Source organism: Lygodium microphyllum, chromosome 12 (assembly GCF_053477565.2).
Source record: "Lygodium microphyllum isolate KBCC chromosome 12, Lygodium_microphyllum_v1.1.10, whole genome shotgun sequence".
Taxonomy (NCBI): Eukaryota; Viridiplantae; Streptophyta; class Polypodiopsida; order Schizaeales; family Lygodiaceae; genus Lygodium; species Lygodium microphyllum.
The window spans coordinates 104,032,926-104,095,640 of NC_141146.1; the positions used below are offsets into that span (position 1 = coordinate 104,032,926).

General features: G+C 37.9%; 1 protein-coding gene across 2 annotated transcripts; it reads right to left on the reverse strand.

Moving 5' to 3' along the window:
* Nucleotides 1–35,869: 35,869 nt before the first annotated feature.
* Nucleotides 35,870–45,220, reverse strand: LOC148028121 (uncharacterized). Of its 2 annotated transcripts, none has more exons than XM_087689799.1 (4): nt 44,946–45,220; nt 36,969–37,042; nt 36,555–36,647; nt 35,870–36,323 (listed from the first exon to the last, which is right to left on the reverse strand). In XM_087689799.1, the coding sequence occupies exons 1-4, from the start codon at nt 45,043–45,045 to the stop codon at nt 36,285–36,287; spliced, it is 306 nt and encodes a 101-aa protein (XP_087545925.1). In that variant the 5' UTR covers nt 45,046–45,220; the 3' UTR covers nt 35,870–36,284. The 2 variants fall into 2 exon arrangements, with proteins under 2 accessions (XP_087545925.1, XP_087545926.1); XM_087689800.1 differs by having other exon boundaries at nt 35,870–36,295; nt 44,946–45,215.
* Between the last annotated feature and the right edge of the window lie 17,495 nt (nt 45,221–62,715).

Genomic DNA, 62,715 nt, shown 5'->3' on the forward strand with positions numbered 1-62,715 from the left:
TGGGTCCCCTACCTAGAGTTAGGGTTCCTTTAAACCAATCTATCCTTGCTCGTGCTTCAAATAACCATGGTCTTTCGAGTAATAAAGGCTAAGATGTTCCATAAGAGTTGGGATGTACCACCAAGTATATCAACCAATAATATCTTATGACAACTATCTTGATGTAATGAACAATGCCTAAAGGCTTAATTCTACTTTGATCAGCCGTCTGATGAGCCACTAAGTAGGTTGCATTCCTTACAGGCCTAGATCTTTCATGGTCACATCTGTCATGATGCTCACTAAAGAGCCTCCATATATCAATACACTTGCAATGAAGCGGCCTTCTATCAATTTGCTAGTCTTGAGTGCCAAGATCTAGGAAGTTGTTGGCTAGCTCCACTTCTTTCACAAGCTCTAGGACCTTTTTTTTTTTTTGTAATAGTTGCAGATTGACACTCCTTAGGCCATGTCTTCGCATGAGAATGCTTTTGAATCTCTTTATGTAACTTTGCAAGAGCATCAATAGTTTTTGTAATATCAAATCAAGGCAGAAGATGTCTAAGTCCTTCACCAAATCATACTCTTTTATAGGATCCATGGGCTTCTCCAAACAACTAGGAAAGGAGGTGATTGTAAAGAGAGAAAGAAATAGTGGAGAGGAACAAAGAGCTCAATCATGCCCTCTATTTCCATTCATTATTCCATTGTACTTCATCACTTACTAAAGAGTAAGTTATACACTAGGTTTCACTAACCAAGACTTAGGTCACACCGACTAACCCGACTTATTGAATGTCCAACACATGTACAACTGGACGCAGCTAAGACACACATAAGATAATGAGCTTGAAGTTTCAGCACTCCCCCTCAAGCTCAAGACAAAACCTGTACACCTAGTTGTCGGAATCTATTGAACTTATCTTTACCCAAAGACTTGGTAAAGATATCTACAACCTGTTCATCAGTCTTCACATGCATAAGATCTACTTTCCTTGCAAGAACCATCTCTCTGATTAAATGATAGTGTACCTCAATGTGTTTAGTCCTGGCATGGTATACTGGATTCATTGCTAGGAGTACACTATTGAGATTGTCGCATAACAAGGTCACTGGAGCATCCACCTGTATGTCCAAATCAGCCATAAACTTGAGCAGCCATGAAATCCCACATGCTGCCAATGTAGCACCCATGTACTCTACCTTAGTGCTAGACAATGCAACTGTTGGTTGCTTCTTGCTGCTCCAATTGATCATTCCACTTCCAAATCCAAAGGCATAACCACTTGCAGATCTACGATCATATGAGAATCCTGCCCAATCCGCATCCGTGTATCCAACCAATGTCAAGGGCTTATCTTTCACATAAAACAGCCCATAATCTATAATGGACTTTACATATCTCATAATCCACCTAAGAGCATTCAAGTGTGGCTTTCTCGGCTTTTGCATGAACTGACTTATGAGCCCAACAGCATAACTCAAGTTAGGCCTGGTGATGGTCAAGTAGATTAGACTTCCAACCATCTGCATGTACATAGTCACATCATCAATTTCAGCTCCCATGCTAATGTCCAACTTGACATTCTGATCAAGAGGTGTGTCCAGTGGTTTACATTTAGCCATCTTCAGCATTTCCATGGCATAGTGTTTCTGCATCATCCACAAATCATTTTTAGCCTTGATCACCTCAATACCCGAGAAATACTTCAGCTTACCTAAGTCTTTCATATCAAATTTTGATTTCAGCATTCGCATAACATGCGTATCCCCAAGGCGTCATCACCTGTGATTATCAAATCATCAACATAGATAACCAGTACTACCAATGTCTTTTTCGTAAACAGATCAGCCCTGCCAACAATGAATCCCAAACTCTACAAGTAATTACTTATCTTTGCATGCCAAGCTCTCGGAGCCTGCTTCAACCCATACAATGCTTTTTTCAGTTTGCATGCATAATGCTAAAAAATCAAGGTGTACATACCCTTCAGGCTAATCCATATAAACATCCCTTGCTAAATCACCATTGAGAAATGCATTCTTAACATCCATCTGCTACAATTTCCAGCCTTTAGCAGTAGCCAATGCAATCAATGTTCGTATGGTTGCCATCTTGGCAATAGGGGTGAATGTTTCCTCATAGTCTAACCCCGCATATCCTTTAGCAACCAACTTGGCTTTGTTCCTCTCTACAATGCCATCTGACTTGCATTTAATCTTGTAGACCCATTTGCAACCAATGTTCTTATTTCCTTTTGGCAATGGTACAAGATCCCATGTTCTATTTTCAGCCAAGGCAGATATTTCCTCATCCATAGCTATGCACCAATTTTTATCCATCACTGCTTCAACATATGTAGCAAGTTCTTTGACCTCCATCACTTTTATCATGTAAGCATAATGCTTCATAGAATAACCACTATAAGTTAGCCTACTATCCATAGGGTACTTGATTCTCTGTGAGAGTGTCTAAGCTGTGGTGCACTACTTGATTCCCTCTCTCATGAAGCGGAATGTACATGTTTTGCCTAGTGCAGGTGTATACACAGTCGGAATACCAAGCTCACTGTCTAGATTGTTAGCTGAGTCATAGCCTGAAGTCATCATATCAAGTGTCATCACACTAGATGTATCATCAAGGACTTTTTATTTTCCTTTGTTGTCCACCGCATCATATCTCCCCCTCACTGACATAGTGGTGTCAGTGGATGGTGAGCCAGAACTCCGCAATATCCTTGTCCATGGAGATACCGTCGTACCATTAGGGCTTGTCAATGCAACACTCTGCTGTGAATCAACTATAGGAACATGTGTAGAAGGCATATTTGATGGTATTGCAACCAGTGATGCATATAAGAGTCCATCTCATCAAAGATAACATCTCTGCTGACTAGTGTCTCCCGAATAGAGGGATCATAGCATTTATATGCCTTCTTCTCCTGTGAATAACCAATAAAGACACACTTATGTGCTTTCGGATCTAGCTTCTTCCTCTTCTCATCAGGGATGTGCACATAAGCTATACATCCAAATACTTTCATGTGACTGACATCAGGTTTGTAACCATACAACTTCTCAAATGGTGTCATATCATGAATACCTGCAGTGGGAGTCTTGTTCAAGATATACATGGCTATCATAATAGCCTCATCACAATAATAGAGTAGCATCTTCTTCTCATTCATCATTGCATGCACAGCTTCCATTAACACCATGTTCTTCCGTTCAACTACCCCATTCTACTGTGGAGTGTAGTTGCATGTAAGCTGCATACGTATGCCATTTTCAGCCAAAAAACTATCAAACTCATTTGACATATACTCCCCACCACTGTAAATCTCAAACAAGAGATATAGCAATCAAATTCCTTTTCAACCTGCTTCTTAAATTGCTAAAAAAAACAAACACTTCATCCTTTGTTTTCAGTATATAAACCCAAGTATAGTGACTGAAGTCATCAATGAATGTCACATAATACCTAGAGCCTCCCATAGATGCATTATGGGCTATTCCCCCACACATCAGAGTGAACCAACTGCAATGGTCACTTACTATTTCTTACATGCTTGACAAATGGCAACCTTGACTATTTACCCTCAGTAGACTTCTTAGCAACCTTGCCCTTTTGATTTCCCTACTTCTTCCAGTAGTCCTTGGCAATATGACTGTACTTTCCACAATAGTGACAGTCCTTATCCTTATTAGGATTGTCAGATGAATGTTGTTGCTGCCAAGATCCTCTGCCTTTAGGACTAGATCTCCCCCTACCTCTGAAATTTCCACCTCCTCTTGCATTTGAACCCTAATTGTTATTATGACCATAAGATACATTTTTTTGGCTTCCTCTGTCAGAACCATAACCTCTACCATGGTTTCCACGGCCCGATTGATTCGGATAGAAGACAGCATCATTGCTCTTGGAACTACTAGAGCTTGTAACCAATCCCAATTTAACCTCCTCATGAATGAGCAATGCAACAAGCTCATTGAAATCTGACATTTCAACCCGCACACAGAGGTGGAAGTATCAAATGACTTATATTCAGATCCCAAGCCATTTAATGTCACTACAACCAGGTTTTCATCCTCGGCCTATATTCCAATGGATGCCAGTTGATTTGCAATAGTGTTAATCTCTATGGCATAATCCTATATAGATCTACCTTTTCTCTCCATGTTGTTGAATTTTTTCTTTAACTGTATCTTTCAAACACTGGTAGTTGTTCCATAATACCTTATCAATATATTCCATGCATCTGCTAGTGACTTGCAGTTCATGATCTGCATTACCATAGCGTCCGAGATACACAAAGATAACCAGTGGAGCACCCTGCGAGCTCTTTCCAACCAAACTCAGTGCGCTCGTCTTTGATCAACTGTAAGATTCCTCTCTGGGATTTCATGTTCAACTTCAACACCTATCACCAAGTCCCAATATCCTTTACCTATCAAGAAGTTCTCCATACAGAACTTCAATATGGCATAATTATTTCTATCAAGCTTTTCCCCCACTATTTGGATTATGTTATCGGTTCTTTCTACATTTGCCATGTTGCAAACAATGTCTGACTACCTGCAAATCAAGGCTTCTTAACTGATTAGTTTCAGCCTTCCAATGCAATGTGTGTTTTTAGCATCAACCTCTATTCAAATGAATGTATTTTAGTCCATAAACTTGTCAAATACATTCACAACCAAGTGATATAGGATGTAGGTACATCAATCAATAACATAGGACATGTAGCTGTTGTAAACTCTATGACATTCAACCTCACTGCCAATAGATATACATGCAGCTTGAAATCTATAAGCTATAAATGACCAGTTGTTCTTTCACAGCCAAAAATAGATATGTATACATGTCATATATTCTTCAAAACATCCAAAACATCTACTATTTCATGCAAGGGTCCATACATAATCATACGAGCACAATTCAGTTCATGTACATGACATTTACCAAGCATATGCCAAATCATACATCTCATAGGAGCCAACCAAAGTCATGTTGTGCTTCAACATAAACTAATGCTTGCTACCAACAATTTATGACAGTTTTTCAACCTGTCATACACTCTCAAATTTGTATATTACAACACACATATCTCTATCCAAACTGAGAAAATGAAGCACTTTAATCAACCCAAAGTGATCTCACAGCATAGGCACATCATCCTCAAAGTGTCCAGCATCAATCATTGCCATTCGGGCATCAAATGAGCATAGCCAAGGAGCTTGAATCATCAAGACAAGGGGCTGCCCTATTTTACACAACCTGTAGATTGTTCTTTACAGTCCAAAACTTAATATATTGTGGTCAATCTCAATACCAAGTGTCAACAGTTGATGTCAGGGTTCATAGCCACTAACCACGAGTGTCACTAAGTAGAATAGGCTGCCCCATTGAGCTGAAGTTGAAGTAGAAGATGACTGAACTAGGAAGGATCAAATCTAGGCAATTGGCATGAATTTGCAGCTGTTGTTCCTAGACTAGGTAGCAGCAAATAATGATCATAAGCCTCAATCAAGTCTCTATACAAGCTAGTATAAGTCTAGACCAAGTCTAGAGCAAGCCTCCATTGTAGACTAAGAGAAAACAAGTTGCCAATATTCATTGCAAACTAAGGTGAAGCTGCACTATAAACTGAGCTGAAAGCTCACTATCATGAGCTTAACACAAGCTCAAAGAAGCCCTGCAAGGCATCCACATAACCTGCTCTGATACCATGTAAAGAGAGAGAGAGATAGTAGACAGGAACATAGAGCTCAGTCATGCTCTCTATCTTCCATTCACTATTCCATTGTACTTCATCACTTACTAAAGAGTAAGTTATACACTAGGTTTCACTAACCAAGACTAACTCTAGTTAGGTCACATAGACTAACCCAACTTATTGAATGTCCAACACATGTACAGCTAGATAGAGCTAAGACACTATCAGTCACACACAAGATAATGAGCTTGAAGTCTTGACAATGATACCAACTTTCATTTTCCTCTTTCTTCAAGCCTAAGGGTTGCATCAACACTTTATCTATTACTAGAGGTATATCTATCTTGTTTATCTCCTAGGCCTCTAGTTCTACATCCTAGACTATCTCTATATCCTTTTATGGCACTGGATTGTTCTGTGCTATGTCATGTACTGCACTGCTCTATTGCTCTTTTAGGAGCTTGAACTTGACAACTTTTGTAGTTGGAGCATTCTCTTTTGGAACTATTGGCTCTCTTTTCTTGGCATGCATAACTATAGCTACCTCCAATTTTACTGGATTGGAGGCAAGCTCCTAATTCTTCTATTGGTTGTCTGTGGCATTAGTCTTGATAGGGGGACTGGGGCAGTCTTTAGCAATGTGGCCTTCTCCTTTGTTTCGCCTATAGAGGGGCTTGTAATCCATAGATCTTCTAGGGTTTTAGCAATTTGGGGAGATATGACCCTTTTCTCCACATATGTAACTTTGGGCAGGGGACCTCCTTGGACCAAAATTAGGACCAAACTCTCTGAGCTTTGGGCGAATGTCTTGAGTTGTCATATCATTTTTCTTTCTCCTTTTATGCATGTCCTTCAAAGAGTATATATCCTATGTGTGGTTCTTTCTTAGGTAGTAAGAACAGAAGGCTCCGTGGATAGTTGATTTTTGAGAACATTCAGTGGTTAAATGTCTCGCTAATGGCACTTTCCACACCATGTTTTTGATCTCATCATATCTCTTATGTCTCCTGTGGTGTTAGATATGCTAGTAGTATTCACTTTCAGTGTCTATAGTTGTTCTATAATCACATCCATTAGCTCTTTCTTGATACTTGCAACTGAATTGGATAAGTAGTCCTTCAAATTTTCTCATCCTAGAGTACTTGAAGAAGGATTTTGGGGCATCTCTATAATCATCGCATGGATTGGTTGGCTTAATGTAGAGGATCCTCTATTCTTACTCTCATTTAGAGCTCTTATTGGGACTGTTGGTTGTTAGTTCCAGTTGGTAGGGCTCCACTGTTGTTATTGATTTGCCATTGACAAAATTGTTTGAGGCCACTACTATTCTGGTTGGTGGACCATCATTTGAGGCATTGTTGTCTAAAACCACTATGGATTTGGTGCAATGTATTGCGGCATTGTTTACGTCTCTCAGGATAGGGATAAGGATCAATCCATGGGAATGCATTTGGTTGGTATACCAGTCTCTGAATTGGAGTTCCTGAGGTCATAGATAACCTTACTTTAACTTCATCATACAGTCTTGCACCCCTCATTGTAGCTTGCAGGGTTGACTAGCCTTCTCATCTGCACAAACTTATGAACTTTTGGTTTTAGGCCTCTAAGAAAAACTCCCTTCTGGATGTCTTCATCCAAGTTATGGTTGGTCCATCTCTTTAGTATGGTTTCTATTTTGGAGACATATACCTTCACATGTTATCCAAAGACTGTGAACTCCTCTCGCATCTACTCTTCAAAACCTTCGTGCCTAAATTTGGTGAGAAATCTCACCTTTAGGTCATTCCATGTGCTAAAAGTTCCTAATGCTTGTCTCTTATACCATTGAAAACACGTGTTTTAAAGTGGCAAGAAATATCACCAACCAATGCTCTAGGGTTCTTGCATTATTGGCTATACACCCCACCATGAACTTGGCTACATGAAGATTAGGAACTTCATTGTATTCTCCCTTAAAGACTAGCAATGGGACTACATTTGCTGGCCTATCATCAACATTTTTAGGATGGATCTAGCTGGGAAGGGGACCTTGATTCACCATTAAGACTTCTGTGAGAATAGTGCCAAAAGGGTGTCAAAGGAAGCTTCTGCTACTAGCTTGTTCTCGGCTCTGATTTTTGCCTTCTCTCTTCTCATGTGCTTCTAAATTTGTTGGCTCCACCCAATTTGTGTGTACTCAAAAAAAGGGAATCAAAGGGGCTTTAGTCTTTGGATGACTCACTTGCCACCATTTCCGCTACTTCCTTCTTTTCAACATCGCTAAATTCTACTTTCCTTTCATTGTGCAGAGGGGAAGATATTCAATAGTTCCTAATAGTATCAACTTCGAAGGGTTTCAATAGCATAAGTTGTGAAATCACTCTATCTACTAGCTTCAAGTGGGTTCCCAATTGGACAAACACAAGGTTTTCAATATACCAAGTGCCCCATGTATCTTGCTATTGTGCATCCATGAACAAGTCCTAGCTATTTTCCTTCTTATTCATGTAAAGCTCTAATGACCACAACTCCTGAAGCTTCTTCACAATCTTCCACTTGATGATATCTAGAAATTCCTCGATGAAGGCCAAATATTCCATTAATACTTATTCTGCCTATTTTTCTCTTTAGTTTTGTGGAAAACAGTTGACTACAGTGATACAAATTTCTATAGCTTCAGAAGATAGCATGATTAGTCTGTCACATAGACCTTGCATAAAGATAGTGATATATTTCCACCATTGAGGAATGCACTTCTTGTAGAAAATGGCTTTGGCAATGAAGATCTCCAATTCTTCAACAATAGAGCAGGAATTCTACAATCTTCCACTACTTTTGTTCCTCTTCAATAGTATCATCACTCCATTTTCAGCTTCTATTAATGCTTGTTGATAGCAATTTTCCCAACTGCACACCAAAAATATGGAGCCCCAAGATAAACACTAAGAAAATGAGGAATCTACTACAAGAAAATATATCTTGTCTCACCAACAAGTATGTTCTTTATGCTCTAGAAACCATAGGGAAAAAAAGAACACCATGAACAAAGGGACTTTGTATGCAATATCATATAATGAATCTTCTCTAGATGTATCATAACAAAACTTCAATATATTCTTCATATTATTTATAGAAACCATCAAAGAACCAAAGGAACACAAAGGAATGCTCAACTTTGAATAGAATTCATCACATAGTATTCATATTTCATTATCTTCATAGTCTTTCTCTCAATCTCTCTCATGTAGATACAATGTTTTTGCACAATCCTCTCTTAGTCTTGAATACAGCTCCCAAGGGGTATATCTAATATGAAGGGTTGCTAGAGACACTACAATAACCTCTTAAGGCTCACTACTATGACTATCACTTTAGTCTTCACTTCAAGTCTTCAACATCTACTTTCTTTTCTTCTTCAAACTTTTTAAGCTAATATGATTCCATTTCCAAGATTAGAAAACTCCCCTAAGCTAAGCATCCATCAAATAGAACACTCATAGAACCATGCAAAAGGCACTAAAAGATCCACAAAAGGTCAACTTGAAGTATAAAAAACCATTCATCTCGAACTAAAACCGATCCAAACCATTAAAAACTATCTAACTCACTCCAATACCACTTATCTACAATCACAACCCTTCAAATAGAAAGAAAACATATTAAAACAAAATCAAAATAGATCCATCAAAACTAAACATATACACCACAAAACCAAACAATACATTATAACTCAATCAAAAACCATCATGAGCTTCTCAAATCTACTCAATCCATTCCAAATACTCCAAAACACTTCCAAACTATCAAAAAACCAATCAATCAACCACAAAATTAAATAAAAATCACCTAAAATCGAACCAAAAAAGTTAAAAATATAATCATCTCAACATCAATACAACTCAAGAGTACGAAAGTGAAGGGAGAAGCCCAAGTGGGAGCATGAGCAAGCACAAGCAAGAGAGGTGTGGACTATAGAGGATGGAACAAGAGAACAAGAGAGAGAGAGAGAGAGAGAGAGAGAGAGAGAGAGAGAGAGAGAGAGAGAGAGAGAGACATAGGATGTGGGAACTCCAATAGTCATAATGTGTTAGCAGCCTTTCCTTATTCATTAGTCACTAATAGAATAAAGAATGAAGTGGCAGTGATGGGCATCCATGCCACCTGCAATGTACACATGTACATGTACTATTAGTGAGTACACAGATGGCGTAAGCACAAGCATCTTTACCCCTAACAATCTTCAACTTAAAGGAAAATGTACCTCTAGTGAGGAGAAAACAAGAAAAAAGTAACAAAGTAAAAATGTGCATAAAGTACAAAAAGATTAGAAAATACATGATCTCATCCTGCCCATCATCTTTTTAACGAAGGCAAAACATTCCACTGAGAGACTTTTATTAAGCAAATTTATAGGATTGCTAAAACGAAGCCAATACTTTTAATTTTTGCTTTATGGAGTATGCCTAGACCTTATGCGAGTATAAATCATCAATGAAAGTAACAAGATACTTTATGCCACACCTAATAATGGATTATTTAAAGCCATTTTTACAACATTCTTCATGTAAGCTAGATCGTTCTAATAATGTAATACATAATATTTCTCATAAAAACTAAGTCATAAAGTCATATTGATGGTACTAAGGTGAAGTTAGAAGTAGAGAAGTTTGGAATATTTTACACGAGATTTTTTAGAAATAAAAATTTAATAAATGGTAGAAGGTGAAAGTAGAATGAGATTTTTAGTTAGATGCATGTCAAATTTTAGAGGCATAAGGAAATGCGAATACAATGATGCCAAGAGGCATATTTCACGGTGGATTCCGTGCCACGGTGGATTCCGTGAGGTTTTATGCTGGATTCCGTAAACTTTGATGACCGGGGCTCATACACAAAGTGGATTCTTTGTGCGAGAAGTTGATGGGGACGCCTATCCTTTTTGGGCATTTCATTAATTTAGTGTGTACATGGGTGATTCCATAGCGGGTGATTCCGCAAAATGCATATTAAATTAATAAACGTTTATGAGTTTAGAGTGCGCACTCGTAATAAATTAAGGTTAGGATTGATTTCTAACCAGTTGATTTATTTATGTAGCTGAAGACTGCTAGGTATTCATTTTTGTCAGTTTAATTGTATTATTTTACTAACGATTGTGAATGCTTCAGTTGATGTGTAGAGATAGCAGCAGTGGCGGAGGAAAGCATTGGAGGATAGCAAGTATTCGATTTATCATTTATATTTTGATGGGCGCATACCTTAGGCATGGCGCCTATATTTTGTCACGCCTATTTATTGAGGCGTTGGATATTTATTTATTATTTTGTATGCGCATGGGCGCACGATTATGTTATTTCTACTTGGACATTGTATTGGGCATGCCAGACTCTTTGGGCACCGTCCGTTAGCTTTATTCCTATTTTGTGCTAAAGCAAACTCAAAAGCTAAAAGCTTGCTATTTTGTAATTTGGGCTATTATTTGAGCTTGAAGATGTTTAATACATAAAATACATACTTTGTGGAGCGCTCACACAAGGCATGGGGGGAGATTGCACCCAATTGGTCTCTTGTTCATGTCGTTCATGCTTTTTACCTTGAGTTTTATGCAAAAAGTAGAGTTCTTTTTTTCTTGGGGACCTTCCGGCATTCACTACGCGAGTGTACAGCATCCGATCTGCACACTAGTGGTATCAGAGCAAAGCTGAGATCAAGAGCTTCCAATCGCTACCCATCTTGTGCGAAGGCGGAGCTCCTGGAACGATCGAGCTCTACGGTCAATCTCGTTGCAAACGGTCGATACGGGTGGATTCCTGGCGATCAAGAACCTCTGTTTCCATCATCAGACTGCGAAGGACTAGCTTGCAGAGGCGGAGGACCACATGGATATCTCCTACATCAAGTCGTCTTCAAACAGAGATAAGACTCCATAGCCTAAAAGTTTAAAAGCTTTAATTCAAAAGATAAAAAGTTTATTATTAAGCTTAATAAGAAAGCTTATACCACGAATTTTGAAATCGACGACAGCGGCATCTTCTGGTCAAAGTCGGCGGCAAAAAACAGCCCCTCCCCTCCTAAATCGATTCGAATTTGTAGCAGACTTAAGCCTTCTAAAGCTTAAGTCCATTAAGCTCAAAAGAAGCTTAATAATATAAGTCTTACAAGTTTGCCAAACTCTGCAAGTTTTGCAAGTATTCTAAGTCTAAATCCTGCAAGTCAGATAAAGCAACCAAGTTTTGCAAGTCCTGGAACTCTGCAAGTCACATAAGTCTGCAACTCTGCAAGTTAAACAAGTCACCTGAAGTCAAAACTGACTTCTGTTCAAAACTCATAGAAGGCCTGTTCCTACGCAGAAACTCCGAACTGCAAAGTTGTTCATTGGAAGGTATTCTTTGCATACGCAGGTTTGCTGAAGCATTTTCAGCATACGCAAAAGGATAAAACGTAGATTTTTCAAAGATTGCGAATCCCGCAATAATCGAAGACGAAGATTGTGAAAGCCACATACAAAAATATATAAGCCTTGTATACCCGATCTTGAGCTACGCTCATCCCGCTAACTTGATTTTGAGAGTGAGAGGTCTTTTGAGTTTTGCAGGATGACGGAACCACATATGGATGATTTAATGGCTGAAGGTGACCTACCTGAACCTACGATGGAGCAAAAGCTGGACTTAATTATGATGCAGTTGGATGAAGAACGACGAGCTAGGCAAGCATTGCAAGTTCAATTGTCTAATTTACAAAGATCAACTACCGACAAAGAGGAACCTCAATCTAAAGATCTTATTCGACGTACCATCGATGCAACTCTCGAAGCTCAATCCATCCGCAAGGAAGCAAAGATAAGTAAAAGAAATTTCAAATTCCGTACTTTCAATGGCACTCGAGAGGGAAAAACTGTTCTTGCATTCATTAGTCAGTTTGATGACTACTTTCATGAGGAAACATATGCACAAAAAGATAAAATCAAGTGTGTCACTAATCATTTAGTGGATAGAGCATCTCTTTGGTGGACTGTGGTTCGTAAAAGTATAGATTGTCCCACTACCTGGGAGAATTTCAAGAAGAAGTTTATGCAGAATTTCCTTCCTCCACAATTTCATGAAAAATCCATAAAGCAATGGGACCTTCTTCAGCAACGGGATCGTGAGCCTATTTCTCAGTACACCGAGCATTTTTGGAATGCATTACTCCAGTTGCACATGCTTGAAGACGTACCTGAAGCGACACACAAGCGCAAGTATATGTCTGGATTACTTGGGCATTACTACGCTAAAGTTAATATGTTCAAGCCTGCAACTCTTGAAGACGCAATTTCATTAGCTCATGACACTGAAGACAAGCTGCGAGGAAGAGACAAGTGTCCACAGCAATTCCAAACCAATGGTAACTATGGATCTAAGCAATTCAACTCAAATTTTAGAAGATTTAATCAAGGTCGTTTTCCTTCATCATCTTTCCGTAAGAATTAGGCAAAATCACTTGCTTTACCATCCAATGCCAATCAAAACCCCAAGCCTATTCCACAGCCAAATCCTAATATCCCTAGACTTCCTGCCATTCCAAACAATGTAACCAAAGCCAAACTATAGTATGTTATAAATGCCACCAGCCTGGACATCTAGCAGCAAATTGCCATTCGAAGAAGCCACCTGTCCATATCAACTACCTTGGAGCAATGGAATATGACGAACATGAAGAAATGCCTGATTTCACGAAAGATGAGGATGACATTACTACTCCTTCGGATACTTTACCAGGTATACCAACTCCACATTCTTTATTAACAATGAAATGTTTAGTGCATGGAAAGAAAAAGATTATTTTGCATGATGATGGTAGTACTCATGATTTTATTTCTGCAAAGCTAGTAAAAGACTTGAAATTACAGACTGTACCTACGCATTATCTCATTAAAGCAGCATTCTTAGGCACTAGGTATAATGGTACACAGGAAGTGCATGACTTAGAAATTCAAATTGGTCAATACATTGAAAGAAGAAATTTTCTAGTTGTACCACTACAGTCCAGTGACATTATTTTAGGTATGCCTTGGCGTCATCAGCATAACCCTGATATAGATTATTCTACACATTCAATTAATATTAAATTTCAAGGAAAACATATTACATTGTATGGTATGCATGCATCTAATGCTTTTCCACTGCCTTTGCATACTCAAGCTAAACGTGCATTACGCAAAAGTAGTAAATCTTATCTCATTTGGGTGAATGAACTGCAAGTTAAAGAAAACCATATGCACCCTAGGCATAAAGAATTTCTTGCACACTTTAAAGACTGTTTTGCAAAAGATCTACCACCTGGTTTACCTCTTTCACGTCCAGAAGACCATAAAATAGATTTGATTCCTGGTACACAACCACCTTGCAAAGCACCATATAGGCATAACCAGATAGAGCAAAAAGAAATTCAGAGTCAAGTTGAGGAATTACTAAATAGAGGATTGATTAGACCTAGTAGTTCTCCATTTGGTGCACCTCTGTTAGTAAAGAAAAAGAATAATACCTATCATATGTGCATTGACTATCGAGCTTTAAATAAGATCACAGTAAAGAATAGGTATCCAATTCCTAGAGTCGATGACCTTATGGATAAACTACAAGGTTCTGCCATATTTAGTAAAATAGACCTTAAATCTGGTTATCATCAGGTAAGACTAGATAAGTCTGACATATTCAAGACTGCATTTAGGACACAATTTGGTCATTATGAATTTTTAGTGATGCCTTTCGGATTGACTAATGCACCTGCTACATTTAGTAGAATGATGAATCGTATATTTTTGAAATATCAATATTGTGTTATTGTATTCTTTGATGATATTTTGGTGTTTAGTCAAAATGAGAAAGAACGTTATGAGCATTTGTCATTGGTTTTCCAGTTATTAAAAGATAATCAACTATACGAAAATCCGGAAAAGAGTGAGTTCTTTAAAATAGAAATTGAGTATTTAGGTCATATTGTATCATCTGATGGAATTAAGGCTGACCCTAAGAAAATAGATGCAATATTGAACTGGCCTATACCTAAAAATGTGCATGAGTTATGATCATTCCTAGGTCTTGCTAGTTTCTATAGGAAGTTTGTGCATAATTTTTCATTACTTGCTTTGCCTTTGACCAAACTTCTGAAGAAAGGAATTGTTTATCATTGGTCTGATAATCAACAAAAATCCTTTGACTTATTGAAACATGCATTAACCCATGCTCCTGTTTTACAGTTGCCTGATTTTAATAGACCATTCTTTTTAGTAGTGACTGATGCTAGCGGATCAGGAATAGGAGCCGTACTTATGCAGGACAATCATCCTATAGCCTATTCTAGTTGTAAGTTGAAACCCTCTGAACTGAAATATTCCACATATGATAAAGAATTATTAGTTGTGGTACAAGCCTTAAGACAGTGAAAACACTATTTAATGGGCTCTAAATTTATGATTAAGACCGATCAACAAAGTATTAGACATTTACTTAGCCAACCTCAAATATCTGACCGACATATCAAATGGGCATCCTTTATTCAGAGTTTTCATCCTATCATTCAATATCAACCCGGCAAAGAAAATGTAGTGGCCAATGCATTAAGTAGAAGACCTGCCATTCATAATATTTCTATTATATCATTTGATTCTTTGATTGCTATGAAAGATACTTATCATCAGGATATTACTTTTCATGCTGATTGGAATAAGTTAGTTCAAAATAACTTGATTCCTATTGATTCACTATCTTATAATGATGGATTCATGTTTTATGAAAAGAGATTATGTGTTATAGTTCCATTCAGATCTTTTGTTTTGAATGAGATTCATTGTCCTCCATATCAAGGTCATAGAGGTATCATATCTACTTTACGTATATTAACTAAAGATTTTTATTGCTCGTATATGGACACTGATGTATCTAACTTTGTTTCTGAATGTTTGATTTGTCAAAGAGTTAAGAGACATCATGGTAAACAATATGGATTACTTATGCCTTTGTCTATTCCGTCAAGACCATGGGAACAAATTTCTATGGATTTTATTACTGGTTTACCTAATACTAAAGCTAACCATGATATGATTTGGACAGTAGTAGATAGATTTAGTAAAGAAGCATATTTCATTCCATGTAAGAAAACTTAAACAGCATCTCAGGCAGCACAATTGTTTTTGAAAACTGTTTTCACTAACCATGGATTACCAAAAGTTATTATTTCTGATCGTGATTCTAGATTTTGTAACAACTTTTGGATTACTCTGTTTGCTAACCTAGGCACAAAAATTAATTTCTCATCTGCATTTCATCCTGAAACTAATGGACAAATAAAAGCCACTAACAATACTACACTAGATCTTTTACGTGCTCATACTATTTCTAAACCACAGACATGGGACACACATTTGCATTTATTACAGTTTGCATATAACAATACAGCACACACATCTACAAAGAAAGCACCGTTTGAAGTGATTTATGGTTATAGATTGTCTACACCTGTTGCATCTTTATCAAATAGAATTCAGAGTGCTGATGATATTGCTAGTATGCATAATACTATTTTTAATGAGGTTAAAGCCATGATTGCCAAAGCCCAGCAATCATATACCAAGCAAGCCAATAAGAAAAGACAAGCAATGAATTTCAAAGTTGATGACTATGTTTGGTTGAGAATAGAAAAACGTAGATTACAAAGTGTAGATAGACACCCAGTTGTGAAATTAGCCCCTAGATTCTATGGACCATTTAAGATCATTCACAAAATTAATGACAATGCATTCAAGTTAGAATTACCACCTCACTGGAAAATTCACAACACATTTCACATTAGTTTATTACGACCATTTAGAGGCCAATTACCTGTACACCCTGTTTATGAAAACCCACCTTTGTTAGAGGAAGAGACTGAAATACTTGAACCTGAAGCTATCATAGATACTGATTTTATGACCACTAGAACTGGCCGAAGATATTCTAAATATCTAGTCAAATTTAAGAACCATCCTGTAGAGGAAGCCCAATGGATGCACGCTAGAGACTTAAATGCTTTCCCCACTCTGCTAGCTCCACATTGAGCTAATAGCAATTGAGGTCAATTGCTATCCCACCCTGGGGGTATGATGTCAGGAGGCATATTTCAGGTGGATTCCGTGAGGTTTTACGGTGGATTCCGTAAACTTTGATGACCGGGGCTCATACACGAAGTTGATGGGGACGCCTATCCTTTTCGGGCCTTTCATTAATTTAGTGTGTACATGGGTGATTCCATAGCAGGTGATTCCGCAAAATACATATTAAATTAATAAATTTTTATGAGTTTAGAGTGCGCCCTCATAATAAATTAAGGTTAGGATTGATTTCTAACCAGTTGATTTATTTATGTAGCTGAAGACTGCTAGGTATTCACTTTTGTCGGTTTAATTATATTATTTTACTAACGATTGTGAATGCTTCAGTTGATGTGTAGAGATAGCAGCAGTGGCGGAGGAAAGCATTGGAGGATAGCGAATATTCGATTTATCATTTATATTTTGATGGGCGCATACCTTAGGCATGGCGCCTATATTTTGTCACGCCTATTTATTGAGGCGTTGGATATTTATTTATTATTTTGTATGCGCATGGGCGCACGATTATGTTATTTCTACTTGGACATTATATTGGGCATGCCAGACTCTTTGGGCACCGTCTGTTAGCTTTATTCCTATTTTGTGCTAAAGCAAACTCAAAAGCTAAAAGCTTGCTATTTTGTAATTTGGGCTATTATTTGAGCTTGAAGATGTTTAATACATAAAATACATGCTTTGTGGAGCGCTCACACAAGGCATGGGGGGAGATTGCACCCAATTGGTCTCTTGTTCATGTCGTTCATGCTTTTTACCTTGAGTTTTGTGCAAAAAGTAGAGTTCTTTTGTTCTTGGGGACCTTCCGACATTCACTACGCGAGCGTACATCATCCGATCTGCGCACCATACAATTTTGCATGTATGCAAAAATTTTGAGTAAGAAGTCATGGGGGGACTATCTTATGAATAGAGTTGAGCAAGAGAGAAAAAACACACAAGAAATAGGGCACCATCATCCTAAAGGTGTATTGGTGAGTTACTATAGCATTTGGCATCATCTCCAACATCTATGGATTGCAACCAATCATTTCCTTCATCTTCTCTGTCATCATCAAACTTATATATTACTTTCTACCTCTTATGGGTCTCTGGATTTCAAAATATATAATTTTTAAGAGCAAAAATAACTATTTTTTAGCATTTTTAGTGTATAATTAGTAAATATTAAAAGAAAGTGAAAATATTTGCTAATGAAAATTGGTACGAAATGCATTTGTTATGGAAAATCTTTGGTTAAGAGGATTTGAAGTTTTATCTATGAGAATAATTATTATGAATATTTTTATTTTTAAAGAATATATTCAAATTTTTAATAAGTATGGTTAGTAAAGGAATTTGTGGAAAGAATGAAAAGAGACTCTAGTTTTTTTGTCAGAATCTAATGTTAAAATCTTGCGATTAATAGAATTTATTAAAGGGTACTTACTCTTGAAATGACATTCAAGGGCTGAGATAATAATTAGTGCACATTAGTGGTTTTATCATAGTATTAGTAGAGATTAATAATGAATTAGGAGTTTTAAACCAATCACTTTCTCTAGTCTTAATGTTGATTAAACTGGGTTTAATACATTAGAGTTTTCATTTCAAAATGTGGCCTAAATAATCATTTAAATGGTCCCAAAGTTACTTGAATAAAACTATTGAGTGGGATTATAGTTACATTATATGGGGAAAGTTAAGATGTCTTTTATACTATTAATTTGGGATTAAAGAGATCATATTAATCCACTTCCAATTCTTAATTAACACAATGACATCACACACAGTCATTTTGCATGTTAATCTGAGGGCTCTTAGTAGAAGACCATCGTTTTTTCTTCATTTTTCAGGAGGGGAAATCCTATTAATTAAGGAGAAGAGAGGATGGTCTAGGTTGTTGTGCTAGCTTAAATATAATTAAAGAGAATTAAATAGCTAATGGAAAATGAGCTACAATAAGAAGGAATAGAAACGGAGGAAAGATCATCTAAACTAAACATCTTCCAAAGTTTAACACCCCTGAAAGGGAACATATATAAAACCGCCACAAGAATGGAAGGAGTAACATATGAGAAGTCTCTCGTGAGAGATGAGGAGAAGCTATAGAGCCTAGGGTTAGAATTTTACACCTACTTGACCTACCCATACAACTTCAGGTGCTTCAAGATTTGGTGAGAGAATTCATAAATATAATACGTACAAAGCTAAACAATTGAGATTCTGATGAGCCATTACGAGATAGCTTTCCTACGAGGCTTCTTTCTTGAATTTCATCAAGATATTCAATGGATTATCCGAATTGGTGGATGAGAGTAATTACTTTGGATCTCAATTGTGGGTCAATGTCACACAATAGTGCACTTCGAATTCGATGTTTCAAGATGAAGCAAAAGTAATTGTTTTGCTAACATTTTATCGCAAGCAATGATCAAGAGTAAATCCCTCACACAACCCAAGGCACACAAGAAAAATGAGCATTTGCACAAATTATTATGCTTTGTGTTATCCTCTCTAAATCCAAATATTTGGCTAAAACAATCTAATTAATTGTAGAGCATTCATGATAATGTCTTAAATCTAAAAAACTTCAACTAAAAGGCCTCTCAACTAAACATGAACAACTTGATAGCTATAATCCACAATAAGATTTCCCCTTCTTAATTTTATCATCATCATATGTTTGCCCTTGTAATATAAACACCCTTATTTGACCCTTTCATATGTTTCAATATATCATAAAACCTCCTAAATCCAATGTCATGACTATTCCATAGGAGTACAGTATGAAGAGTCTTTTGGCATGTGTTGTAAATCATAAGAGTTGCTTGTCACCAAGCCTAACTTGTACCCCATATATAAGCCATATCACAGGAGATGTTAAGCCTACTCATGCTTTTAAAATGTTACTTGTCACATCCTTCAAAACTAGTTGTTCCATAAGTTGAATTTGTACTCATTCCATGTTTTACTTCTCTCGTAACACTTGCTCAAAGCTAACTTCTTGTTATTTAATGCTTCACACTTAGGAGTGTCTTTATCTTTTTGAAGGTGAGTGACTTTATTCAATAGTGGTTGAATGAGATTGGTGCCATCGACTACCTCATCTTTCATGGAATTGTTTATGAGATAGAGGTTGGGAAGACCTCAACCCCTATTATGATGGTATTCTTGCATTTTATCTTTCTAATAATGAAAGTAAAGATTCTTAATAGAAGAAGGTAACTTATCAAATCCAAATGAATTTCTCTTATTTCTAGAGAAATGGTTATGGTATCCTTTGTTGCTTCTTCACTAGCCTCCGAAACTAATGTAAATATTTATTATCTGTTTCATCACTCATCTCTTTTATTTCTTCATCTGATTCTTCTCCATATGTTATGTCTTGAGAATTAAACTTAAATAAAAATTTCTTACAATGATCCTTCTCTTTTATTACACTAATAATTGGCCTTACACTCTCCCTCACTAAGTCTTTAGTGTCTAAACTAGTAATCTCCCATTTCGCTCCAACCTTTTCCTCTTCCATAGAAACTACTAATAGATCGAATAGGCCACTATCAGAGGTAGTCAACGAGCTAACTATATCACTATCACTATCATTATCATCTTCTAGAGAATGGTGCACATAGTATTCTTTCATTCCTAAGAATTCTGCAACATTCTTTTGGTGCACCATATTGATTGTCATCTTATCCCCACCCAACAAAGCTTTACGATGCAAATTCCTATATAACCAAGCATAGTTTTGCTTAGTCTCTGAGCTCTCATTACAGTCATCTTCTATCGTTGGCATGTCAAATTGATTAGTATCCATACTCTCCTCCATGGGTTTATGCAAGAACTCTTTGCATGACCCTCAGTTGCACTCTATCATGCTTGGATCCTATGGTTATGATTACCTTGCGCCAACTTTGATCCCACTAGGATTGCAACAGCCAAGGTCTACCCAAAAGAATTGGGTAAGAGGTAGCCCCTTGAATAGGTTGCACTACTAAAAAGTTAATGCTAAAGCACAATCCTACGATCACAGTTGGAATGTGATGTACAAGACCTAAAGGTGTCACTCTCATTTGATCAACTAAATGTTAAGCAATACTTGTAATCTCCTTTTTATCACCCAACCCAAGTTTAAGCATTGTTTCTTCTATCATTAAATTAAATGTTGCTCTATTATCTAACCGAGTCCCAAATATCATATGTTTTAGCACTTCCATGTCTACAACTAGAGCCCCTAGATCAAAGAATTAAATCAATGATTCTTATAGATCGGATACCTTTAGTTATATTATCGCCCTTTGTATTTGGCAAGACAATCATAACTATACTCCTTTTAGCCCTTCAACACACTAGTCTATGACATTACTCTCTTCTACAAGTAGAGACAATTTCTAGCTATTTTCGCAAGTTAATAGATAATTGTAAACTCGGGCCAATTCATCCCATGCACATCCCATACATCAAAATATTTTCCTTTATCCTTGTCATGATCTTTAGCTACTTTTGATCCTCTCAATCATTGAGGAAATGGACCTACTCCCTTCTTAATCTTTGAGGAATTTAAAGGAATTGGCAAAGTAGGTGATTTGAATTAGGTGGTGAATTTGTCACTTCTTTCTCTATATGATGATCTCATGAATGTTTTGCTAGGGAACTCTCCTGCTTTGGAGTCCCAATCTCATCATTGTTAGGTCCACGAAACCTCAGACCCGGTTTCTTCTCTAAAATTATTACTAGATTTAATTGGGAATGTGTGATTTTCCCAATCATTACATTTGAGTTAAAAGTGACATGTTTTTTCTTAGTTGGTCTTATTTTCAAGTCTTCTACGATTTTTACTAAGGTTGCTACTATATTAGTAATACATTTACCCACCCTTATCTTGGCTTTATGAAGATGTATCTTTTCCTAAACAATCCTTTTCATAATGGCTTTCATAACCACACTTGACACACAAAGGAACATAATCCTTTCTCTTCTACTCATTTAGGAAAAATATATCCATGTGTCCATGTTGCTTACATCCAATGCACTACACTTGTTCCTCCATTATTGTTCCTTATGAAATTAGGGTTTTTGTATGACGAGGGTCTCCTCTCATTTCCAAACTATTCTCCCTATCCTTAATTCCTTGGCATTGGAGGCATACCATGGGCAGGTATACCTCTCGACATAAATGGCATATTAGGAGGTCCTATCGGACAAGTCACATTTTGACTATCCATATAGTTGTAATTAATTTGCATTTGGATTACTTTTTATCGTAGATGAGTTGCTTAACCCAATATTGATCTTCCACATGATTGTTTCTCATACAATACTTGTAAAACAAATTCCTTGGTTGATCTGGACCACTCCACTCAGTGTGGGGAATTCTATTGCTAAGTGAGTGAACCATGATATTTCTCACACTAGGTATTGGACCATGATGTTGTGGGATTCCTTTGACTAGATAATGATTTTAGTCCCATTGCACTAGTAGATTGGCTGACATTATAAAACTCCCTTCACATTGGGGTTTTCTTAAGCTAAAATCTCATTTTCCATGTCTGCCAAAAATTTGGCTATGCGCTGAACCACTTTAAACTCATCTAGACTCTATCATGTAGATGTAGTGATTGTGGTGAGGGATATATTGGGGGTATTAGATATGGATTTAATCCTGAGTATGGCATCAATGATGGTGCCATACTACTTGCACTTGTCATATATTGAACCTAAGGAGCTACTATGAGCTCCTACAAACGGCATGTTAGCTACCATGGATGGAAACATACTTGAGGGAACCAATCTAGGGTTAGTGTACAATCCCTTCCTCCTCAACTATCCTAATTGAACTTCTACCATCATGCTTCTATCTTTGCATTTATCAAATTTTCTAGTTGCTTAAGACTTACATGTTCCCTAACAGTTTCTTGTAATCCCTCAATGACTTTTTGTTTTTGCATATCTTTAGAGAGGCCATTTCGTCCAATCTTCCTAATTAGTGTCTCCATCTTTTCAATGCAATTTTCCACAGTTTCTCCTAGGTTTTATGCTAGATAATCAAACTCTAAACTGAATGGTCCTAAAACTATTGTTGCCTACAATTATTTAAGAATGTCTCTCTTAACACTGCATAAGTAGACCTTATGGCAATGTGAAGTTCCCATATCACAAGACTGCCTTGTCCTTTAGAGTTGTTGGGAATATATAAAGTTTTTGATAATCATGAATAATCTTATTCGCTATGCAAGTCACTTCAAGTTGCTAGACATGTATATCTAGATCGTCATCCCAACAACTAGAATATTGTGTGAAATCTATAAGTCACATAGGTACTCTCATAGCATATATAACACTCTTAGAACTTTCTCTCGATTTTCAAAGATTGGAACCTGTTGGAAATGCAATGCACACTTGTTAGAGAAAACTAGATCACTATCAGTGCAACCACAATGTGTTGAAACTAGGTTTGAATCCTAGGCCAAATGGAAGAAGATTTCCATAATTGGATCAAGCAGAGATCATCCATCATCTTAAGGTTTTGGGGGCTAGATGGATTGTCCAATTATAGGAAACTTCTGGTTAAGTGCTCATTGGTGTGAACAATACTAGGATGGGTGACCTCTTGAGAAGAGGAGGTACAAGGGCCCTCACCTAGTTTCGAACTAAACCCACTCTTTTGGGTCAACAAATAGTCTACTAAGACCCCAATATTCTATAAATTTATCTATATTTTTATTCTCCATTGTATGATCAACAGAGGTTTCCTCTATCTAATATCCTATAGTTTCAATGGAACCTTTATTAGAACCCACATTATCATCACTCTTTTGACATTTTCTATTGTATCCTCTTCGTTTTTCTCACTCGTAGTTGACCCCTTCTTTGAGTCACCCTTATTGGTACTACTCATTCCCTTGGAGCTCCTTGCTTGCCTCTCCTAATCATAATTTGACTTAGTTCCAACAGAAGATGTCTCTAAAGTGACTTTTCGGATTTCTAATGACGAATCTAGCTCACCTTTCAAGGTATTTTGTAACTCAACATTCAATTTTTCTAACTCCTCCACTATCATTTTAGTTCCCTTTTCCAATCTTCTTCTTTCTCTTTCATCCCATGTAAGTTTTTGGATTTTGCTCATTCAATTTCATACATAGCAACTCTCTCTATCTTGCACATTCTTCATCAACCTCTACTACAGGAGCCCTTGTTTATGTAGACTCAACTTAAGAAGAATGTTAGGTATTTCCTTATGTTTAGCTCCATAGGGTACATCATCATCGAGTATTTCTATTAAATCTAATATTTTAGCCACTTCCCTTGCTTCCCTTGTGTTAAATATTAATCTCAAGCATTTAAATGTTCCCATCCATGGGAACATCTAGGCCCAAACTATTCTCTTGAAAGAATTGTGCGACTCTCTATAAAACCAATTGTAGTGGTATTTTATGCTATTCGTGTAGAGCTGAATTTGTTCAACTAGTTTGAAGTGTGATGCTGTGAAGCATTTTTGTGATAGATCAATCCATATCAAATAAGTTGAAAATGACATCTCGATGAAGTGGAGCAAGCATACACTACCTTGCAAGTTGAACACAAGAACTTTGATTTCAAGAGATTAAGCAAGTGGAGAATCATAGTAGACTTGTGCATTTGCATGATTTTTGAGCTTTAGTAAGCATGAAATTTAGTTTGAAATATGGGGGGCATTATTTAAAATACTAAATGTTGGATTGTTTTGGACAAAGATGAATTTGGAGGTCACAAAGCTTATCAAACATGAAGAAGAAAGTGTGGGAGACAATGTGTAAAGTTTATTAACTCTTAAGAGAGTGGTTAAAAATGTGTGTTTAGGTGAAGGCTTTAGGCCTTGGAGAGTATTCGGAGTCATGTTTTAAAAAAAAGGGCCTCAAAGGGTAAAAAACATATCATTTGGAAAAGATTGGTAAGCTTAAGGAAAGCTTTAAAAAGCTTCTTGAAAAAAACGCAAATAGAAGAAAGCACGCGTGCATATAAAAGCATGCAAGAATTAGTATTTGGGGGGCACAGAAGTTGATCAACAAAGCTTGTCTATAGGAATAGAAAATTGGAATTATGAAGGAAGAGGACGACATGTGACAACAACTAAAAATTGTATGTGATTCAGATTGATGGGTCAAAATAACAATATGGATATGGAGGAGAAAAATAGAAGAATGTCGAGAAAGTAGCTAAGAGGGAGCACAAAGGATGATGATTTTTCTTGAAGGGAACATCTAGAGTAGCCTCCTCATCATTGTCTAATTAGTATTATATGGAATATACAAAGCACCCTATACATCGAATAAGGAGGACACTTTGATGGGAGATAAAGAAGTAATTACACTTCAGGTCATGATGTCTTCTTTGCAATAGATGGAGGCTATGTATTCTTATTTTGTTTCAAAGCCAACATATTTTCTGCTTCGGGGAATGGCATCAAGTGAGAGAGATGGAGTGTTCTTTAACTTTGAAATATACTGAAGGTAAAAGACCTTAGAGTTTAGAGACGTTAAATTATATATTGAAAACATCATTAAGTCAATTTAGGTGAATAACACTTTTATGATACTCATCGGCTATTCATCTTTAGGGAGAGATGATGGAAGAGCCATAATGCCTATCCATAGGGGGTAGGGGACAACAAATATCCCTTGGCTCTATCATCAACTACATAAAACAAATTGACCCAAATGTAGGGTGTTTTTGAGATCTAGAATGGGAAATTTATCCCTTGGTGTAGTGATCACATGTTAAGAAAAAGGTTTTACCACATCTCACTAAGAAATGGATTTCACAATTTATGGTGATGGAGTCAAACCAGTTCTCTCATGGTATGAGCCAGTGGCTTTGACAAATTTCACAAAGCTTAAGCAAGTTATTCATTATTTAGGTTGTCATATACAAGGAGAAAAAAAAAATCTTCACTCGTTAATGTGTAAGCTAAAGCATAAGAGATGGAAGTAGACTTCTTAGGATCAGCAATGCCTTATGTGTCATAATCAGATCTTGAGACATTATCATTGTCAAGACTTGCATGATCGTAGCAATGATAGGAACAAATATAAAGTGCACTATTTGAAGGACTCACAAGCATTAATGGTAGAGAAAGATGTGTTAGATAAAGTGTATGGTTGAGATCACTGAGTTTTTATAACCAAAAGAATCTTTCGAGGCATCAATTGTGTATCAAACATCTTATAAGCCCCCATCTCAAGATACTCTATCTAAAGTTAATGATGGGTAACTTACAGGTCAAAGAAATAGGCTATGTCATGTACCAATGACAAATTCTACGGAGGTATCGATTATCAAGCCTAATAGGGTTATCAGATGGATGTCAAGACTGCATTCTTGCATGGGGATTTTCATGATGAAATTAACATGGAGCAGCCTAAGGGCTTTGCAAAACCTAGCAGGGAGCACCTAGTGTGAAAATTGAAGAAAAGTCTTTATGGCTTAAAATAGGCACCTAAGGAGTGGTATCATAAGTTTGATGTCTGTATGTAGTCATAGGGCTACATCAGGAGTGCTATGAATCCGTGTCTTTACACGAAGAAAGCCCGTGATGACTCATTGCTTATTTTGGTACTTTATGTGGATGATATGCTGATAGCAAGGAAAGCTCATGATGAGCTAGATGCTCTTAAATCTCAGCTGAAGAAGAGATTTGAGATGAAGGATTTGGGACAGGCCTCTCACATTCTTGGTATGCACATTAAGCACGACATGCATTAGGGACTACTCTACCGCTCACAGAGGGAGTACATTCATAAAATCCTTGAGCGTTTCCGCATGCAGGACATGAAGCCTATTGGCTATCCATTACCTTTATATGTGAAGGTTTCACATGTCTATTGTCCATAGACAAATGAGCAAAAGGTTGAGATGGCCAAGATTCCTTATGCATCAGTCGTGGGCAGTTTGATGTATGCCATGATAGCCATTCATCCAAATATTACATTTGCAGTTGGTGTTGTGGCACGCTATATGGCTACACCTGGCAAGAAACATTGGGATAATGTGAAGGGTATCATGAGATACCTGAAAGACATAGCAGATATGTGTATTTGATATGGCCTCCAGGTACTGGAGTTGTGGGGTACTCAAACTCCGATTATGCAGGACATGCAGATAGTAGAAAGTCCACTTCTAATACCATATTAGAGAATTTGGGAATCTCCCAAGTTCCACTTTTAAATGAGGAGTAAAGATTTGACCAAGTGGCTAAATATTAACCCCATATTTGAGAGTGGGACTTGGGGGGATTACTTATGTAGTACCTAAGGAAAATTTCTCCTTCAAGTAAGGGGATAAGATTTGACTATATGTCCAAATATTAATCAAATTAGAATTCCCAAACTTTATGAAAATTCCCAAATTCTTGAATATGGGGTTTTCTGGCTATGTATCCACCTATGTTGGAGGTGATGTCTCTTGGATGTCTAGGGTTTAGAAGTGTACAACTCTCTCTACCATCTACCACTGAGGCCGAGCATGTTGCAGCCAGTGAGGCTTACAAGGAGGCCATATGGTTGAGCCTTTTGGTTCATGACCTTGGGATTGATACTATACCTACACTGCATTCGGATTCTATGAGTGGTATTCAGTCAGCCAAGAATACGGTCTTCAATGTGAAGACGAAACACATTGAGGTGAGTTATCACTTCATATGTGGGGTCGTGGAACAAGTCTGTTGACCTTTTCAAGATCTCCACTAACGAAAATCCTACAGATCTGCTCATGAAAAGCCTCACTACTGAGCGCTTTGCCTTCCTCAGGAGATTGATGGGCGTTGGATGAGATTATGTTTTTCCTCATCCTGTTGTACATGTGTACATTGTACTGTCTTTTCTTTTTCTTTTCACTCCTTACTAGGGCATATTTTCCTTTAAGTGGGAGGTTGTTGGGGGGTAAAGGCGCCTCAATCTAGTCGCTCGTGTATTACTACACTAACAGTACCCTCCACTGCACACTACAAGTGGTGGGCACCCGTGACTGTCACTTTATACTTTATTCTTTTAGTGAAAGTTTGAATAAAGAAAGGCCCAGTCACACATTGTGACTATTGGAGTTCCCATTTGGTCTCTCTCTCTTTCTTGCTCTTGCTCTCCTGCCATAGCTCTTCCAAGCAAGCTTTGATCCTTCTCACCTTTCAGTTTTATCATTTTTTGTAGAGATTTATAGTAGTATTTTGCATAGCAACTTAATCTTTGTTTTTTTGGGTGAACATGCTTTTTTGGTGGCAGCTTATGAAGTGTGAATTTAGCTTCAAGCATTTATTACACAAGCCTACATTTCAGGTTTCATGAGATACGTGTTGATTCATCTTTTTTTTTTTGGAAGAGAAAATGCATTTACAAAGGTGTTTGGGATCAAAATGACAAAGAGAGGGCTATCTTTGAAAGGGATGGTACTAGAAAGCATTGAAGAGACAAGTGATGAGAGATTATTTATCTTCCTTCAATAGACAATTCCTCCAAGTTTGAATACATTAGGTCAATATTGAATGTTTCCTTCAATCTCAAAGAGCTTATTAAGAATCTTACTAATACAAACTTCACTTTTACAAAGAATATTATATCAAGTATACAAAGACTTTTAAAATTGATAATTATGTGCATTACAATAATATATTATTCAACAACCAATGGTCCTAGGACAACCTTTGCTAGTAGGTGGAATTAAGATTTCAAGAATACCAATATAATTGTCCATATCATCAGAAGGAGCAAAATTAATGTCTTCTTATTGAAGGATTTAGGTTTTCTTGTGTTTCTTTCATGTATGGAAGATTCATCTTCAAAATAATTGCATGAGACAACAGGAGAAAAAGTTGCATATCTAGATCAAGAGGTTCAAGAGAAGGTAGATATATTTCAAGAGGAAATTGTGAATCAACTAGTCCAAGGTTTTGATGTTGCTTTGTTTAGGAGTTAGAACATTATAAAAGTAGAGGACAAAGATATAGATTTGAATGCACAAGTTGAAGAGGATCCTATTTTATGTGTCCCAACATATCCTTGCAAAATTGAGTCTGAATGACAAGGATTTCATTTCTTATGCTCACTTATAGCTCTTGATATGGAGGCAAAATTTTCTCAAGATAGTTCCATAGCTTTATCCTCATGTCCCAATCAAATTTTTGAATTATGAAAAGAAGGGACTTTCCATAGAAGAATATTTCTTAGAGGTTCAAAAAAGGCTTGGCATGGAAGACATGGGATATGAAGATAATGTTAGGTCTTAAATCATAGGAGAAGTCAAAGAATTCAATCAATCTTTCTGATGACAACCTTCTTGAAGAACATAAAAACCCCAAGGTATGTAAGAGATTTCAAGATTTTTGTTAAGCATAATGTGTAAGAGAGTTAAGAGATGTCTGTTAGGCTTGATGTATACGGGATTTTAATATTTTCATCCATTGACAATGGAAACTATTTTGGTTGTTGTGCAAGTTGAAATTGAAGACTCTAATAATTTCTCAGGGAGCTAAGAAATTGAAGACCTTAATACTTTCTTATGAAGAGCTAAGGGCTCTAAGCCACTCAAGCTTAGAAAAGGTCAAGGCCTTGGGCACTACATTGAAAGCTTGAACACAATCAATGTTATGATTATTAATTTAGTTGATTAAACAAGCAAGTTATATTTTAGATGGATTTTTATTTCTAATTCTTCACTACATGATTGTGACTTGTTGTTGTATGTGTGAAAATGTGAGACCATTTATGTTGTGCTAAGTGAACGATCAAAGAATTAATGTGTCTTGTGCTTTTTGAGGGTAAATGATTAAATTAGAGATTGGAGAAAATTCTATCTTATAACGATAAGGTGCTAGATGGATGGAAAATAATTATTTGATATATTTGAGATGTATTATGGATATGCTTAATGCGCAAGATATTTTATATCATTGTATGCTCTTTAAGCCTAAGGTTGGGCATTATTATTTAGTTGAGACCCAAAGGTATTATCTAGGATATTAGATATTGTGCAAATTTTAGGAAAAGAGGAACCATTCAACAAAGATATAATATCCTATTTTGGGGATAATATCAATAAATATACGCATTAAGGAGAGCACTCTCGATGCATGGGGGGAGAATGAAATTGAGCTATTAATTTCTTATTTATGGTTCAACTTTAATAGTACTCAAATTATTGCAATTTATCACAATGATTTATTTGGTTCTCTGAGTTTACTAATTATGGCCTTAAAAGTCATCTCCAAGGTAATTAGATATTCGACTTTCACTAAAGGAATCAAAATGATATAACCCTGAAATTGACTTGTGGTCATTGTTCTTCCTATGATTATATTTCTTCTCATGCTCACCTTTCTTCATGGTTGTATACATTGTCACCTTCACCCTAATGCTCCTCATCACCACTCATGTTGATATCGCATATCCACTCTTGTTAATAATCATTATCACGATCACATTCTTGTCAATTTTCCATTGCTTACAAGCTCATTGCATATGCTCATATAGTCATGTGGTCACTTGGTCCCACACTTACTCATGATGTCATATAATCACCCTTCCCAACTCCTAAAATCACCAATTTGCACACACTCATAGGTTTGTCACTAACACCCTTGCAGTCACACCTACCTTGTAGGCACATTGCACTGATATCACCCCCTTCACACTTGTATAAGTGTACTCAAGTTCGCACACCCTTATCCATTGGTATGATCACCACACTACAAGTCAACCATTATTGTGGCCATCCCACTTGTCACTTATAGTATCATTGCCATATTCATCATCACTTTTATCTTCACAATGTGTCACCATGACCAACCTGCACACTCATAGGATACACTCACTAGGTACTCATGGGAGGATCATCATTCGCACACTCCCAATTCTCCTATCACCACCATGTGGCACATTTCACCGTCATATCCTTATAGTAGCACCAACCTATCACCCTCATGGTTCCTTACTTCACACATTCATTGGCTAGTCATACTCTCCAATATCATGGTCACCTTCTACCACTTGTGTCCACATTCATGGCACACTCCACCTATACGCATGCATAGTACTCGTAGTTACACCTTTTGAACTCATGATCGCCATCTAATTTGGTCTTGGGCTTGTAGATATAGCACCATCACTAATTAACTACTCATAGGTCATGGTGTTCATGCACTAGTATGATTTTCCACCACAAGTAGGCACAAGGGGACAATTCACACTTAATGAAAGGGTATTGTTTATGTGATGCATGAGAGATATGTGAAGCGAAAGGATGTTCGTGTGTGTGTTAAACTTGACTAGGCCTTAGACTTTTATTACTTGCATGCAATGAAAGCATAATAATATGCGAACAACATAAACAAAAGGTGTAGTATAAGGATGCATGCATGTTATAAGTAGTTTGTGGCTATGGTGGGTGATTCGAACCTAGCACAAGCATGATGTAGGATTCCAGAGGGGGGGAGGGGGGGGGGGGATGGGTGTGTGTGCAAGTGTGTGTGCGTGCACAATTGGATGAGGGTTGAGTGAGATAATCACAAGGTGAAGGCAAGATTACTTTCCAAAATGGCACAGATGGTATGTTCAATTGAGAATAGAGAAGAACCTCTTCCCTGATAGATGGTCTACCAAATTAGAGCCTTTCGAGCATATGCAACGAGCCGAAAACCATGGCCCTTGTTTCCCATCTGTCTGCCCTGCAGCTATAACATTATGTAATCTTTGTACTTGAGATTGTGCCACAAGAGTGACTACGACAATTGGTGGACAGATTACCCCAATTGTAGGATTGTTGTTGCAGCAGCTACCTTGGCCACAATTGTAGTTGCAAAAATAATAGCATGAGCACCTTCCCTCAGATGGACAAAATCACCTAAGCTTCATTTTGAAGCTTCACCCTTGGTGCCAACCACCCTTGTTAAGGCATTCCCTGAACATTCAAGATGGAATGATGACAATCTGTACAAGGCTATGGACAATTTTATCAAGGCCCACACATAACTTTCAGATGTTGAGCAAGATAATGCTTTTATGGGAAAGCAACATGTTTCAGTTCTATAGTAGAAACAAGCAGTCAAGACAATGAAGAAAGAGGACTTCTGTTGCAGCATGGTGGAGATTCGAGAAGATAGTGCCAAAGAGTGGTTTCATGCCTACCTGCAACAACCAACATTGAGATCTTGGAAAGACTGGATTATGAGCACATTTTTGAATACTGAATTCTTGGTGGTGATTATTGCCAAAAATTTACAAATCAATTGTCATGCTTAATCCAAAACTTAGTGAAGGAAAGGCAAGAACACTCGTAGTTGATAAGCATTGGAGGACAGAATTGAGGCAAGGCAAGCCATTCAGGAACACTCTAATTGATAGACATTGGAGGACAGAATTGAGGCAAGGCAAGCCAACAAGAGCACAAGATTCCCAAGCGGGAGCTACCAATCTTATTGGCTCACTAAATCGACTTTAGTGGTGTTTAACATTGGGTTGCATAGGCTCAGCATTTAACGATCTTCCTAACTCAAAATCTTGAGGGAAGGTAAACCAGAGCTTGGTGAGCAAGCAGCAAAGGAATCTAAAGATGTTATTCAGGATTCTATTGCAAATGCAGAACTAGTTTTCATAACTGTTGGAATGGGTGGACACTAGCTCTAGTGCAGCTCCAGTAGTTGCTTGAATGTCTAAAGAAGCAGGCAATCTAACTGATTGGGGTGGTTACATATCTATTTAGTTTTGAGGAATGTCGTAGGGCTGTGCAAGCATTAGAGGCCATTGAACAACTTCAAAAGTCAATAGATACATTGATTGTGATACCAAATGACAGATTGCTTGACATTGCCCAAGAATAAACACTTTTGTAGGATGCTTTTCTCTTGGTTGATGATGCATTGCGACAAGGTGTACAAGGCATTTCTGACATCATTGCAATTCCATGTCTTGTTAATGTAGATTTTGCAAATGTGAAAGCAGTAATGACAAACTCTGGCACTGCCATGCTTAGTGTTGGTATATCCATAGGTAAAAATCATGCAAAAGAGGCTGCTCGGACACTATTGCATGCATTTTAGATGTCTGACTGATAAGATTATCATGTTAGAGAAAAGACATGCTAATGGCTTCAATGATTCCAAGGAAGGTGAAGTGTTGACTAATTGTGCAACCCCAGAGCTTTGACCATGCTGCAATAGCTTCTGAGCAAGATCTTTGATTGCTAAAGACTGATCTTAGTATTTAACGGAGATGAACCACCTTCTACTAGAGGCATCAATGTTGATCTTAGCAATTGACATAGCTCATTGATGCAATTCACCTTGTGAAAGACAAGAATAGAAATAAAGAAGTTATCTAGCTTTGTTGATGCTCATCAAACGAGAAGATTCTTAAAAGCAACTTGCTTACAATGGCAACTGAGTTCAATAGCTCTAGCTCTAGTGAACAAGGTTGGCTTCAAACACAGGCTAATATTGATAAACTTGGAGCTTTAATTTATCAATATATTGCTTTCATGAAGGGGAACAAAGACTAGAGAAAGAATTGAATCAAGTATGGATTCTCATCACCCTGAGTATTATCAACAGCATGATGAGTATTATGGTCATGATGAGTATTCTCATGGGCATTATACACCCGATGCTTATGCTTATAGCCAACATGTATATATAGACGGTACACACTATAATCTACATGCATCTTATGAATATGAGCAACAACATGCAAATGAACATAAGCAGAATGCAAGTACATTTGGACATGTTAATGCTTATAGATATGATGTACCATGTCATAATACAAAGTATCATTCCATTGAACCTTGGCAACAAAATGGCTATTATGGGCAACATGCTAATGCTTATGAGCATCCACCTCTTCAGCAACATAGTCATGATTATACATGTGAATCTCTCTTAATTGAGTTGCCCAATTCTTATGGACATGACAATAATAGTCATGCTTATCAGTAACCTTCTAGCTTTGATCAGTAACAAGTTTATAACTACCATGGTATCCTATATTCCAATTAGTTCATACCTCATGATTACCCAAATCTTTTCAAAGTGTTGATGATGTAAAAGAAAGCAATGAGCAAGCTGAACAAGACTGGGATAATGAGCAACATAATCAACAAGAAGATGAGCAAGAAGACCAAGAAGATGTACATGAAGGAAACAGTGAAAAGCAAGATGTACAAGCTAATGACATCTTAGCTAATGAATCACATGAGACTCACAAATGTAGATGGTTATGTTGAAGGTTTTAGACTCTTAGAGAAACCTCATGATGATATTCTTGAGCATCAATTTATGCTTAATCAAGGTTTACAACAACCATTGAACGCATTTGATAACGAGTACATTGATCATGGGTATGATGACTGGCACATGTCCAATGATGATATAATACATGATTTGGATATACATGAACCTGAAAGCAGCATTGTGCTTCCCTATGATCCGAGAGATTATGGATGTGATCAAGGACTTGATTTTGAGAATACTTCATTGTATCCATTTGATCTGTGTGGATTGAAGTATGTGGTTGATAAGCATTCTCTTCTCTTGGACAATCATTACGACGGAATACCTTTTGATCCAAAAAGATTAACGAATTGCTTGGGATCTCATTTAGACCAGAATCCATCTTTTTTGGTAGACTCTTTTAACTAAAGATTGATTATCTATGGCTTTAGTACAAAAAAGATTGCGGACAATTCACTATTTTACACCAAATTTTATTCTGAACTTTGAACAATCAAATCCAACCTACATGGACTGAAAGCACTTACCAAGAGCTCCATTTTGATGTGTACCATGCCTCGATCGGAGTCTTACAAAAAGTTATGACATTTTTACTACAGCAAGGTCCTATAGTAAACAACTTGTTGTCCACTGTATACAGCTCGCATTTACTCAAGATATTTAGGTCAAATTTCATTTTTTATAATTCCCCAATAAAACCCATGTATCGTATATACCCCAATGACCCATCATACATAATAATACCTCTTCATTCATTAATATACCCGTATAATAATGCAACAGAGTAGTACTCTAATTTGCTCATGCCCAATTATCACAAGTGCCCAAATTATTTTTTAGGGCAAAAACCTTAAAGTAATAATAGAATGTAAAAAATGAAGATTTAACAATAGAAAAATACTAGCTACACTAGCTGGTATATTAGGTGTTAGGGACTTTTTTTAGCATTAGATTATAATACAAGTCTCATTTCATCTTCATCTCCTTCTTCAAGCTCTCATGGCTTCTTCCTCTCTTTCTGTCTCTCTCCTGTTCTAGTCTCTCTCTCCTCGTCACTCTCTTCCTGCGGTCTTTCTCTCTCTTCTGCACTCTCTCCTCTTCTTCTCTTTCTCCTATCCTCTTCTTGACACTCTCATAGCAGTATTACTCAGCTGAGAGGCTCCTCATATCACTTACTAAGGTTCAAAGCAAATGCTGGAACACAACCTTCAGCTTGGTGGCAGCCCTCCTTACTTTCATGCAACTCTTTCTACAGTCCCAATTTGGTTAAATTCCAAGCGCAGGTACATGCATTTGCTCATATCAAAGTTTCAAGTCATCACAGTCCAGAAGCATGCATGCACACTAGACCATCACCAGAAAGCAAAGAAAACCTTCCTCACAAGAATACTTTAATAACTACTATATGTATCAATTTACAAGGAGAATTGGCGTAACCACCAAACTAAACCATCCTCATAGAAATACTCTTCTGGCTACTACATGTATCAATTTACAAGGAGAATTAGTTCAACACCCAAACCAGTAGTTCAATGAAAACACATATCCCTCATCCAGAATTGCATGGAGACTTTTTTATCGTGCCACCGAGATGGAAACTCCTTGGTTGAGAGACTCCTAATGATACTAATGGTCAGAAAGAGATGCATCACAACCTTTAATTTACTGGCAGCACACCTTACTTTCATTTTAACTAATCAAGTTAGAACTTCAAGGCACATCCCTACCAATGTTTTCGGTCTTCACAATCCAGATGCGCAAGACATTTGACTTTCACTGGAAACAAATCCTCGTAGAAGCACCTCCTACTGCCGTGTGTAGATCTAATCCAAGACCATGTAAAACTCCAAAAAAGTACTGCCCCATTGCTTTCTAATGCACCAGTTGTCAAGAAAAAACATAACACTTAGATCCCTCACATGATACACTGTGGAGATGTGCCAACAACTATTTAGCCGGAGCCCAGTAGACAAAATTTGCAGATGGAGGTCAAAAAGAGAGTGAGCAGCCAAGGGGAACAAGGGAAGGGGAGGACCAGGGCATGCCAGAGGGATTATACAGGTAATTATGCTAAAGCTGTGAAGCATGGACTTGCCATTCTGCAAAACATCCCCTCCTGAAGGGGTTGGCCCCCTTGAAGAAAATAAAAGTGTAATTCATCAAGAAACAACTTGATGACAAATTATTAGAGTTTCTGGAATGAGTCCTCAGATTGAGTCTCCTTCGACAGTTATCTATTGAAGAAGCCTAATGATCAGCTTTGACCTGCTTCATAAGAACCAACACCAGTGAGCTGACAATATGAGAGACCAACAATGAGAAACATCCATATTGACTAAATGAAATATGACAATATGATGGAAATAGTGTTTTCGTGCTGTTTACATGGAGACATTGTCTAAAAGCTATTTCTGATGTGACAGGTGCCTCACTTTGGTATTCTTGCTACTTTATGTTACATGGCTGCACCGACTTGACCATATATTTCAGCAATGCCAAGTTCAAATGCAAGGATGAAGCATACCTCAACTCCCTGCTCTGGACTTTTTTTGGAGGGCACAGCTTTCATAATACCATAAACAAGAAGGCCCCATCCCGCAAGAGAAATTAGCACAAACTGCAGAATGCTCAGAAACAAAGAGTCAAATCATGAAGATAACTAGCATTTTTCTGTTTTCTTTCAACAAATTCAAAAATCGATGAACACTTCAACCCTTTCTACGTCTCACAAAAACCTCTAATAGGCCCTGAGGCTGTTACTCATGAGCAATCTATCTTAGTTCAATACCTCTTAGAAGGATACTATAGGCTAACGTGGCATTCATATTAACAGCACTTTCAATTTTATACGACTTTGAAGAGAACATCAACTAAACAATTAATTGCTGCATTAAAAATCTATCAGTAAATAAGCAGGTCACAAATAGCAATCCTTAACCTGTTCTTCTTTCCAGTTCCCAGGATGTGTAACATCTTCCCAAAAATTCACTTTTGGAGGTCCATGGTGGTGATCTGTAAAGGCAAACAGACCATCACCTAGAATAAATACTATTGCAATAGAGCAGTCACAACACCAAACAATCACATGACATTGTTCAAGCCTCTAAATCAGATGAAAGTTTAATTCACAGCATTTGCCATCAATCTTATTCTGCATGTCATTGTCATTAACATCACACAATCTGTGCTTGCTTAGACGTTCGTAGTTATCCGGTTTGAGTGCATTTCAGTTAGCACCCGTTTTAGGCTGCATTCACACTGGTCAGCAGGTGCATTTGCTGGCAGCAGCATTTTGATACTGGTTGGCTGGATTAAATGCAGCCAACTGCTGCTGTTTGGCATTTGGGCTGGGGCAGCAATTTAAACAGCTGCCCCGTCCTGCTGCATGCTCATTCATTATTGCAGCCAGCTCTCTCCCCACTCAGCCTGCTTCATCTCACCCATCTGTCTGATTCCCTTCTCTCTCTGTGTCCATGTTTCTGTTGCGCACTCACATGGTATCAGAACCAAAGGAGAGGACTAAGAGCTGCTGCCCAGAAGAGGCAACCACACCCACTTTGCCTTGTTTTGTGTAGGCACCTTCCGTTTCCAGCCCCAAGAGTGCTCCTCAAGCCAGGCGACTGCTGTGCCGCGAACTGGGCAATCAGCAAATGCACCCTTTACTGCGCAGAAGACAATTATTTCAGCGATGAATGGAGCATCTACAGGCCATTTTACTGCAAGCACAGCCTCTGTAAACTGTAGCTGACAACTTCACCATCCCAAGCAGTACGACAACAAAGCACAGCATCTTTTCTAAGTGTGCCTGTGTTTTTTGCAAATACTTAAGAACAGATGGTAAGATCAATGAAGCCCCGATCATGATCATGATGACTGACAAGAATGTCAAGAATGTCAAAATAACAAGTATTCTATGATACCATGTCAAAATAGTGTAACGGAACAGTATGCACTCGTACCATATCAGAGAGACAGTAGGGTTTGTGGGGAGAAACACAACATACAACAAACATTGAGCGAAGAAGAAACTCAGAGAAAACACAAAAGAAGAAGAAGATGAATGGCGAATCACTAAATCATGCTAAGTGAGTCAAGCTGATACAGCAGAGCTGAAGGAAGCTAATACAACGGAGCTGAAGCTCTGAAAATGACTGCACTGTCCTATCTAGTCAAGGGCAGCACCTGAAGGAAACCTGCACTATAGAGAGGGAGCACTGTAGAGGGAGCCAAACGCAATCCTTCGGGCAGTAGAGTATAGAAGGTAATGTGAATATGAAGGACAGCTGTCAAGGGAGTGAAACAAAGTCCTTTGGTGCCACCGGAGTTGAGGAAGAAGATCACTCACTATGTATGATAACTCCGAAGGATGAGGAATCACAGGGCAGCCTGCCAAGCAAAGGAATCTGACCCTCGATAGACCAGATATTGCAAAATGCAGCCTAGATAGAATAGCAAGTGCCTGCTGAAGTTGGAGCTGATATTGAAAAGTGCCCAAACAGCAAAACGCAGCCTGGGATGATGGCCCTAGATGATGAGGAAGGTCGCCTGGTGATGGAGCAATCAAACGCAGCAGTAAAACGTCGTACTAAAACACAGTAGTAAATTGCCACAGTAAAATGGTCGCAATAGAGGACAAAAGAGAGTGACAGAACGTTAGAAGGAATGAATGTATAGGATAATAAATGGGTGGAGTCAATGTTGTATTTATAGGCACAAACTATCTCATGTGGCACCCATTAAAGTCTCTGGAGTGGTGCCCCAACTCTCTCAAGAGGTGCCCAAAAAGCATTTTTGGGGTTGTAAATGGGAACCAAAATAGGAATGAAGGAGTACTGAATGACTTGGTTTCTCAACAAGGAAGACCATCCCGATTGAGAAGATCGCCAAGATTGGAGGGACGAAGACCAAAGATTGGATCACCGATCAAATCGAGATTGGCAATCTAACAGGAATCGAAGATCATATCATATTTCAAACCTGTCATCAGCCTCATTCACCTCCCCCTTCTCTCTTTGTTTCTACGAGGTTTCCTACTAAAGGACCTCACTTGGGCATAATGGCACCCTCTATGCAAGTGCCCATTCTTCCTTCAGTCCCTAAGAAAGAGCATTTGAAATCTAGATGGCTCCAACTACTCATATTTTGGATCCGTCATTCACCTCCCCCTTCTCTCTTTGTTTCTACGAGGGCTCCTACTAAAGGACCTCGCTTGGGCATAATGGCACCCTCTATGCAAGTGCCCATTCTTCCTTTGCTCCCTAAGAAAGGGCATCTGAAATCTAGATGGTTCCAACTACTCCCTTTGGTTCTACAAAGTGAATTCCATCCTAGACACGTTCAACCTATGGGACTTTGTTACCACCCCCATCCATAGTCCAATGGTCGATCCCTAAAGTGGATCGATTGTTGATCACAGAGCCCTATGGGACTTTGTTACCACCCCCATCCATAGTCCAATGGTCGATCCCTAAAGTGGATCGATTGTTGATCACAGAGCCCTTTGCAATAGGCTCAATTCTCCCTCTCTCTTTGAGACCTGCCATGAGTCAACCCTTGTTCATGTTCACAAACTTTACAACGAAGATGTGGACACAAATGACTTGTATCTACCAAGTCCGAGGCTTTGCATGCCACATGACCCTCAAGATGAGGTTGTGCCCACTCTCTGTAAGCTAACTCCCAACTAGAAAGAACCATATCAACAAGATGGAGAAGATTCGAGATGAGTTAGCATCCCTCCGCAAGGAAAATACCTTCAAAAGACATGGCTGTGACACTCTTGACACACCTCCTATCTCCAAAGTATGTTTTCTATACCAATGTTCTCACCTCCAAAGTTCAGAATACCATCACATGGAAAAATTGTGCTTGAGATTTTGGAGCACGATACATGGCATAAAGAGACAAGTACCAACAAAGCCAAAGCCACCAATTGCGCTTTTGTGCGTCTGGGACATCTCAAGGGGGTGGCTTGTGGATAGCGGTGCATCATCCCATATGACTTACTGTTGAGGTTGGATCTAGGATCTACATAACAAAGAGGCCAATGCCACCATGGGTCACAACTCACCAATGCTAGTTCAAGGAGTGGGCACGATCCCACTTACTTCCAACAAACTGGATCCTACAGCCAAAGTTCTCTATGTCCCAAACTTAGGTTTTGTCCTATTGTCTACTCATGGACTCACATAGTCGGGTACCCACATGGTCTTCACCTACGAGGCAATGACCCTAGAGAATTCAACCACTAGAGATGTGATTTGGACAAGTCACCAATTGTTGCATCGCATGATTGGACTCCCTATTAGGCAGCCTTTGCTAAGAAGGCATTTATTGCCCACTTTTGTGTCTTCAAATGCCATGCTTATGTACATGTTGAGAAGAAACACACATGGAAACTTCATGCCAAATCCAAGAAGAACATCTTTGTTGGTTATAGTACTATAACCAAAGGCTATAGGCTCAATGATACCATGACCAACAAAGTGGTGGTGAGCTAGGATGTCGCGTTTGACAAAGCCATGCCCTCCAACCATCCCCACAATGGTGTTGCTACTTCAAGTGGATCTTCTTTGACTCCACCCCCTCCCCACCATCCACACAACCGTTACCTTCTAGAATACCTCTCAACACCGTTGCTTCTTCTCCAACCCCTACCTCCCCATTCTTTACCTCCCCTCCCCTACCGACTGCTTCGTCTTCTAGCCCTTTTCCTTATGCTTCTTCGAGGATTGTTGGGCCTCAAAGTAAGAACCTTCTTCGCTCGATGAGGGGGAAGGCCCTTATACGTACACATGCACCACATGTTTTGAAGACTTTTCAACCTCCATAACAAGATGAGTAGCCCTACGTGATTCCTTGATTGTTTCATAGATTGATGCAAGATTCAAGAGTTACTTCTTTTCTTGAGACATCAGAGGATCCACGTCGTTCAACCAAATTGCAACAAAAGCAAGGACGTTCACTTTGTGTGAGTTATGCCCTTATGACTTGGATCTTGGAGAATAGAGAGCCTGCAACTGATGAGGAGGCTCTGGCAGCACAGGATGTCTAGGGTCATGCTATGAAGGACAAGCTCAATTTTACTCAGTGGCATGGGACTTGGAAGTTGGTTCCATGTCTAGCAAAGTGGAAAGTGATCAATGTGAAGTGGGTCTACAAGACCCAAGTATTTGGCTAATGGCACCTTCGACAAGCACAAGGTGGGGCTTGTTGCCAAAGGATTTGCATAGAGGACAGGTTTAGACTACTCCAAGATCTTTGCTCCCACTTCCCCTATGTCTACCATTTGCACTAAAGAAATAAACTCTAAGGGGGATTGCTTCAGTGAAAATGGTTAAGACATTTCAAATAGTGTTCTCGCATGCTATTGAATACCAAGCTTTCTTGATCAAGTCACAAGTATTGAAACATCCCCCTAGGATCCAAACCTACACACAAGATATAATGCAAGCCATACTCACAATGAAAGGGACTAGACATTAGACTCACCTCCCAACCATAGGGTCAAATGGGCTCTCCCCCGAACCTAGGAGCTAGTAGCACTCCAAATCACAACTACATCCCAAGCAAGGGTTGGAATCCCATACACCAGCCCACACCAGCCCAATGTACGAATGCATCGGCCAACGGGCCAAGAGTCCAAGAGTGGTGGTCACACAATGAATGTGCATAATAGGGCTTTGAGTCCTATAAATAGAACTCGGGTGCCCTAACCATGAAGTGCATAGAAACAGGGAACGGCTGTTCCGGCCTGTAGGAACAGCCTAACGCGTTCCAAACCCTCCAAGGAGGTGAAACGGCCAGGGAACGTTCCCTGCCATTCCCCCTGCCGTTCCCTACCGTTCCCTGCCGTTCCCTACCGTTCCCTGTTTGGAACGGCCGTTCTAGGCCTGTTTACTGCTGAAAATTGACGTTTCTTCTTGTTTTTTTTTTTTAAACTTGGGTCATAGTCCTTCCACATATTCACCCATCTCCATTGTTTAATGTGCACACACTAATCTCTCTCTCTCTCTCTCTCTCTCTCTCTCTCTCTCTCTCTCTCTCTCGGGTTGAAGATTCAAAGTGTCAAGACAACCATGCAAAGTTCAAATTTGATGCATTATCATCTCTTGCAAATCAGAATCAAATTTCAGCCGATCCTCAATTCCAAGGTATTCATCCATTTATATTGTCTAATTTCAAGGGAAATTGGGATAATTGGGGCAATTCAAGGCAATTTGGAGCTATGGGGGTAATCGAGTCAATGTTGGGACATTTGGGTCAATTTCATGCATTGACGGGTATTGGGGCAATTAGAGGGACATTCTTTGGGGCAATTTGGGTCATGCAGGGCATATTTGGGGCACTTAAGACATGTGTCGTTCCCCCCGTTCCCGTTCCCCGACCTTGGACGTTCCCCCCGTTCCAGGGGGTCCCGTTCCCGTTCCCGTTCCCCGTTCCAGGTAACTATGATGAAGTGTCCTTAACACATTCACACTTAGTCACTTTATAACCATTATGGCCAATGGTACCATCGCCCATCTGAATGTCTGGTGACATGACAAGTATGAATCAAGAGCATTTGACTTTTTGACTACCATGTAAAGGAATGGTAGGAATGTTAGGGAAAATAGAGGGAGACGCAAATGGTGCAACAGTAAAATGAGCACAATATGATGAATACTCAAACATGTAATGGGACTCCTTACTCAAATCACAGGCAATTATAACACTTTATCAACTCGAAAATCAAATAGTCCTTCCTACTGACTTTGAACTTGGACCAAATCTAATAGCTACATGATTCTATATACAATGGAGTGATAGAAGATACTGGACTATTTCTTGTGGAACTGAAGCATGTAATATTTAGTATGGGACTTCAATATCTAACAACTATTGATTGAATGATTGATATATGGCAAATGGATTTAGAGACTTGTTTGAAACCATGAATGATGAGACAAATAAAAAGCTAAAGGGCAATATCTAGAAAAACACACTATGCATACATTCCCACGTATTTATATGACACATGCTTAATCTCCCTATTTGTGCAATAGTCTTTTACATATGGACATTGTTTGAACAAAAACAAGATCTCATCAAGTAGAACCTAATTAAATGGTGTAGGAGCTTGGATTTGGACTAAAATGCTCTCTACACACCTACTAAGTATACACTTGAACACTTTTTCTTTTCTTTTCTTTTCGAAAAGGAGGGGGGGAGAGAGAGAGAGAGAGAGGAAGGGGGGCAAAAGAAAAAAGGGGATTGAATCAATTGTTTGCTCAAGTCTCCAAAGTCCATTACTTGAAATCCTTGCTAGGCTAAAGACTTGATTTTTCTAGATCACCTTTATTACAACAACCTATCTATTGTTCATATGTAGTAATACAAAGAACCACAACTTTTTATCAAAATATAGCAATAGCAATCATCACCCCAACATGATTGCACAACTTGGAAAGGACATGCACATTGATTTAGCAAAGTTGTAAAGCAAACCAAGCCAAACTTAACGAGTCAAAAAATACCAAATTCTAAATTGCACTCTCTTCAAGGTGCATGGAATGCATCAAAACACCACTAGATCCTAGCAATCAAGACCACACACGTTCCCATACTCTCAACCAAGACCTAAACATGATTGTATGTAAAATGGACCAAGCCAAACCTGACAAATCAAACAAAAGAAATTCTTGTAAGCAACCCCACTAGCCAAAACCAACAACCAGCACCAGCTAAGCATATAGTATACTTGTAAGTATCTAGAATGTCACCTCCTATCAATTCAAGGAATACATGATCTATCTATAAGGTAAAACCAAAGAATTGTTTGCCTTTGGCCAACCCCACTAGCCAACAACACCCAGTCCTCCAGTAGACTTGCAAATATCTAGATCCTTCATTTTATTTTTTTGATGGGCATCTACTGCATTGTTTTAATATATACCAACTCTAGGCGAACAATAGACAATGAAGACACAATACAAGGGGCAAAAAAAAAACTCAAAAATACTTCAATATCTATATATTTTATCATCTATCATGCTAATCATCAAACCCTTTCTTGTTTCCACTAAATGATGTAAGTTGTAAAGAAGTACTACGTGGCCTGCATCCACCTGCATTCTTGCCTTAATGGATATTTAACTACATGATCATGTCAATTAAGTTATTAGCCACATTAAGATAATTCATCCATTTCTTGAGCTAAAATAGATGTCTATGAGCTACCAACACATAAATAATTGATGATGATTTATAAAACAAACATAGATGACACAAACAAATGTTATCGTTGACCCTTCTCTTTAAATTTCGGTACAGACTTGAATAAGACTTTTGCTGTTGTAAACAAACCTACGATAGGTCACAGCTCAAATGTGAATGATTTCCAAGAAACTCCACTTGTCACCACAGGATAGGCAATAATTTGGACAAAAGATTCAGTCCGGTAAGTTTGCCTTTCTTATCCGCTCCAAAGAAGTTTGTTTTTGCAGAGTCAAGCCTTCATAGCCCAAATTCTAAGTTGATACCGCTTCACAGTTAATTATGAAACACAAAAAACAAGAAAAAAGTATGGGCAAAACAATCGATTGCAAACTTATAGCAATTCCTTGTGAAACAACACGTCTAATGAAATGACAGAATAATGCAGTTTAAAAGCTAGCATCAAGAAAGAACATCCGTACTACTGAACGAACAAAGGCAATCTACGTAGATGAATAGCAGATTTCTGATTTAAGGATCATTCCAATAACATAGATACTGTCGTACAACAGCTCCGGATCAGATATCATACTGCCGGAATGTTCTTGGACATTGCCACATTGAGACGACTGGAAATCAATTGCACGAAACACATTTCAAACAAGATTCAGAATCCGGGCCCGGGACACGGCGGTAAGCAGATTCCTATGAGAGAGATTACCTGCAGAGAAATGACGGACTGGCAAGCGCTGGGATGGCACAGAAGGAGAAACCCTAATCCTTCGCAAAATGGCACCGGACAGAGGCTGCAGACGCGACATAGCTCACGATGCAAAATGATCGAAATCTATCTTCCCTCTCGAGATCGCTCTGCTAAAACATCAAACAGGTGCATTCACACCGAGAGCTCTGGGAACGCCTTAGGTGATATACAACAGCGCTAGAGACAGACATCTAGTGACATGGACATTTTGATATCATATGATGGTGTTCAGAAGTAAGGAAGAAGAAGAGAGAGTGGAAGTAGTATGATTAATTATGAGTTTCATTAAATAGTTTTCACTGTTTACAAGTAAAAGCATTTCCTCGCTATGAGTTTTGAAACATACACTAATAAGGAACAACGTGTAATCATCTTGACTCTATGGGGACTTAGTGATACTAAAGGGATGATTACCTTGCTTTTGCTTGCTTTTCACTTAGGGCAATCTTAGTACATATGTGTTAACCCACATTTAACACATCTTTGATTGGCTCTATTACCCTTGGGAGGTTCATGTTTCTATGGATATTTTGGTAACACATGCCCAAGTTGACCGCAATTTTAGCACTTCAAGGCCTTATGGGCATAGACCATGCCTCTCCCACATCCATGTCCTAACATTATCACCAAAATTGGACAATATAAGGTCTACATTGCCCTCTTTGTTATATATGACATAGGGATTCATGTATTTCACCTCCTCTAGTGAATCTTATGTGAAGCGCATAAGAGCTTCATTTGGAGGGTAAGCCCCAAGGTCTTGGTATTTCTAAAGGATTAAATTCTACTCTTGGCACATCTAGTCTGGTAAGGCATTTTATCAAGTTCTTTGATAAAAGGGTCCTCTATTTTGCCAGCAAAATCCAATACTAGTATACAAAGTAGGACATGGAAGCCTTCTTGGGGTTGCATAATATGTTTCTTCATGCCCAAAGCAACCAAATGCATATCCAACTAGGCCCATGGCATGCTAATGGTAGATAATCTCCACAATAGTGTATGCATTGGATGTTTTGCCTATATGATCTTGGTTGTTGAATGATTTTCATGAGTCTAGAGAGGTCATATTGTTGTTGTTTGAAGGTAGCCAAGACTTCTTGATTGGTGTTGAGATCTACACTACTTTTGTGGGGATCTTGAGATCATGCCTCCTCTTTGTTTTTGCTCCTCTCCCTATGGAGATAATCTATTCTAATAGCTTCCTCTAATACACCATTGATGCTAAGTCTATCCAAGACCAAATTACTTATTATGACCTTATATATCCTTTCATATTAGATATCCTTGATGAAAGCTTTGATTATTGCATTGGCCTTATGTCTTTTTATCAACAGTATTCTTTTGCACATACTTCTTACCTTTGAGATGTATTTTTTCATGTTTGGTCCTCATGATGTTCTATACTCTTTAGCCTTATTATGAGTTTGTCCCCACATTCGACCTTCGCAAAGCACATGATAAGAGGTCCTTAAGAGTCTAGGCTTATACCCACACTATGTCATATCTAGACAGATAGATACACATTGATCCATGCATTCTCTATTAGCCATTGTATTGCAATCTCTCACCCCACACATATCTATGGGTGAGCCAATGGAGTAAAAGAGATGCATCAATGGGCTAAAGACCCAAGGGTTGTGACATGTGCAATGTTTGGCACAATACCAAGAATAAGAGGCTTCCCAAATGTAGAAGTACCCAACCATATATAAGGTGAGAAAAAAATGAAATGAAATCATTCTAGCAATTGCAAACTTAAATGTGGCTTATCCTTGTTTTACTTCCACCTTCATGCTTCTTTGTTGAATCAACTAAATGCCATAGCTTGTGAGAAAGAGAGCATCTCCATCCTTGTGGGTGTTGGGAGAAGGGGAGCGGTCTTTTCTCTACTTGGTTGAACAAATTGTCACCTTGCATTCTCTTGTGTATCTCAATTTGTGTGAGTATAGAGAGAGAATGTGTGTGTATGTGTATGTGAGAGAGAGGGAGAGATTTGAAAGAGAGAAAGTGATGGAGGGAGAGACATACACATAGAGAACTTGCTTCGACTTAGAGGAATAGGCATAGAAGCTTGTTGTCTTGCATGTAAGGGACATAAAATCGAGAAGTGTGAACCCATAGAGAGGAGTGACGACTGGAGCCGATGAAGTTTTGGAGGTTGTCGACAGTGTCTAGACCACAATATGGTGAGTATTTGCTACAACTTCTATCTTCTTTTTGGTTGTGTCAATAGCTAAGCTTGATCTTGGAGTAGCATCTCCAATTAGGCAAGGTTAGAGAAGTTTTAAATTACAAATTATGTAATAGAGTCTAGCACTCAAGAATAATATTACAATAAATGTTTGACGCTCTTCAATATTAAATTTAATTCCCCTAGGGTGCCTAATGCTTTTGTGGCATTTTTGGGTTTTTTGCATTTTCAAATGCACTTTCACTCTTGGCTTTAATTTTTATCACTTTGGTGTGGTCAATGTATCATTGGGTAGTTGTGTTTTGGTTTATGCTTTAAATTTGGTCTTTGTGCACTCATCACCTTTCACTTTGTTGTAATTGGTCTCGAATTCTTTCTAGCCAACCTTGAAAAAGGATTAACATTTAGCATCCTCCTTGAGGAGTGCTAGTCCCTTGGTACTCGGTGTCGAAGGTAGCATGCTTCATCTTGCACCATAGACATGGAATATTGGGATGGTTGCGATAATGATTGTTATTGTTGATGCTATTGGCTACACTATAGGTGGTGATTGGAGTGGCTATTAATAACAAGGCTAGTAGGGGATGGCATGGGTGATATTGGTACATCATATTGACATTCCCATCGGTTGGATAGACTTGAGTGGGCACAGAGAATGGGTTGAAGATTATAGAAAGTGGGAGATCTCTTATTGGAATTAATGTTTGTGGTTCTCCACATACTTTTGTTATTGTAGAGCAAAACTTCACATGCATGCACTTCCTAGGGGAGTGCTAATATTCTTTTCCATACACAATACTTTTTTGCTAGATCGGGAAATGGATTGAACTCTAAGCAAGCCCAAAGTGTTGTCCAACACTTGAGGACCTAACAAATGTATAGGTTATGGTGTAATCATTATGTGAATATACATGCTTACATAAAGTATTACTTAGTTAAAATACAATTCCATAGGTTGTTTTGTATTCGATGAAGCAAGTTACCTTGGTCGATGAAGATGGCAAATGTTGCTATTGCTAGAGGAAAATGGTAAGGTAGATTGGATGGTCCATGCACATCTTGAAGGACAAGGTTTTTGAATGAATTGATAGCTAGTAGAAGCTAAAGTAATTGATGGCTCTCTATCAATATGGCTTTTCCACCTTGCATTTTTAATGGTTGCATTGGCATTGGATAAAGAGGAAGAGGAAGAAAGGGATAGCGTAAGTGACTCAAAGAGACAAGTCTATGGATTGAGACTTCGTGGGGATATCATACCCTTACTGGGCCCTAAGTGAATGTAGTGGAGGTTGAAAAGATACCACTAGGTGCACCTCTTGAAAATATACCACTAGGGGAATGTTGATGGGTGCATATTTTATTTCTTTTCATCTCCTCATGCATTTTTGGGTTTTTCGTGCACCTCTTGAGGACCCCTAGGTGTGGTATAATGTTGATGGGTGCATATTTCATTTCTTTTCCTCTCCTTTTTTTTGGAATAAATATAATACTATACTTTTAGGATTTTAGCTTATGGGGCTATTTGATGACAATAAAGGTGGTTCAACATGGAGAGTATACTTAAGTGCTACCAATGAATATTGAGTCAAGGTAATTAAATCATAAAGCTTGGTTATTGACATAACTATTGTCAAAGAAAAATGATTATTGTTGGTGAAAAGGCTTGTGTTGACATGGGAGAAAATTGTAGTTTATTGGAGGAGGACAATAGCCATTTGAGATAGATGTTAATAGCACAACTTGCTTGAATAAGGAGAAAGCAAAGTTATGGACTCATGCCATGCCGACTATAGGTAAGGATAAAGTACCAAAAGACATAGCTAAAGGATGCATGTCTATTAAAAAAGACTAGGTGGGATCCCTTATGAATTCCTATTCTATCTCAAGGACCTCAAAGAGGGTTACTAGAGTTGGTGGTAGGATAGAGCATAAGTAGCCTAGGCCTCATGCTATACCCAGTCTAGACTAGAACATGGAAGATGTACAAAAGAAGAAAGAGTAGAAAGAAATGAAACAAGAAAAGCCAAAGGGAAAGCAGTAAGGATATAAGCTACTCTTTGATATAGGGATAGCCATAGATCTTAAAAAGGTTTTGGAAGAGAGGTTTTTACATCATAAAGTAGATTTTACATTGGATTAAATCCTTGGAATATAAAAAAAGAGAGTTCTATGAAGAAATTATAGACATAGTAGAAAGAAAAAGACAATTTGTGGGTGAATCAACTTAGGCTATGACACAAAGTAAAGAAGAAATAGGTTAGTAGGGCATATAGGTAAACATGTTTCTTCTTTACAAGAGATATGTATGCTACTTGTCCAAACATGAATATTACCATAGGGGATGTACAAGATGATCACCACTTCTTTGTGCATGATTCTTCATCATGCCTAGTTATCTTAGGGCAATAAGTACTACTGTAATGCAAGACTATAGTGGTAATGAGAGGATAAAGCTCTCACCTATTGCTATAGGTGAAGTTGCTTTTACTTTGGGCTTCATAGGATTCTCAAAATTAGCAAGTTCCATGAAATTCCAAAGGATTGAAGATATGAATAGAGCTTTCGAACAATATGTTTGCATGGTAGAAAAGAGTATGAAAGAGTAGGGTTTACTGTAAGATGATGAGATGATTATATGATAAGATATCTTTTGCATACATAGTTTTGAGCTGTGCCAAAAATCAAGTAGAGTATTAGGTCTATAATCATACATTCAAATTCTTTGGATACGTTTCAAGTCATTGGTGAATTTATAATGCATGAAGAGTCATATGGGGAAAATAGGGTTGAAGCTAAAGTTGAGAGAAAATACAAAATAGTGGATAAAAAGGTGAAGCCAGTTGCGATACCAATGCCTCCAAAGAGTGAAGAGTTAATTGAGTTAGCTTCAAAATAGCCAAACCTTGTTGGAGGTAAAGGGGCATGTTCCTATGATGCCATGTATTTACTACACACACCATGACTACACACTTGTATACTATATATAGGTGGTGGATGCCCATCACTATCACTTTATTCTTTATTCTTTCAATGACTATTGAATAAGGGAAGGCCCATTACACATTGTGACTATTGGAGTTTACATATCTTGCATCTCTCTCTCTTGCTCTCTTGCTCCATCTTCCATAGCTCACATCTCTCTTACTTCCACTTACTCATGCTTCCACTTGGGCTCCACTTTCAACTGGTATTCAAGGAGCTTCTTCATCATTCACTTCAACCCAGATTCGAATACCTACAGCTCAAGTTCATGGTAGCCATTGCTTCAACTTGTCAAGATATGCATTGTGCTTCCACTTCCTCTCAACTTAATCCACTTGTTTAAGAGCCTCCCTAAGGCTTTTTTGAGCCTTACTCAAGGCTCCATTATGGTTGGGAACTGCTAGAATAACCTCTGAGGATGCAGGTGCAAATAGCATGGAGTTTCCAACTCCCTCCTTTGACATATCCAACAATCATTGGTAGCTCTTGTGGCTCTTGTAGCACTTGCAAATATGTTACAACTTCCCCAACATATTTTGGGACTCATTTGAGCACTCTTTGTAAGTGGATATCTCAATCATTGGTTGTATACTCAAGACAACTTGCTATCATGCAAACAGGGACAACCATTTCTTCAATATTTGAGCTCCATTGATGTTCATACTTTTACGTATTGATGTTGGGATGCTTGATACATGTGTTACCCATTTGAGCACTCTTTACAAGTGGATATCTCAATCATTGGCTATATACTAAAGACAACTTGCTATCATGTAAACAAGGACAACCATTTCTTCTTTGTTTGAGCTCCATTGATGCTCATATATCTATGTATTGATGTTGGGATGCTTAGTATATGTCTTTATGTGCTCTTTGGATTGGATTGAGCTTGCTAAGCTTAGTTTTAAGCAAGATTCTTTGCTATATACACTATGGGTAGCAAGGTATTAACAACAGTAAGCTTTATGCATTTGAGGTCTACATGCTCTATGGGTAAGCCATTTGAACGTATTGATGTTCAACATTGATGCTTGGACTTGGATATGTTTATGGAATGCTTTGGTGCTCAGATTTGAGCTACATTTGATGTCTTGGAGCTTTGGGTATATGCTTCATTTGCTTCAGTGATTTTCATTTACAACTTTGAAGACTTATTGGATTCTATGCTCCTAGATGTCTTTGGTGGGCACCTAAATGTTATGTACTTGATGTATTGAGCCTTTATTGCTCTTTTACACTCCAAATACACTTCAATGGATGCGCTTTGAAATATTTTCTTTTACTTGGACACTTTGCATTAGAGCTTTGGGCCTTTTATATAGTTGAGCTTGGTTTGTTGAGATATTAGGACTCTTGCCTTATGTACATGATCTCTTGGATGCAATTACACCTATTGGTGGGCTAATTTGATTTTACATGTTTTGGATATTGGCACTTACCTTTGTCAATAGGATGTCAGTGATGTATACATGCTTCTTGGTTATGTATTGAGCTTCATTACTCTATGTCAGCTAGTTGTGTATTTGATGGATCTCTACACTTGATGTTGATATCTCTTATATAGACAATGTTTATGCTTATGGGATATATTAGTTGATGACACTTTGAGTATATGACAAACTGTGGTATTGGTTGTATGCCTATTCATTTCTAGTTTCTCTTATATATCATGATTGTTACTTAGATATTCTTGGTAGTGGGACCTTGGTATTTTCTAATTATTTGCCCATAGTAATCTTCATCATAGTGCTACACTGCAATTACAGCTTTTCTAGCATGATCTTGGAGAGTAGACATTTTACTTTGGCAATCTATTGCTTACAATTGGTGGGTAGCTCTATACATTGGTATTCCCTCCTATTTTACCCTTGTTTTGGTTGAGCTTTGGGGCTGATTTGCAATCACTTACAATGGCCCATTCTGTTAGATTTTGTAGTGGTATATCGTCATTATAGTTGGTTCTTTGAATGATAGTGCTATCTTCAATATTAACAAACTTGATGGCAATATTTTCTTATTGGAAGATGCAAATATGTAGATATTAGTGCAAAAGCATCAGATTAAGCCATTGAAAACCAAGAGTGTCAAGCTCAAAGGCATAGATCAAGATGATTGGCATGAGTTGGATGAGCTATACAAATCCACTCTTATATTATCATTGTCTAAAAATGTTTATTTTAATGTTGTGGTACCTAAAAATAATGCATAGCAATTATGGGAAAGATATGCAATCTTTATGACATGCAAAGTCTTGCGTCATAGATGTAATGGTTGCAATAGCTTACGAACCTTTGCATGCTTCTCATTTGAATGTGTATCATTCAATTTTCAGTCAATTGACTTTGAAGAGCATTGAGTTTAAAAGATAACCTACCTCCCTTGTTCTTGCTTCTTACACTTGCCAAGTCATGGGATATTTTTTGTATGGTCTTGTATGCTAATACTTCTAAAGATGGCTTGAAACTCTATGATATTGAGGGTGCTTTACTCACAAAGGAGATAAATAAAAAGAATGTGGATGCCTCTCACACTTCTCATGCGTTGATTGTTAGGGACATACATGATGGTAAGTGTGGCAAGGACCACCATGGTAGACACTCATAGAGGTCTCATTCTCATGGGTTGTCTCCTAGTAAGTCTTGTAGTCATAAGTCCTCTTTGACATTTCATTACTATGGGAAACAAGGTCATATTTGACCACAATGCCATAAGATGTATGATGGTAAGCACAAAGAGAAAGACAAGGGCAAAGTGTAAGAGAAGTTTGATGATCATAGCATTTTCCCTAGTAAGTCTAGTAAGTCTAGTGTAAAGATTGAAGAGATAAATGTAGTGTAGCTAGAGTCAAATAATGAGTACATCTTAGTACCTTTCTCTTTTTATGCTTCTCAATTGACTAATGCTTCATCTATATATTCTCAGTGTTAGATGCTTGATTTAGGGGCTTCCTTTCATGTTACCCCACATAGGGATTGGTTTTAGTCCTACCGTGGCATGATAGGTTCTATGTCACTAGAAAATGACTTAACATTAGATATTATTGGAATTGGGGATGTAAGGCTATAGTTTCCCTCGTACAGCTCTTTTAATCTGCATAATGTATGTCATGTACTGACTTTGACCAAAAGGCTTCTATTTATAGCACAGTTGGATGTTGTATCCTATTATGTATCATTTGGTGATTCTGCATAGAAGATTACCTATGTGAATCTTGTCTTTGCTTGAGGTGCCAAGGTTTGTAGTCTAGTAGACATGTAGTTCTCATAAGAAGTTTTGGCATTATATGCATCGGTGAGTATCAGGCTCTTACGCATTTTGACGTATGTAGTTCCATACCCTATCAATCATTGAGTGGCATGAAGTGCTTTTTACGTTCATTCATGATTATTCACATATGGTTTGGACATATCTTGTTAAGCAAAAAACAAATATCTTATCTACCTTTCAACATTGGCTTGCCTTATTGAGAACCAATTTGGGTATTAGTTGAAACACCCAAGCTTTGACAATGGGGGTGAGTATGTCTCTAAAGCATTTGAGCAACTTTATAATGAGAAGGATACTATTCACATATGGTTTGGGCATATCCTATTAAGCAAAAAGAAAATTTCTTATCTACCTTTCAACATTGGCTTGCTCTTGTTGTGAACCAGTCTGGGTATTGGTTGAAATGCCTAAGATTTGACAATGGGGGTGATTATATATCTAAATCATTTGAGAAACTTTGTAATGAGAGGGATACTAAGCGTCAGTTGGCTGCCCCATACACCTCACCTTAGAACAATGTTGCCAAGCCCATGAACACGGCCATTTAGGAAAGAGTCTAAAGTATGCTTAGTCTTAGTAGGCTTACCACTACATTTTTTGGCTAAGGTAGTTACTACTACTATACATTTGATAAATAGATCCCCATGCATTGCTATTGGTTATCAAGTTTCAAAGGAGGTATGTTTTGGAAAACCTCCCTCATATACGTATCTTAGAGTCTTTGGATGTGAGGCTTTCTACCATGTACCCAATGACAAATGCAATAAGTTGGTTCCTAACTTAATGAAATATATCTTTCTTGGTTATGAGGATGTAGGTGAGATGGACTATCACCTATGGGATTTGTAGGCTCAAAACCTCATCCACAGTAGCCATGATGTTGTTCTCAATGAGAAGAAAGATGCATAAGTAGCATGAGTAGGTAGTTGAGTTATGCAATGTGATCTTTTAGGAGGAGCCTTATGTTATAGTACAACAAGCTAGATAACTTGTAGTCGATACTCCAATGGCCCATAATCATGATGTTGGACAAGTTGTACATGCCCCACAACTTGGTTTGAGATGATCAACTAGAGATAGATGTCAACCTTATCGATTTTAGCCCTCTATGGACTATGTTATGGCGATAGATTTTGGTGAGCCCCTTACTTAGGAGAAGAGCATGCATAGAGGTGATAGTCACTCTTGGGAGAGGGCCATGTATGAGTTTGATTCACTACATAAAAACCAAACGTGGGATTTGGTTCATTTTCCCAATGGGAAATATGCATTGCCATGCAAATGGGTGTACAAGTTGAAGAGTACCCCTAAATTTCCCAAGCCAACATATAAGGCTAGATTAGTTGCTAAGGGTTTTGAGCAAGAGCATGGTGTTGAATTTGATGACATCTTTTCTCTTGTAGTCAAAATGACTACCCTACACTTGGTCCTTGGCTGTGCAGTTGGATTTGGATCTTTGTCAAATGGATGTGAAAATAGATTTTTTGCATGGAGACTTGCATGAGGATATCTATATATAGCAGCGTAAGGGATTTATAGAAAAGGGTAGGAAACATTTAGTATGAAAGTTTAGAAAAAGCATTTATGGCCTTGAGCAAGCATCTAGGGAAGGGTATCATAAGTTCAATGCTTTCATACATTCACAGGGATATACTCGCAGTGATATGGATCCATGTTTATATACGAAGAAGACCCATGATAGTAGCATTATTATCTTGATGCTTTATATCGATGATATGTCGATTGCTAGGAGAGCTCATGATGAGCTAGATGCTTTGAACTCAGCTCAAGAAGAACATTGAGATAAAGGGCGTGGGAGAAGCCTCACATATTCTTGGTATGTGCATCATGCATGATCACTCTCAGGGCCTCCTTTACCTATCACAATAGGTGTACATACAAAAGGTGCTTGAGCAATTCCATATGTAGGATGCTAAGCCTATTAGTTATCCTCTAGCTTCCTATGTAAAGGTCGGCCAGCTAATTCTCCTCATTTAGATGAGCAAAAGACTGAGATGGCCAAGATCCCTTATACATCCATAGTGGGTAGTTTGATGTATACCATGATAGCCACTCGCCCTAACATAGCATTTGCAATGGGAGTTGTAGCATGTTATATGGCTAAACCTGGCCAATGGCATTGGGACACCATGAAGGGTATGATGAGGAACATGAAAGGTATTGCATATATGTGCATTTGCTATGGTGGCCATGATGCTACAATCGTGGATTATAGAGACTCCAACTATGTAAGACATAATGATAGTAGGAAGTCTATAGCTTGGTATATATTTACTTTTGCTAGAGGTGCTATTTCTTAGATGTCTAGGGTGAAAAAATGTATGGCCTTGTCTATTACTGAGGTAGAGCATATTGTAGCCACCAAGGCTTACAAGGAGGCCCTATGGATATCCATCCTAGTAATAGACCTTGTTATTATTGTTACTCCTACACTACATTTGGATTGTATGAGTGTTCTTTAGTCGGCCAAGAATCTAGTATTTCATACAAAGACAAAGCATATTGAGGTGCGCTATCTTTTCATCTCAAAGAGGTAATAGAGAACAAGTTTTTTGAGCTTGTCAAGATCTCGACTAACGAGAATCCTGTTGATCTACTCGATGGAATTTTTTTCCTTCCTTAGGGAGATGATGGATGTAGGATGAGATTACGTCTATTCCTCATCCTGTTGTACTTTATGTACATTTATATTTTATCACATTTTCTTATTCTCTCCTCACTTGAGGCACATTTTCCTTTAAGTGGGAGGTTGCTGGGGATAAAGGCATCTATGCCTACATCACTCTATATTTACTACACACACCATGACTACACAGTTATACATTGTAGATGATGGACACCCATCACTATCACTTTATTCATTATTCTTTCAATAAGGGAAGGTTGGTCACACATTGTGGATGTTGGAATTCCCACATCTTGCTCTCTTGCTTCTTCTTACTCATGCTTCCACTCATGCTCCACCTTTCAAAACTAAGAGATATAAGGAATATTGGCCATAAATTTATAGAGGAATCTCTTAAAAACTAAAGGTTAGTAGTAAAGAGTTTCTCTTACCAAGAAATAGAGTTTCATTAAGAATTTATCCAAGCATGGCAAGGCATTCACATTTCAATCACATGAAATAGGTTGCGTGGTTTTAAGAGTGGTAGCATCCATGGTGATTTTTACTATACCATACATACTTTGGAACTTGCAACCTATACCAATGGCCAGGGCTCACTTGCCCAAACTCATAGATTTGTTCAATGAAATAATAAGAATGGGTATTTTAGAGCCTTCATTTACACCATACTCTAATAGGCGGTTCATAGAGTGCCTAAGGAGAATGGTACTTTAGCCAACAAACAAACTGACCATCCAAAATGTGGGTGCAAGATGAATTTGTAGAAGCATTCACATGCAAAGCTATTTATTGTTTGGGGCTAGCTCTAGCATGCATTGGAGAGCAAAGACTTGACTACAATGTGAAGACTCCACTTGGCTTGGTTCATATGTCTACATTGCCACAAGGAGCTACAAACTCTATGACTTTAGAGACAAAAGACATGCCAAAGCCATAAGTAAGCTAAAGAAACTTTTGAGGATTACACCAACATTGAGAAAAACAAAGTAGGCAGATGGGAAGCCTATCATTATTATAGTGGATACTAGCCCAATTGGAATTGGTTAGACTATAAGTCCAGATGATGAAGAAATGAACAAATATGCAATGATATTTGGTTCAAAAGGTTTAAGGGAAAGATGGAGGAGATGCCCACAAATCAAGAGTGAACTATGGCATGTTGTAACCACATTATAGTGTGATAAAGAGTACTTCACTAGTGCTCCAGTGATAGTAAAGATAGAGTGTTTACCTTTGGTAGGCATAATTACCAGTTGGTCTAGTCTAGATATAACCATGTTAAGATGGATTGCTTATATAAAGTCAATGAGAATAGAATTCAAACATATTGCAGGTAAAGAGAACCCCGATAGTAAACATGCTATCTAGATCTAAATATGAGGATGAAGAGAGTATGCTCATAGAGGATGATGAGGTTGAGATGTCAAACACCATAGTGGATCATGAATGCTAGGTATTTTCTACAAAATCTTTTGTAGAGAAATTGTATGAGGGTGAATGACTATAGATTGGACAATACTTGAGTACATTGACCAAGAGAGATGAATGGACAGAGCTCAAGTTCAAGAGGATTAGAAGGAAGACTTATGGCTACTTCCTAAAATATAGTTTCTTATGAAAGCATCCAAAGAAGAAAATAGGATCACCATTGAGGGTAGTCTATGGACAGAGATACACATGCTTACGTTATGAAGGACTCTATGAAAGCTTGTGGGCAGGACATGTAGGAGTAAAAGCTACATTTGAGAATATTAAAGAGCATTGTTAGTGTTTTCAGAGTCTTGTAGAGAGTGCCACATGTTCTCTTCAATATGGCACATAGATGAGTTACACGTAACATCTCCTTTATGCATGCATTATAAATGGGTTGTTGACCTTGTTACTATGCATGTAGGGTTGTGGTAAATGAGATATATAGGGCTTGCAAGAGAGGATATGACTAACCAATTGAATGGAGAGCGTTAAGGAACAAGATTACTAGTGTAGTATGTAAATTTGTTCTTATAGATGTCTTTTGCAAGTATGGATGTATAGATGTTTTTTTGGGACAAATATGAAGATATCTTACCTATTATGGTAGGTGAGGACTGAAAGTGTTTGTGTGGTTGTGATTGAAGATCTTGCAGGGTTTTACCAAAGAAAGATGGCTGAAGTGATTTTGAGTTTAATGCATATCCATGCTATTTTGACAAGGTATTTTACAATATTTTCAAGTTTTCCTTTGTACTTGTTGTGATGTCATTTCTTTCAAGCTAAAAGAGTGGTACTAAGCTATCATCTCAGACAGAGTTTGCCTCTGCTATCATCTTATGCATAGTGTATTTAGCTTGAAGGGATAAATTGTAGTTATACATAGTTTCCAAGAGTAATACGTCTACGTATTGGATTTATTTGTTTCTTGTGTTCTTCAAAAGTTCTTGTTCCAAATATCTCTTTCTTCCATTTATCTTCTCTTTTCCTTGATCCCTAGTGGATTCAAGCCTAAACCTTTCCAACCCCCAACATGTAAGAACTCTACTCAATAAAGCAAAGAGGTGTATTACAAAAAAGTGTAGCACATTCATTAGAAAGGGACAATACATCACTATATGATCATTTAGAGCTAGATTTGGATTTGTGCATGTGTACACGATCAGGAGCATTAAGTATAGAAAGGCTATATGTTTTCCTTTTCATAAAGCACTAGATGCAACTTGAATTTGGCTGCCATATATGATGTGTGTAGGTTGTGAGCTCCAAATAGGGTATGTTGCTTGCGGATGACCCTTTTGCTTAATTTCAAACCTTAGAAGAGTTAAACCCCTTTGACCATGTGAAAGGTCATTATCATAGGTGGTTTGGAGGGTGGGTGAGTTTACACCAGATAAGGTCAGGGCCTTGATTTTTTGAGGTGAGTTTTCCATCTAGGACCCATGATGGAGATTGCGATAGTTAGCAAAAGGAGAGAAAGATGTGGTAGCTTCAAGTGGGGTAACTAGATATAATGTAGGAGATTGAGAATGAGTGGTGGGTAAGGATCCCAGAAATATATTTAATTCATGAAATATTCCACTCCAGACATATCCAAAAATTTAATTAACAAGATCAAAAAATTTGTAAGCTTTGTGGCCATAAGGCTCAACATATATAATGAAGACTAGTTATGTGGCTCTAGGTGAAAATTTTGATTTGTGGTCAATATTAATTAGAAAGGTTGTGCATCCAAATATCTTTAGATATGATAAGTTAGGAGGGTGGCCAAATCACAATTCATAGGGAGTATGGTTGTGAAGAGAGGTAGAATACAACTTGTCTTGGAGATAAGTTGCTGTAGCAATTGCTTCTTCCCAAAAGTTTTTGCCAAGATGGGCCATAGAGTGCATGGCTCTTGCCACATTTAAAAGGGTACAATTCTTCTATTCAATAAATCAATTTTGTTGTGGATGATATAGTATGGTGAGTTCATGTGATGAATTCTAAAAGCTTTGAAATAATCTTGAAACTCATTTAAGGTGTATTCTCCTTCATTATCTATTTGTAGAGCCTTAATCCTTAACTCCTACGTATTCTCCACTGCTTATTTGTGTACTTGAAACCTTGAAAACACTTGTGACTTCTTTGTAAGAAATATATACCATAGTATATCTATAATAATCATCCATCAACACCACGAAATATTTTTCTCCTATGAGAGAAGCGAGATTAATAGGACCACAAAAATTGAAATGCACGATTTGAAGGGGTCGAGATGTAATGGAGTGAGATTTAGAAAAAGGATGGTGACTAGCACAAGCTTGACAAAAGAAAAGATGAGAGAAGATGATGGATGCCTAGGGCAAAGCTTTTTATGGACAAGTTTGTTGGAGGACATGTTGAGAGGCACAACTAAGCCAAAAGTGTCATAGAAGAGATTGGAGATGAGCTTTTGGAGGAGAGTGATATGGAATTAGTGGAAGCATAAGCAAAAAGTTTGAGGATTCAATAACCAAGATTTAAAGCATTCCTAATTTGGGGCAAGTCAATTTGATAAAAGGTGAAATTAGCTAGAGAATAAAATGATCCTTGAAGAGTGAGCAGTGAGAGAGGCTTGAAAAGTGAGTTCGTTGATGCTAAGAAGTTTCTTTTTATATTTAGAACATACTAAAACTTATCTACCTTAATGATGTGGTTGGATGGAAGCCCACTTGAATGGAGATGTATCCTTTAGGCTGCTAGATGCTGTTGGCTCTTATGGCTACATTGAGTGGAGAGGACATCTTCTTAAAGTTCACCAACTATTCTTTATGAGAGGTTATATGATAACTAGCTCCAAAGTCTAGGAACCAAGTGTATTCTTCTTCAAAGTCTTGATGAGGTACATAGACACTTATGGCTAGGTTGATGATGGTGTTCGATTGATCTTCTACATCATAGTTTCCAATACTAAAAAAATAACTTGCCTTTTGAGTGATTCTGATTAAACATGTCTCTTTGACAATAATCCTTCTCTATATGGCCTTGTCTTTTACAAATATTGCATATGAAGTGGTAGTGAGGATTTTTAGGAATGGATGAAGATTGAGATGAGTGATAAAAATTGGGTTTGTGATGAGGATTGCCAAGGATTCATTTGAAGTTAGAGCGAGGAGAGATTTTCAGCTTTTGATGAAAGGTGTTAGGCCTTTTGTGAATATATTTTGGATTATAAGTAGTTACATCTAGAGCTTTTGTTTTTTGGGTAGAGAAAGTGGAAAGAGTATCTCTCATGACTTGTTCAACTTGTTCTTGCTTGATTCTATTTATGAGAGGTTGAAGCTTTAGTTTATTAGTGGAGGTTTGAGTGGTGATGAAGACTCTCCAAGATAGAAGCAAAGAGGAGAGAAGAAGCATAGCTTGTAGTTCTTTAGAAATGACTAAACCAGATATTATAGTTTCATCCAACAAAGACTGCCATTGCTCCAAGAACTTGGTGATAGATTGATCTTCATGCATAATGGTAGTGGCTAACTTTTTGAACATGGTCAATTGATATAAAATATCCATGTGTTCATATGTATTTTTGAAGCCCAAGTACCTTTTGTAGTGGGTGTTATAATTACTAGTTGCACTTGTCGATCTCCACAATGGATTAGAATTTCCATCCTTACAGCTACATTTCTTTGCATCAAATCAACTTGGTCTGTTCCTTCTTGTTCAAGGCGTTCTTCTTTACCATTGATGATGTTCTAGAGGTTGGCTCGAGATAGGCGGAGTTCCATCCTCAACTTCCAAACTTGATAGTTAATGCCATTGGTTTATCAATTTTGATGTGGTGGTTATAGGAAGTAGTGGCATGGACAAGAGCCATTGGATTAGAGTAATGAAAATAAAAAGGTGATAAGAGAATAAGGATATTGTGGGTTGGAGATAGTGGGGGAGAAATGTTGAGGTAGATAATTAGAACTAGAGCCTTGATACCATGTATTGAAAATGATAGGCTAGAAGATAAGAAGACACAATGCACAATATATGGAGAGAGATAAAGATAGCATCAAAAGTAGAGTGAATAGCAATTGCTTATTTCATTCCTTGCGGCTATATATATACATGATACATTGATCAAGGTAGGTAAGCCCCTTTTCCTTATATTTTAGATATTTACAATGTGGATCATTATGGGACCCTTTGTTTACATGTTATAGATCCTTATCTCTTTACAACAAATATCTTATCTTGCTATACTTTTAGCATAACAGTTACTTCAAGTGCAACCAACCAAGCTACTTTCATGCTCAATGTCCCAATAGGGGAATGAATAGCTATGCTAATTCTCCTCATAATCCTCCAAGAGAATGAAACTTCAATAATCGAGGATGCAGACATGGGGCAAGGCATGGAGTTGGTGGGCCAAGATGCTAGACAAGGAGTAAAGCAAGGAGCAAGCTGTGGAGATGGAGCCTGTGTCTATGCTATTTCAACCAATGAATTAGATTTGTCTCTAAAAGAGGAAGCTAAAAGAGGATCTATTCATGTGTCAGTCAACAACCAAGGTGTTGGGTGATGGTTCTTTGTCATCAAATTTTAGAAGAAAATTAAGACATTTCTTTTCAAATCATGATCAACTATAGGGATAATCATTCATTTATTTTCCCTAACCATGGAAAAAAGCTGAAGTTAAATCATGAACCCTCTAGGAAACTCATTGTAGAACTAGCAAATGGGAGGGAAACAATGTTAACCCAATCCACTAGTAATGTCCAATTTGACCATGATAACAATTTTTTGAGTTATGACTTTATGAATTGATGACTGCCTATTAGGAATGGATTGGTTAGTATCCAATCAAGGGAAGGCCAGGTTAGATTCAAAAATTTATTTGGAAAAATAGTCCAATAATAGGGAAAAGTAGGCAAACCTAAGATTGAGTTAGCTAAGGCTAGTTGAATCTTGAAGGGATTAAGGAAAGGGCTTCATGTCTATCTAGTCAAACTCAACAAAGTCGAGGATACCAAGGATGAGGGTGAGCCTTCCTAGTTAAATGAGTTCACTAATGCCTTTCTTGAGGAATTAATAGAACCACCTCTTGAGTTCACTGATGTCCATCCCTAAGGCAATTGAATTGAAGGAGTAGTTAAAGCAACTACTAAATCAAGGGTTTATTCCTTCAAACAACTTTCCTTGGGGTGCTTCTATTCTATTCCAAA

Bases quoted from the DNA above. Each gene is read 5' to 3' on its own strand.
- LOC148028121 (XM_087689799.1), bottom strand. From the start codon at position 45,045: ATGTCGCGTCTGCAGCCTCTGTCCGGTGCCATTTTGCGAAGGATTAGG. The intron at 37,043-44,945 runs GTAATCTCTCTC...TTGCCTTTACAG, and splicing joins AGTCCGTCATTTCTCTGCAG to ATCACCACCATGGACCTCCA. The intron at 36,648-36,968 runs GTTAAGGATTGC...AGCATTCTGCAG, and splicing joins GGAACTGGAAAGAAGAACAG to TTTGTGCTAATTTCTCTTGC.